Source organism: Aplidium turbinatum, chromosome 11, assembly GCF_918807975.1.
Source record: "Aplidium turbinatum chromosome 11, kaAplTurb1.1, whole genome shotgun sequence".
NCBI classification, from domain to species: domain Eukaryota; kingdom Metazoa; phylum Chordata; class Ascidiacea; order Aplousobranchia; family Polyclinidae; genus Aplidium; species Aplidium turbinatum.
In genome coordinates, this window is record NC_137482.1 from 13,784,533 (window position 1) to 13,852,660 (window position 68,128).

At 37.5% G+C, this 68,128-nt stretch overlaps 3 protein-coding genes across 3 annotated transcripts; 2 read left to right on the forward strand and 1 right to left on the reverse strand.

Annotated features, from left to right (window-relative positions):
- Nucleotides 1-15,028: 15,028 nt before the first annotated feature.
- On the forward strand, nt 15,029-27,647 carry LOC145779355 (hydroxyacyl-coenzyme A dehydrogenase, mitochondrial-like). The gene is made up of 7 exons (XM_082590918.1): nt 15,029-15,165; nt 16,715-16,881; nt 17,439-17,596; nt 21,835-21,909; nt 23,175-23,316; nt 23,706-23,895; nt 26,907-27,647. The coding sequence occupies exons 1-7, from the start codon at nt 15,090-15,092 to the stop codon at nt 27,026-27,028; spliced, it is 930 nt and encodes a 309-aa protein (XP_082447044.1). The 5' UTR covers nt 15,029-15,089; the 3' UTR covers nt 27,029-27,647.
- A 9,974-nt stretch (nt 27,648-37,621) lies between these two features.
- Nucleotides 37,622-51,753, forward strand: LOC145779970 (putative ATP-dependent RNA helicase ddx6). Its single transcript, XM_082591664.1, has 12 exons — nt 37,622-37,862; nt 39,011-39,074; nt 42,819-42,951; nt 43,402-43,503; nt 44,080-44,226; nt 44,537-44,631; nt 44,918-45,040; nt 45,226-45,354; nt 45,713-45,829; nt 47,873-48,038; nt 48,393-48,502; nt 48,631-51,753. The coding sequence occupies exons 1-12, from the start codon at nt 37,711-37,713 to the stop codon at nt 48,697-48,699; spliced, it is 1,407 nt and encodes a 468-aa protein (XP_082447790.1). The 5' UTR covers nt 37,622-37,710; the 3' UTR covers nt 48,700-51,753.
- A 686-nt stretch (nt 51,754-52,439) lies between these two features.
- LOC145779969 (HEAT repeat-containing protein 6-like) lies at nt 52,440-57,187 on the reverse strand. Its single transcript, XM_082591663.1, has one exon. The coding sequence runs from the start codon at nt 57,185-57,187 to the stop codon at nt 53,786-53,788; it is 3,402 nt and encodes a 1,133-aa protein (XP_082447789.1). The 3' UTR covers nt 52,440-53,785.
- Between the last annotated feature and the right edge of the window lie 10,941 nt (nt 57,188-68,128).

The window sequence follows — 68,128 nt, forward strand, 5'->3', positions numbered from 1 at the left end:
GCCAACATAATTTTGGCTTTTTTTGTCTTAATTTTATCTTTCCCGTTTTTTTTAGAAAAAAAATTCAGTCAGCGTCAATCGGAGCAGTAATTTCTAACTTATATTTGGTTGTAGTGTCCGACCGAATGTCGTTTTGAAGCCGAAACGAGAAAATTTTCTAGTTGCTTGTCTTTTCATTAACTATATTTCTGCGTTGTCGCTGAAGTCAAAGTTCGGTGGAACACTATTTGGTTGTGCAATTTTTATATGTGTATGTTTAATGAATACTAATTGGCTTTTTCTTGGCTGTTTCAGCTATTTTATACTGGCTTTTTCAGCTATTTTCTTCTGGCTTTTTTTAGGCTTTTTTTGTGACTAGGTCTGGCTTTTTTTGGTGAAGACAGGTTGGCAACCCTGCCCTAACTTGGAAAGCTCAAAGCTATGCAAATGGCTTGCAGTTGACAGGGTTTTTGGGGCTGGCTTGTGAGGAAGCTGTACGAGTGTCTTTGGTTAATAGCCTAGCTGATAAGCTCAGTTACCAGGCTATAGGCCTAGCGCAACTACCGCATTAGTTACTGTTACAGTTAGCCTAGTGAGTTCAAGCTATAAGTTTTACTCTTGACATCTTGTCTGTCTGTGTTGTGTGTAGTTCATACAGCCACTGACATTAAAATTGCATTATTGCTTACAAAAACTGTTCAAAAGTCCTGATACTGGATCCAGGAACATTCTATTTGAAAAAGCATGATGTCTTAGAACTTAGATGCATTGCTGGTAAGAGAATATGATCTGGTTAGCCTAGTTATTATAGTGCACAACTGTACCGGTAGGTTACTGGTACCAGTTATATGCCCTGGGTGCTTTTTGCCACAATTGACTTTCTAAAAAATAACGCGTAAAACATTTTTTGAAAATTTTGTAATGTGCGGTGCGGTGCAGTGTCAAAGTTCCAGATAAATTGCGGTGTGCGGTGCAGTGTGCGGATAGGTGATTCAGTTGCGGTGCGGTGTGCGGATAAAAATTTTTGGTTCGCTGCATCTCTAATAGATAGATTGCGATTACGGTACATAAGGAAAGCTGTTTCATACTTTGCTATATAACTTAAAATTTTAGCTGGCAACTTTGGGAATATTGCAAACCAAAGACCGAAACCGAACTGTAGTAGGCTAATACAATACAATACCAGCAGCCTACATAGCAGCGTAGTTAACAATACCTTACCATTAAAGATCGGAAAATAATTGGACAATGGGCCAAATATCATAAGGAATTTTATGACAAATGGCTAAACGAAAAGCGGTGTGAAGGATGGCTGCAATCTTAGGACCAAGGAGGGACAGCATATTTTAGTGTTTGCAACATTATGGTAACTGAAGATCACAAAAAGTGAACTTGCAAGACATGCTGGTACTCTAAAGCATAAAAGCAAAGCAGCCTAGTATCAGAAATGCCCTTTCCACGAGGAGCAGCAATGTTTCAAAAACTGAAATTCGTTTGGCATTGCATGTGGCATGCCATTCGCTCTGTAGATTACTTATATATGTGAAATTACAAAAGCTACCGTATATACCATGTCTGGTACTGCTTCAACTAGTAAAGATGGCCTGAAAATGAGACTGCATTGGACTAAATGCACTAGGCCTACTTCAATAAAAAAAGTTGTTTCAATGCCATTATTATTGAAAGAACTTGTAACGGATATGCAGGATGTACAATTCTCAATTATTGTTGATGAATCAACTAATGTTGCCTGTGTCAAACACTTACCTGTATTTGTGTTCATTACTGATACGGTACTTCAGTAATAAGCTCTGCAAAGTTCTTTCTCAATTCTGTGGCTTATTGGAGGTCACAACCACAACAGCAGAAGTTTTATATGATCATCTTAAAAAAAATTGCAATCTGTTGGTATTCAAATTCGTAATTGCATTGCAATAGACACAGTCTTAACGCTCACATCCAGGATGCCTCAGCATCATGTGACAAATACTTGTCATTTGAACTGTATCGTCGCATATATGCCGATCATACAGATGAAGTTTATTTAATTTTTTTGAAACCCATATTGTCTGAATTTGAAACACTGAAGAAGACAATGTCGATTTCGCAAAACTGTTAGAGGACTTAGAAGGCTTGACACGGCTGTCTTTAAATGTAGCAAACCTAGCAAACCTCGCAAACCACAAGGTTGCCAGATGGTTTTTTTTTTTTATTTTATTTTTTTTATTTCTTGGCGTTTTATTTATCGAGTGCATTTTTTTAAAACCCTTTTGATTATGTTATTTGTTTAGTGTTGATGTCTTATTTTTATCAGTAAAAAGATATCAAAATCTCTGCTTTGTTGGTTATGGTTAGTTTTGATATAAATACGTTTAGCAATGCCTTTGCGATCAACATTTGTGAGATGTTGAAACTTGAAAGGTGATATTAACGCAATTTATATTTGGTAGTCAGACATTCGAGAATCAGTACTTAATCCCTTAGACCATGGTTGGGTGAGTTCACTAATCAGTGGTTCTCTAAAAACCGGGCTGCAGACAATAAATAAAACTTAACTTTTGCAGGTGACCGTAGTTCCTGGGCTACGCCGTGTGACACAAAAGGAAGAAGTTCCTAATGACAAGTTTTTGTGTGTGTTTAGAATGTAAGGAATATTTTGTAAACGAAACCGGTTTTTCCAAAAGTTTTGGTCATTTAAAGTGTGTTTAAAATGCCTATATGCTTTGGCTCCTTTTTGGGCTACGGTACTTGCAAAAAAAATTGGTTTGAAATGTGTTTTTAGCTGGGTAATTTTGTGGAATCTGGCAACTTTACAAAGTTTGCTTCTTTAAATATAGCAAACCTAGCAAACCCGCAAATCTTGAGAAAAGTTTCTACAATTGATGGCCGATGAGGTTTTCAACTGTTCATAGTTTGAACCAAATAGATAGGCCTAGACTACAGACAACCTTATCATTACTTGCTGCTAGTCTAAATCTATCTTCTTTAGGGAGACTATGAAAACCTATTGCGGTAGGCTTTCAAATCCAGAAACCTTCTCAAGCTTTGCGAGGAATTCGGAGTTTGCCACATTTAAAGACGCCCGCTGAGAAAACCTCATAACACAAAAAATATTTTCCCGTAATTGTACAAATGTACAAACCTTGTGAGGTTTGCTAGGTTTGCTACATTTAAAGAAGCAAACCTTGCAGAGTTGCCAGATTCCACAAAATTACCCAACCAAAACACGTTTCAAACCAATCCCAAAAACAAACCATTTTTTTGCAAGTAGCCCAAAAAAGAGCCAAAGCATATAGGTATTTTAAACACACTTCAAATGACCAAACCTTGGAAAAACCGGTTTCGTTCACAAAATATCCTTTACTTTCTAAACACACACAAAAACTTGTCATTAGGCACTTATTCGTTTTGTGTCACACTGCGTAGCCCAGGGCTGGAACTACGGTCGTCTGCAAAAGTTAAGTTTTATTTATCGTCTGCAGCCCGGTTTTTAGAAAACCAGTAATTAGTGAACTCACCCAAGCATGGTCCAACTTAGGGATGGAGTACTGATTCCCGAATGTCTGACTACCAAATATTGCGTTAATATTAACTTGCAATAGGCTATCTCACAAATGTTGATCGCAAAGGCATTGTTTTAAATGTATTTATATCAAAACTAACCATAACCAACAAAGCAGAGATTTTGATATCTTTTTATAGATGAGAATAGAACTTCTGCAACATCAACACTAAACAAGTAACTTGTACATAGCCTAGCCTAGCCTATATTACATCGATTACCGGTAATGGATATTTTGTTTCAATGCACTTCAAAGTTAAAACGTATTTGTTTACCACAACCAAACCACTTGTGACAATCGAATTTGTTAATTTATTATTCGATAAAATGTTTAGATGATGTCACGTCATTACGCCGATTTGAGATATAATTTCATTCATGACGGCGTATGGATGAAAAACTTTTACAAGTTTTACACTCTGCTGAGAGTAAAAAAGAAACACATATTGGAGAAATTGAGTCTCTTTCACAACTTAAGAATCGAACAACGCAAAACTGCTGAAACAAAACGTTTTGTTTGAGTGAAAGAATCACTGCAAGCAATCAATGCCAAAAGGCACGCGCAAGAAGTCATGGGAGTGTGAGATATCAGCAATTTGAACAGGTTGTTATTTTTCTATATCAATGTGACGTTAGTTACAACTTTAAAAAATCTGTATCTTTATTCTGTGGAAAATCCGCAGCAAGCGCCTTTTTTACATGTTTAGTATCGGCCAAATTTTGTCGATACCGATACTCAAAAAGTGGCCGATATCACCGATACCGATATATCGGTACATCTCTAATATTGATACAACGTTTGTAGACGTTGTTGATTACCAACTGAGTTTAGCTCGTTTGTTACTTGAAACAAATTGAAACAAATGTCTAAAAGTGCAATGTGTATAACACCTAACGGATGCAACCTAGTTCGTACCCTGAACAGTTCGTACCCTGAAAAGATCGAGAGAAAAAATAAAAAAAAGCGGAAGTCGCTGATCGCAGCTTCCGCAAACATTTTAAAAATTTCCCGCTGAAAAGATCGAGAGAAAGATAGCACAAAGCTAAAGTCGCTGATTGCAGTTTCCGCAAACATTTTTCCGTAGTTTCCGCTAACCCTAACCATAGACTAATCTATGCTCTAACCCTAACCTTCGCTGATCGCAGTTTCCGCAAACATTTTTCCGTAGTTTTCGCTAACCTTTACCCTATATCATTATTAATATCATCATTAATATCAATATCATTAGATATATCATTAATATCAATACTTGAAATCACCGGCGCCGAGTCCCGGGCGGGCGGTCCGCGCCTGCCGGACATTTCAGAAATTGAAAAAAAAATTAATGCAATTTAAGTCCCAAAATTTCTGTAACCATCTGCCACCTTCTGATCTTAGCCTACTTACCTTATTCGCAGGGTTTTGTCGCCATATGATAGCCCCTACTAGACCTACTAATTAAGCTATTAGTTTTCGTCAATTATTGCCATTGTAACATTAATGCAACGTTAAACAACGTTGATTCACCGTTAAGCGAGCAAAAGTGTCCGGCCGCGCCGTTTGTCTCCACTCTGCCACTCGTAGCCCAGTGCTAAAAATCAAATAAATTGCGCAAACATGCGAGGAACTTCATTTGCGGCAAAAGTCTGACCTCAATTTCCACTGCTTTTACATCGTTTTAACATCGCCAGATGTTTTATCGTTGTAAAAACTGTAGCATTGTTCTTCAAAGGAGTAATTTTCTCTCAAAAGACGTTATCAATTAACTCTGCTGCCAAAATGCTCTATTTTGTCATCTCAATCATCACAGTTGCGTCTGTTACGTCACTGATATGAAATGTGCACACCTGTTGGTTTGGCCGGATGAAACCGTTGGTTGTCATTAGTTGCAATTCAGCTCCTTCGTTATATAACTGTTCTAATTGTAGTCTTGTAGATTCAATGTAAGCTCGGTTCAATAGCGCAGTTTATCGCTAAATGGTTTCTCGGGAGCTGAATTGCCGTGAAATCGCTTCTGCGTTGCATTACAGCATCTTGTTTCTTATCTGTGCACCCGCTAGGAGCGACTAACCCACCGATGTATTGTGTGTGTGTTATCGTGTTGTATCAACAATAGTAATGTAATTATGGAACTAGTACAGTATTGCAGTTTTCGTCCCGCAACCCGCACATACCAATCACAAAAAATATGCGGAAGTGAATTACCAGGACCAGACGTTGTTGCGTACCAATTACATTTATTACTTGTTTCCAAATCGTGTTAGAGGAGACATATACTTAAATGTAAAACTAGGCTAGCCCAACAACCTCGCAAAATCGCCCTTTTGAAAAACACACAAAATAAACTTCATGATGTGACAGCGTGTTCGCCCGTCCAGCTATTTTGAAAACTCGGCGCCTATGCTTGAAATCTTTGAGTTAACTGGGTACTTTGAGTGTTTATGGTAAGGGCCATATAGAAACCTCATTAAATTTTACTTGTTTCTTTTTGTTTACTGTCCAGAGGTGGGCAGTAGCGCGCTACTGTTGTAGCGGCGCTACTTTTTTGGTGAAAGTAGTGGTAGCGGCGCTACTTTTTAGTTGGAGTAGCGGCTGCAGTAGCGGCACTATTTTTATTCCGAAGTAGCGGGAGAGGTGCTACTTTTTTTCAGTCGCACTCCCGCTACAGCTACTTTTTAATTTAAATAAAAAAAAATGCTTGTTTTTTTTGCAATACTGGCGTGGTTAAGCAGCTATATAGCCTAATCGGCTTGGTTGCAAAGTTTCGGTCTTTTCTAGCTGACGTCAACTTCTTCGGCAAATACCTCCGTGTGATGAAGTCTATCTGCCAGGCTTTAGACATTCTACAGGGCGAGTCCAAGGCATATTAGGCTACGGAGTCTTGCTTCCAACCATGACAATTTGCGGGAAGAAGTTGACCGAGATCAGTGATCTTGTGACCTATGAGGAGTTGAAAGTGAAAGTCCTTGAAGGGGTGAAGAAACGATTCAACAAGCGCTTCAACAACATGAAATGCGTTATGGCATCATGTCTTCATCTCTCCTTCAAGACATCGTGGCTACAATTTCTGCACTACATTTCCACGGATGATGCTGACGCTCTGCGAGAAAAGTCAAGACAGATGTAATTCGACTGTTGCGGGAGACATCAAGCCAGGTTGATACCGAGAAGAATGACACCAACACCAGTCATGACTCCGATGATGTAGGCTATTTTTGGAGTGTTTGCGCCATCCCGTGAAACGTCGGTGCAGAAGGAAGCAACAATTGTGGACGCCTTTTTTTCGGACAAGAGCAAGTCCTTGAGCCTTTCGAATACCGAGTTAAAACATCTGTTCATTAAATACAACACCCCCATTCCTTCCAGTGCTGCGATAGAGAGACTTTTCTCTGTTGGAAGAGATGTGCTTAAGCAAAAGCGGGCAGGACTTAGTGACTCTCATTTTAAAATGCTCGTGTTTTTGAAAGATGCGTAACAATAAATTTCCCTTAGAATGTTTTTCTATAACAATGTCAAAATGACAGCGTAAACGAATGATAACATTCGTTTTCAAGGTCATTTTTGCGTCCATATAGGGACTTGAGTGTTTCCTAGTGTCATTTTAGACAAAAGTAGCGGTAGCGCGCTCTACTTTGGCCCGAGTAGCGGGTAGCGCGCTACTTTTGTAAATTGGTAACGGTAGCGCGCGCTACTTTGGCCCAAGTAGCGGGTAGCGCGCTACTTTAAAAGTAGCGGGTGCCTACCTCTGTTACTGTCCAAACAAATATATTGTTTAATCCTATGTTGTTGCTTAGTTTTGAACCATCCCTAGACAGTAGACAACAAAGTGAACTCTCGACCAAATTTTTACAAATATTATTAGAGCACACCAAGGCGATTGTCACTCACAGGCGCTTGTTGTCAGGAATAAATTCTTTGTGAAGAAGTGATACCAGAGCTGATAAAGATTTATCCCTTCTAGTGCAGATGTACGACTCCTTAAGTGTTCTATTCTGACACTCCATTCCATTGTTTGTGTGAAATGTTATACCCCCACTGGTTAGCACGGGTCTGCTACTATTCGGAGAGTCCGATTCGGAGAGTTCCCTATTCGGAGACAACCTTTTTCGGAGAGTTCCCTATTCGGAGATTTTTTGAAATTTTTTTTGAAAATTATCGGGAACCGTAGCCTAATTATCATTGCCGCTTTTACATCGTTTTAACGTTGCTAAACGTTCAAATCATGCAGAAAAAAATAAAAATAAAATGTTTGAACAATTAAATGAAAATTTGACATGTCAGTTCAGTTGAATTGTTTTTATTTGTGACCATCATATCAAAAACAATACACGTCAACATAGCAAAGGTAGAAGCCACAAAACGCGAACGGTAAAACGAGCTTGTGACCGAAGTAAGTGATTGAGTTGAAAGAAATTTGGCACGGCCGCAACACCTTCAGAAAAATTTAAGATATGAAGGGAAAATAAAAAAAAGAAGATGTTACAAAATAAATAAATCATGGATTACCGGTAGTTTGGATCAACAAATGTGTGGCCTACAGCTTAGAGGGTCGAACGAAAGAATGTAACGAAGGAACTAACCAAAGGAATTTCAGGTCATGTAACGCCGAAACCCAGGTTTACTCTAAACTGCCACTTAGGTTTTAACTTCATCTTTTATGGCAAACGCAATTTGGCAACTGTCTTTTTTTAGTTGACGCGTTTTCGCTGAGACTTTATCTCATTAACCCCTATTGTTAATCATGAAAACTGTTGTTTTGATGTAAAACACATATTTTGAACAAACCCGGACAACAAAATTCGTCATTTTTACATTGATTTGAACGTCTGCAGACGTTGAATCAATGTAAAAATGACGGATTTTGCCGTCTGGGAAGGCACTCAAGGTAAACAGTGGATAAAATGCAAGAATGCAAAAGAAACAATATTGTGGAATAAAATACAAAATTCTCTAAATAAACAGAAGAATCGGACATACATCTCTCTGTTATCATTTTTAATGTAAAAATTCCTTTTTGTGGTCCCTTTGTCTGGAATAAATAAAAACTGTGCTGTTGAAATTTCCGATTGTAGTTTTGGTCTCAATCTCATCATCATGATTCGGAGTAAGATCTTTGTTAGATGATTCACAAGGCTAATTGCTCTGTGGAGTGAGCATTCTGTTGCTCCGGTTTTCTTTGGTAAAGTTGTGAATATGGAACGTACCATATCACTAGGGTCTTTCCGGTGTCATAAATATGATTTAAGATCTCAGTGGTTAGGTCTAAACCCCACTCATCTAAAGCTTCGAGAATTTCAACTATATATAAAAGAAACAATATTGTGGAATAAAATACAAAATTCTCTACTGTAAATAAACAGAAGGCGTCGTTGGATTTAGAATTTTGTAATAGTTGGGGATTCTAATATATTCTAAGTTTGCATGCAGAAGGCGACGCAGGATATATGTCAATTTTATCTGAGCAAACATTAATAGTTCAAAAATAAATTTAATTCGCTTTTTAGTCTTAAGATCTCAATGGTTAGGTCTAAACCCCACTCATCTAAAGCTTTGACTATTTTTTTCTGCACGATTTCAACGTTTAGCGACGTTAAAACGATGTAAAAGCGGCAATGATAATTAGGCTATGGTACCGTCGAATTTTCATTTAATTGTTCAAACATTTTATTTTTGTTTTTTTCTGCATGATTTGAACGTTTAGCGACGTTAAAACGATGTAAAGACGGCAATGATAATTAGGCTACGGTACCGACGAATTTTCATTTAATTGTTCAAACATTTTATTTCTATTTTTTCTGCACGATTTGAATGTTTAGCGATGTTAAAACGATGTAAAAGCGGCAATGATAATTAAGCTACGGTACCGACAAATTTTCATTTAATTGTTCAAACATTTTATTTCTATTTTTTTCTACACGATTTGAATGTTTAGCGACGTTAAAACGATGTAAAAGCGGCAATGATAATTAAACTACGGTACCGACAAATTTTCATTTAATTGTTCAAACATTTTATTTCTATTTTTTTTTCTGCACGATTTGAACGTTCAGCGACGTTAAAACGATGTAAAGGCCGCAATGATAATTAGGCTACGGTATCGACGAATTTTCATTTAATTGTTCAAACATTTTTTTTTTTCTGCACGGTTTGAACGTTTAGCGACGTTGAAATGATGTAAAAGCGGCAATGATAATTAGGCTACGGTACCCAATAATTTTCAAAAAAAAATTCAAAAAATCTCCGAATAGGGAACTCTCCGAAAAAGGCTGTCTCCGAATAGGGAACTCTCCGAATCGGACTTTCCGAATCGGACTCTCCAAATCGGACTCACCGAAACGGGCCATTCCGGGTTAGCACGGTAGAACCACACCCAACGCTGCAACATTCATTTGACTAATTACATTTCAATTTTTCCAGAACTAACTATATACTGCTTACAATCAGGACTGTGACGTCGGGCAAAAAATATACGACTCCAACTCCTCAGTTTATAACTGGCCGACTCTGACTCCAGACACACCAAACTCTCTCCAATTCCATAGCCTTGCTTGCAATGAGTAGGTAGACCTAATCTAGGTATTTTTTGAATAGCCATCTTTTAAAACGCTTTCAACAAACCTGCTTTTCTGGAAGCCAAACATTTTCAATGTATTTCTGAAGCTTGGTGTTTCTCGTCCAGCAATTGCTGCTCTTGAGGCCACTCAGCGCTTCTGCAAAGGACTGTTCAGAACAGGCTTTCTCCAATCTGTGCAAATGAGCCAAAACAATTGCTTTGTCATCACCAACACCACTTTTGCCCCTTCTGACCCATCTTTCCCAAACTTGCTCTCTATGAAAATCGCATAGGAGCACTAAACAACCTGCAAAAAAAAGACTTTTTTGTCTGTGACAACAGTGAAATGAAATAAAAAAATAACAGAAGTGTATAATATAAAAGATAAAAATGTGCAAAATCATAGAAAATTCCTTCAAAGAAGTGTTACATTTTGGTGGCGAAAAAGACAAGCTTTAAAAAATGAAACAGCATAATGCACTAACTTGAGAAAACTCTTTCGATGGCCTTTATTTCGACTTCACACTCAGTCATAAGAAACGAGGGGTTCCTATTGTGCGACCACAATTTTATCATGGCAAGTGCTTCTGCAATATCAGGTGCTTGCTCATTTTGGACGATGAATGTAGCCACAACCTGATAGCCTAAATTTGTTTTCACACATAAAAAGAATAATGGCAAAGAGAATTTTGATGTCTTGTAAGTTGCATCTAACAAGCATATGTCTTCACTGTAGCGATGTAACAATCTTCTTTGCCTAGACATTTGATGCACAAAGAGCAATTTCTGTGCACAATGCATTACAGGTGAATGATCTCCTGTTGTGGTGATGGATTCGTTGTCACCGGCAATGTAGGATCAAAAAAAGATATTGTCATGTTCTTGTTGTGTGCAGTTCTTCCACTCTTCGACCAGTGCCTGTAAATTATCCTGATCCATTTTTGCGACCTTTTGCTTGGTGTACGCCATGAAGAAGTGGTTTTGAATGTCTTTGTTGGTAGGGTGGTATCTTCCAGTCCTCGAAATTAGCTTCCATCTACTATGGCAAAAACATTGCCGTCGCCAAGTCAACAAATTTAGGATTGCGACGGCAATTGCCGTATGCTTTTGTCGCTGTTTTTTTATTATGTGTTTAAGCGTGCTGATTGCTGAACTATGCTTGTTTGACTTGTGGGAATAGAAAGTGTCGCCCTTTCCGCTGAAGCTAAATCATTATTTCCTAGGGTTCTTTCTTTTACACGAAGAAGTGCCCGTTCATGGACGCGTGTCCTTGCATGATCAGACGCATTACCCATCCAGTTCTCTACTTGTTTCTTAACGTTACCTCTTAAGATGATTAGTTCAGATGGATTACTTTCGTAAAATTCCTTGCATACTTTAAAAAAGATGTTGGTAACTTTTCTTTCCTCAACTGTGTAACCTACAGCAGGCAAATTTCAACCTTTTACTGTCTACCCTTTCACCATACTTAAACTTTCTCTCATCTGTTCACAGTGTTCAGCATTCAATTAAGAAATGGCTGAGATATGCGTCAGCTTATAAACGTTAGCCGCGTAAACTTCATCTACTACTGTACATTGATTCAACCGCAAACGTTTTGGAAGAGTTTTGCCAAGAATGGATTGGGTAGCATATCGGTTTGTTTCTTTCACAATGTGATCAATCACATTATCATCTACAAGCAGTTGATATACATCCAATGGAGAAGAGTTTACTGAAACTGGCTTCAACAATCCACTTTTGCCAGTAAAGGTAAATTAGTGTTGTCTTCCAACATAATCTGTCCATGTGCCATCGTTGGCGATAGAATTATCGTTGTCATCGTCATTATCACTGGATGCAACTTCCTTCTCTTCTGTACCACTTATGGGAGGTGGGGATACTTCGGCTTCTGTTTCATCTAATATACCACTGACATTCATATCAGATAGCGATGTATCTGGATCCCAATCACTGTCTGCTAAAGAGTCATCAAAATCCGATTCACTTTCGTCGGATTTATGCATCAATATACTATAATCCGCATTAGTTAATTTTCTTTTAGTCATTCTTCACTTATTTGTACACCTAATATAAAGGACGAAAAATAATTAAACTCTGCACTGCAGAACGTTTAGATAGTGCTTATAGCCATATCACAAACTGCAAACGATCTACAGTATTGTCTATCTGTTGATGTCTATCAGTATTGTCTATCCATGATGTTGATGCTGTTACAGTATATGGTAGGTATAACTTATTGTTTTATTTATGACCTTCCGTTACAATAAGAAATCTTTTCTGTGACTGAAGGCTTTCGCCAAGATGAACTATAAAGTATGTTTCTCAACAGATCCTGAGTTACAGTTCTTTGCTGCACAGGTAGTCACAGCTGGATGACGGCTGGATGCAGGTAATCAGGTCACAGGTAGTCACATTGCAGGTCACAATGATAATAATTAGATATCCAGCAAAGCGGTCTTACTGACCAGAAAAGCTAGTTGGATGCAGGATTTCAGGTCACAATGAAAATTAGAAAAGCTAGTCTGAAATTCTGTATTAAATTCAATTGTATATTTTACCTGAAAAAGAAAGAAAAATTTTTTAATATACAGGGTCATCAATATTTAGCGTTACAATCTATTTCATCCATCGAGGTTCTGGCTAAAGAGTCGAGAGTGTCGTATGGGACCATGTCAACTTTACTCCGAAAGGACCTGAAGATGTCTCCATTCAAGCATGCCAAGAAACAACAACTTTCTGCTCAAGTTGTTGATAAACAACTCCAAAGATCCTAGATTCTTCTTTCCTGCATTCAGGATGGCATGCTACCAATCTCGTTTTCAGTGATGAGAAGAAATTTGATGTTGAACATCACTTTAACACCCAAAACGATCGGGTTTGGTCGAGGGATGGGGATGAAGCATCTCGAGTGGTGACAAGGAAACAATGTGCCGCCTCAGTGATGGTCTGGGCAGCCGTGACAGAGTCCGGTAAAAGACCCCTCTTTTTTGTTGACCAGGGGGTGAAATTGAACCAGCAAAATTATCGAGATGACATCCTCATTGGCGCATTGTTGCACTGGGCCCAGAAGCACTTCAAAAAACGTCCCTGGTCTTTTCAGCAGGACTCTACACCATCACATGGGGCTAAAAAGACTCACGAGTGGCTTTCCGAGAATGTCCCGCAGTTCATTCCCAAAGAGGAATGGCCCCCATCTTCTCCCGATCTGAATCTCCTTGGTCATACCTTGAGAGCAAGGTCTCGGCCACTCACCATCAAAGTTTGGAAGCTCTGAAGGTGAAACTGCAGAAGGAGTGGGCCAAAGTCCCTCAGAAAGTAATTCGTGACACATGCAAGGCTTTTCCTAAACGTCTTCAACTAGTTATTGACGCAGATGGAGGACATATTGAATAATATTTTGTGTATTAACTCTCTATTGCTTTTTCCACAATAATACATTTGCAAAAATTCTAAATTTTCTTTCATTTCATAAATCCAACCAATTTAAGTTGTAACGATAAATACTGATGACCCTGTACACTGTACAGTACATAAACACATACATATTTGGTCACAGCGGTAAACCATAATCTCTTCTTGGGAAAATTTTAACATAAAGTTCCCTAATCCGTTCGTCTGTATATAATGACCGAAGAAACACACACTTGAACTTCTTTTCAAACAGTGTATTCCTGTAAAATTAGCCCGAGGCTACCGAAAACGAGGGGGTGCAACGCCTACACCACTTAAACTGTCACTACACAACAGATTACTTGGATAAAAGACGGAACCTTTGTCCAGCTAGCAAGCACTAAGCCAACAGTTAAATGTGCGGCCAACTTTCAAACAATCATTTTACGAATGACCAGAATAGATAGCAATATCTCAAATTCACGTATGCAGTACTGTGACGCAATAATGAAAGACAATTATGAAGTCATTCCAACAGGTGTTTAAAGCTGATGTAATATTTCCTGTTTAAACAGGCCCAAACAAGTCCAAACAAGTTTGACACAAGTCTATGAACGATGGTGCAATTTTGGCACATTTTCTAGCAACTTCCATGACGTAATATTCAGTAGACTTGAACGGTTTTATATGACGTTTGATTTGTACAGAGATTGGCCGTAACAATATTATAAATAAACACTATTTAGTATAATGACCATATTATTTGGCGTTGCATGGTAATTTTTGTTTCAAATTTACTAACATTTTGTCCCAAAATAACATGAGTATGGCTTGATCTTGGTGGGCTGCATGAAAACTATTGGCTGGCTGTAGTTTGCCCACCAGGCACCACTGGGTTAGGGCTAGAAAGTACCGGTAGTCATTTCCATGACATGGGTTTGATTACCACCCCTTCCATTAGGCTACTCTTTTTTCTTCTGTATATAACTAGTTAACTACCAAATAAAGCTCAAAACAAGAATTAACTCTCTGGCTGAGTGCTCGAAAGGTCACAATTGGACGGTACGTAGCCTCTTATAACATGTTTTGATTGGTTCGAGGTTTTAGTGGCAACGGCTGAATTTCTTCATGAAATGGCTTCTTGTTCAAATCGGCATGAAGCCTGTGTAGTGTACCAAGCCAATAAAGATTTATAAACTTTCCGTAATATATTTCCATTGTTTCAGTTGAGTACGTTATGTGTTTCATTTTTTCTTGCCTTCTACCGCACTGCAGTATCATAGATGACTTACTTAGTAAGTCATCTATGGCAGTATATAACTTTTGGCAATATGGCAGTATATAACTTTGTAAATTAAATTTTGTATGATATATTATTTCGCTCTGAATATGTGCATTGTCATGGTGCGCGAAATGTCAGTGAAGCCATACATCAATCTGTTTGCTGTTGTTTTTACTTTCACTTTCATCAGATAAACGTTGCAACCAGTGCTAGAAACGGTAATTGTCCTGATAAACACCCAAACTTTTCAGTATTCAGCTGATAAGTTGTTTACATTGCTTATCACTGCTTTATTTTTAGATTCCTACTAAGTAGATATTTATATTACAAGCAAGCTGCAATGTTGTCCTCTCTTTCTAACATAGTCAAGCGTGGATTAACAACCACTGCTGCCAATCAAATCAATAAAGTTACAGGTAACAAAGTGGCTTTAAATATACAGCATAATGAATGTGGTAGCCAAATTTATTTGATAATTTATTTCAGTCTCAAGCATGTTTTAACTTTCGCGTTGTGTTGCTTTCGCCTTTTTATAGACATTTGGGAGCTGGTGTACAAGTCTCCGCCCTGGTAAAATACCATGACTTCAACCCATGTGTCTTGGTCGATTCCTGTCTATGACCTTATGGTATTTTTTTACCAGGGTGGAGAGTGGAGACTTGTACAGTAATGTACACCAGCTCTGACCTTTGCTATGTTGGACATGAAATTACTGTAATGGTCAGTAATAAAAACAAATGAACAGAGTAGATCAAAGTTGTTTTTAAATCTCATAGCAATTAAAGAATTGTGATATTATTGGTTACGGTACTACGACAGTTTATCGAACGACAGTTCATCGAACGACAGTTTATCGAACGACAGTTTATCGAAACAACAGTTTATCGAACGACAATTCATCGAACGACAGTTTATCGAAACGACAGTTTATCGAAACGACAGTTTATCGAACGACAATTTATCGAACGACACAGGGCCGTAGCCAGACCGCAGAGCAAGGGGGGCAAACTTTTTTTAAGGGGGGGCCGAAAAAGTTTAAATGGGCAAAATCATTATAAATGTAGCTGTTGCTCTTGAATGTTTAGATTTTGCCAGGAGGGGGCGGATTTGTTTTTAAGGGGGGCGAGGCCTCCCTGGCTCCCTGCTGGCTAGGGGCCTGGAACAACAGTTAATCGAAAACCTAACCCCTAAAACCTAACCCCCAAAACCTAACCCCCAACCACTAACCCTAAACCCCCAACTCCTAACCACTAACTCCTAACCCCTAACCTTAACCCTACCCCTTAACCCCCTAACCCTTAAACTCCAACTCCCAACCACTAACCCCTAATTCTAACCTTAACTCTTAACCTCTAGCCCCTAACTCCTAGCCTCTAGCCCCTTCGATGAATTGTCGTTCGATGAACTGTCGTTTCGATAAACTGTCGTTCGATGAACTGTCGTTTCGATAAACTGTCGTTTCGATGAATTGTCGTTCGATAAACTGTCTTTCGATAAACTGTCGTTCGATGAACTGTCGTTCGATAAATTGTCTTTCGATAAACTGTCGGGTCACGATTGGTTACAGTACCGTATTGAATAGTTTTTGCCATTTTAATTATTATTAAATAATTTTAACTACGGTACCTGTTGTATCATAGTATACATTTCTATTCTGTATAATCACATCATGTTCATACTAATGTATTCAAATCTAAATTTATTGATAAAATTTTTACTATCAAAAGAATTTTACTATTTGTTCATAATGTATTATCATTATGTGAGCCATCTTCGACTCGAAGGTTGGCTTTTAACTGTTTCTACAAGTCACAATCTTTTTTCTACAAGTAGTCAATCGTTTTTGTTGTACAAGAAATGTCATGCAACAATATACTAAGTTAAGTGGAACATGGTGTAGAAGTGTGAATAAGATTGTTGTTTTATGTAGTAATATAGCCTGTAGCTCATTCTCATCCTTTTCAGTCATCGGTGGAGGGCAAATGGGCTCAGGAATTGCTCAAGTAGCCGCAGTTGCCGGTCAAAATGTTACAATTGTTGATGTGGAAGAATCTGTACTTCAAAAATCACGTGTAATAATTCAAAAAAGTTTAGAACGAGTCACAAAAAAAACATTTGCAGAAAACCCAGAGGTGAGTAATTGTCTTTATTATTTCCGAATTCTGATCTACTAAATTTTTTTGTCGTAATGACTAGAGTACTAGAGCATCCGTTAACTGCATTATAACCTACCAAATTTTTCGCATTTCCTCTTTCAAGTGAAGTCCACAATGTTGGATTAAATTTTTGTAAAAAAGACAATCTGTGCATGTTTAAAAGAATTTTTGTCTTCTAGAGCTGTTCAAATGTCATATGGAACCATCTAGTGAGGATGTCATAAAACTTAAAACCATTAGATTTTTTCGTATTGATTGTCAATAAAACGTGATCTATACAGCCATATGGAGGATTGAAAAGTATGATGTCATGTGATATTTGAACAGGCCCTTAGCATTTCCATAAAGTGCCAATCGAATTGCATAACAATGATGTATGAATTGCATGATTATGAAGGTTTTGATGTTGCTTTCACTGCAAATACACATTTCTGACTGCCATTTTAATTATAAAATTTGGTAGCTTATAAATTGAAATTGAATCCACTATTAACTAGATCCGTATAATGTGGTGAATTAGTTTTTATTTCTAGGGAGGCAAAGCATTCATTCATGAAGTAATGCAAAAAATATCAACTAGTACTGATGTCACTTCATCTGCACAAGATACTGATCTCGTTGTTGAAGCCATCATTGAAAACCTTGCAGTCAAGCAGCAGTTATTCAAGACGTTGGATTCAGCAGCACCATCGTAATTATGCATGCGCATTCAAAAAGTTTACTGGAGTAGTATTATATTTTATATATTCATTAGAATCTCAGACAATATCCAAATTTTTATGTTGTTTATAATGTTTAAGGCATACATTTCCTTCCAACGACAAGAATACAACAAATTGTTTGCCAGTTAAAACTTTTTGGTAAATGTTTTTTTTTTAAATGTTTAAAAAATCCTTTAACCAGCTCTCGTTATTTGTGCCACGGCAATTTAGACTAGAGAGATATTGCAATAAGTCTATAGTCAAGTGGAGTAAAAAAAAAAAAATTTCTGAAAGGTTGTCCTAGATTTTGTAGCTTATCAAGTATGACCACTAAAGTTGGTCACAATATACAGACTATGTATGTCTATCATCCCCCAATGCATTTTTTTAAATCCATTAACTGGTTTGAAAATTATCCACAAAATACCTGAATTTTGTTTTACCCCAGCTTTGGGGTAAAAAAAATTTTCTGGGGTAAAAAAACACCTGTTAGTATAGCAGCTTCTTCTTCTTTATTATTATAATATTGATTTCATATGTTTTGCTATTGATTTCATATGTAGTGTAAATCAGGGCTTCCCAAACTTTTTTGTTTGCGACCCCTTTTAATCTCTTAAAATTTTCCGCGACCCTTTACGGTTAAAAGGATAAACTGTATTTATTCAGTGTGATGGGTGCGACTGCTCTCTGCTACAAAGCAAGTCAAGCCGTTGCTCGATGTTTGTCAATGCTGGTCTCAACACGGTTTCAATGTTACTTCCGCTGCAACGGTATTTTATCAACATTGAAAACACTGACACGCACATATACGTGGAGATTAACGGCAGGAGTGCGGTTACTGCTAAGTCATACAATGGTGAATATTCCGCTCTAACATTATTAGGCTAAGCCAAAAAGTGTTTCCAGAAAATTCAAGCCACAACTTAGAGACAAAAATAGATCTACAAATTTTTCCTGCGATTTGAATAAGGGTATATACTTGTTACTTTGTTTTTGCATTGCAAATGGGTTTGGATCCAATCTAAATTGGTAATGTCCAATTCTAGAAGAAAATACCTTTTAAACTCTTTCAACAGTCTTAACAAGTGTCGATAACCATAGAGGCTTAATAACGCTTGATTCCACGCCATTGTTAGCCAAAAACTTTTCAGTAGGCCTAAATGAGAATACTTCAAATGAATCATTTTCAATCTTTTGTTTCTAGATGTTTAATTTTTTGATGAACGCTCCAACTTTAGATTTCAATGTAAAAACATAGATTTTTTCTCGTTGGAAGGACAAATTAAATTCGTACCCCTTTTTCAAGCAAACCTGACAAATAGCATAATTTGAAAAGCCTTTCCAAAAACGTCTTTACATAAACGGCGCACAAAGTCTAAACTTTTTTTTCCGTTGGAAAAATCACGAATTGATTTTTTAACACTAATAACTTTTTAAAGCGTTGACTTGGTTTTGAAATCCACGTTTACAATGGAGCAAAGAGGGTTTTAAACTCCTATGCTATATTTCACTACATAAATTTACAAAATAGGCTGCAGGTAGCCTATTGAGTGCACGACTTTTAATGAAGTTAACTTTCACAGCATCTTGCACACAGTGGCGTAGCAGCCACTTGACGGTTCTGGCTCTGCGCCAGAGGCGGCAGGCTGCAAGGGGGCGGCAAGTTTGCAGAAAAAAGAGAGTGCCTGGCGAACACGCAGAAGATGCTGCCCTTAGTGTTGTTGGAGAAGTAAGACGATGCATGTTTCAAGCTTTGGACAGATTTAAACTTGAAGCTGAAACTAGGTTTACCAAACACACTTTTGACGACGAGGTGGACTTTTTGGAGTTAGCATTAAAACCACGTTTGATCGTAATGCAACAGCGTTTGATGTTTTACAGTGGATACTAAATCACACCTACTTGATTCGACACCATATTTATGCTTGTGTCTGAAACTTTATCTTACCATTGGTGTTTCAATTGCGAGCTGTGAGAAGAGTTTCTCAAAGCTCAAAATGATACGGTCGTATTTACGTTCTACCATGACTGATGACGGTACACGACAACTGGGTGAGACAAAGTGGGCGATACTCACTTGGGCGAGACCAGGTGGGCGACGAGACAAGTGGGCGACGGACCAGGTGGGCGACGAGTCAAGTGGGCGACGAGTCAAGTGGGCGACGAGCCAAGTGGGCGACGAGCCAAGTGGGCGACGGACCAAGTGGGCGACGAGCCAAGTGGGCGACGAGCCAAGTGGGCGACGAGCCAAGTGGGCGACGGCCAAAGTGGGCGACGGAAGCGAAAGTTTAGCCGTTCGGAAAAAATATGACTTTAAATTTTTATGCAAAGTCACAATGCAAAGCGCTATTACACAAAAAATAATGAAAATGTTGCTTCTAATGCTTCGTGAAACTCATCGTGAGAACTCTCATTGCTTCCCTTCTACAAATCAACCATTGTATTTTAAAGTAAAAATTAAAAGTCATATTTTTTCCGAACGGCTAAACTTTCGCTTCCGTCGCCCACTTTAGCCGTCACCCACTTGGCTCGTCGCCCACTTGGTCCGTCGCCCACTTGGCTCGCCGCCCACTTGACTCGTCGCCCACTTTGTCTCGCCCAGTTGTCGTGTACCGGAATGATAATCGGCTATCGGCTCTATCGATTCTTTCTATAGAAAGAGACTACGTTCAAAAACTTGATTTTGAAGATATTATCGCTGATTTTGCTTCGGCGAAAGCTCGAAAAGTTCAATTTTGAGGCAGCTTTTGATCTTACATTTGCCTAATAGCCTACATTTGTTGTCCCTTTTTTGTCTTTTATTTTTGGCCTTAACGCTGAGGCAGTGAGGCTTCTTTCTCAAGCAATATAGAACTTCTGAGACGCGGTACATTATTTGTAATTATTTTTTTTAAAAAGATTGCTTGAACATGAAAATATTTCAAAATTTGCTGCAGTCTACTTAGGGCGGCATTTTCAACAAAAGCTAGAAGCGGCAGTATATGCTCCTACGCCACTGCTTGCACATAGACCTAAGTGTTAATATGCAGTGCTTTGTGTAAAATTTGTATACTTTTTGCGACCCTCGAAGTTCGTTACGCGACCCCTTAAGGGGTCGCGACCCCCACTTTGGGAAGCCCTGGTGTAAATGATTCTCCACCAGAGGAAAGAAGCTTTGTGTAACTCATATATCAAGGACTGTAAGAGATGCTGAACCCAGTCGAAACCGACCGGATGGGTCTTGATGATGATGTAAACGATTTTGCCCACAATTTTTGTATGCACTTTTTATTAAAATACACATTGTGAAATCGCAAAGTCTCATTTCTGTAATAAAAATAGCAGCAAGACAAAAAATTGTGTCTAGTATACTTATGCACGCCATTCTGAATTTTATCTGCAGCTCTAGTTTGAACATGCGAGTGGGCGATTAAATTTCGCGGATCATGAATCCTAAAAAATCAACCAGCAGTTTGTGCATAAACATATACCTAAAAAACAACAGACAGGAAATAAAACAACAGCTTGTGTATGTATGTGTTGTGCACTATCGATCGATGGATCACTCTGTACTCTCAATCTGCACTATTGATCGACTAACCCGCAACACTAACCTTAACCTCGGACCCCCAATTCCAACAAACATCAATTGATTGTGCACAACACATGCATACATTGGCACTGATGCATCCAGAAGTTTGTTTTTGTATTTTTTGTTGATATGCTGCTTGGCAATTGACATAACACCAATACAAAGCCAAAACATTCCATAAAATGCACTGTTTTTTTTTACCCCAAATCAACGAATTTTATTGTGGTAAAAAAAACACCTCAATAATAATTTACACAAACATTTGGAGGCTCCAGTCTGTGTTGCATCTAGTAGCATCACAACATAGTATTCACAATATAACATTAAAACATTCATACTACCTATCACTAAAATTTAGCAAAAACCTTTAATAAACTCCTCCGAACCTTTTTTTGCACCCTTCGCTGGCCATATTTACTCTATTTAATATATCTCTTCTTTGTCAAATCCAATCTTTTTCCTCTACCCCTCAAAGTAATCACCAGAGACCACTTAAACAGACACTAAAAAGTTGAGTGAATATCTACTCATTTTAGATGTGAGATGGTAAGTGTTTTTTTTACCCCAATAACCCCGCTATTTTTTTTACCCCACTTGACTATATTTGGTAAACCGGAAATATTTTTATTAAAAACTAAATGACATTCTGCCGTGTAGATCTACAATATTTGCATCAAATACATCATCGCTTCCAATAAAAGAAATAGCCAGCGCGACCAATCGACTAGATAGGTGAGCACTAAAATATATGTGTAATTAGCTATTTTATTTGTATTCTTTAATATTTATACTATGCACTGTTACAACCGTAAGATATATCAGCTTAATACAGTCAGACAATTTTGTGTTTTTATACTATTCAGCAGATGCAATCTAATGAAATAGGTTTCTATGTTTATTTGTTCCTATTACATTTATTATGCAAGTTAACTATGAAAATATTTTCGGTTGTGTTAATGTAAAGGTGTTTTTTATTGTCTGATCAACTAAAGTAAAAAGGAGTAACGTCACCGTAGTTAAGTTTGTTGACTAGAATTGATTGCATACCTAATCCTGACGCACAATTGCGTATAATATTTTTAAGGGGATTGCTTTTTGTGCTATTGACTATTATCCAGGTCCCAGGGCTATAAAAAAATCGTTTTTTTATAATTTATATACAACCCAGCCCACCCGGGTTTTTATGGGTAAAACGGGCTTTTTTGATTAAAAAAAAAAACGGGTTTTATCACGTAAAAAAAACGAAAAATTAAGAATGAGTTGACTTTTATTTACGCAATATGCATATGTGAAAAATTATGCTCCTAGTCAGTGAGTTGCTGGTTGCTCAGCCTGCTAAATGTAACACGAATTTGATTAGTTTTTTTCTTCTAAGTTTCTTGCAATAGTTGCAACAAAACCAATGCTAGAGAAGATTACAATCCTTATGAACACCCAAGCTTTGCAATATTTATTTGATTAGTTTTTGAAAATAACGTTTTTGAGAAAAAGCTTTGTTCTGTCACAGGTGATGCCATAAGTTTTTTTTATTGAACAGCTTTGAAGTTTTCTCACGTTGGAGCAAACTTCCTCGTCTGGCAATACTACTTTTGTAGACCTAGCCACGTAGTTTAAAAAAAAAAAAAAAAACAGGTTTTCAGTCCACCCGGGTGGCTGCTCACTACAACCCTGCTATTACCGGTATTGTTTTTGATTTTCCTTTTTGCAGTTATTTTCAACCGTGGTACCTTCTACACCGGGGTGCCGCGAGATATTTTAGTTCGCTTTATTTTTAAGCCTCTTGAATCTTGATATAATTGTTTGTGTCCAATTACAGTACAGCACAATAAGCTGTTATGACTAAATAGTTATATATTCAGTTATACAGCGCGTGTAGTCATGCACCAATAGTTAAAACTTGTGTGTAGAAAGATAAACTAAAGAGTGTTGTACGGTGGCTTTTCTGTCACAACAATACTATTTTTATTTCTACTGGTAATTTGCTATGTGTTTGATAGATTCGGTGGAGTTCATTTCTTCAACCCAGTGCCGATGATGAAATTAGTGGAAGTTGTGAAAACTCCTGATACAAGTAACGACACCTTTGAGAAGCTTTTAGCTTGGGGTAAAGCATTAGGAAAAACCACGGTTTCTTGCCAGGTATGTTATATCACCATACGCAATTGTTCTTGATTTAAGTTCCAAGCATTCTTACCAAAGTAAAGAACACCAACACAGACTTGTTGGATTTGTGGCTTTGCTTCTTTCGAGAACTTTCGTGTAGTTTTGTACTTCCAATTGTATTCTTTCGAAGCGCCGAAAGTATTGATATATAACCTACTTAATACTTTCGGCGCTTCGAAAGTTATTTTCGATATTGATTTTGCTTGGGCGCTGACTTGTGCTATTTGTTCATTGTAATTTAATAAATAGTTCTTCAGAGGTAAAGTAACTCAAAAGAGCTGTGGAATAACGCCATCATTGCACCCTGCAAACGACTTTTCAGTTTGCTTATGTCTTTGTTAATATTGGCAAATATTTGATTAAAGGACACTCCTGGATTCTTGGTTAATCGCTTGTTAGTTCCTTATTTATTGGAAGCAGTCAGATTACACGAAAGAGGTCATGGAACAAAAGAAGATATTGATACAGCCATGAAGCTCGGTGCAGGCCACCCAATGGGTCCGTTTGAACTGCTAGATTATGTCGGCTTGGACACATCGATGTATATAATCGAAGGTAGGCTCAAGCTTTATCGAAGTTATTGGGTTAACGTTGTTGCGCTGTACCAGAAAATTTTATCCGGACTTGCGGGTTACACGTAGGCGTAGCAAAAGTTGCCATGGATGCGTTTGCGATTGTATTGGGCATTTGTTTAGTTAATTCTTTTTTCAAGATTTTACAAGAAAAAACTAAACGTAAACACTATATTGTTAAAAAATTAAATACTTCCGGCTAGAGGTCTTACCACACAGACTAGGTTCTTTGCACAAGTGTTCATGATGTCGCCCACCGCTGTTACAAATCACAAGTATGATCTATAAAAAGACTTATAAAATTTGTGAATGTTGCAAACACAATATGCTTCGATTTCTATAGCCTGCTTTTTCACCTCACGATGTAAGCTACTCAAAACTACAGACTTATTTCTAATGTTTTAGAGCGGCTTTTCCTTCGGTGTACAAATATCGGTATTTTGAAGCCAGTGATCACATCACTCAATTTGCAAGTGACAAAATTATTGTTTCATGAAAATGAATTTCAAATCATTGTTCTGACCCAAGCGAAGACTTCTCACCCAACATGCGTTAAAATAGCTTTTTGCAGCCATGTTTTACATCGTGAATTGGATCTATTTGCTTTGTCTGTACATTAGAGTACCCTACTGTGTTAATTGTTAACTAATTTTTGTTTGGTTTTTACAAATCATATCTAACTCTCAATACCTTTTTAACAGCTTTAAAAATTCACAAAATATAAGTTTATTGACACTCGTTATATTCAGAGATGGGCAAGATCACCAGTATTGGTGATCTTGAAGATCAAGATCAAGATCACCAAGAATAGGTGATCTTGAAGATCAAGATCACCAAACTATGTGATCTTGAAGATCAAGATCGTGATCTTGAAGATCAAGATCACTTTCAAGATCACTTTTTGTGTACTTGAAAAATAATGAAGTTTTTGATCAATGATGTTGCAAAAAATAATTACTATAAGCAACCTGGGTTGGTATTGTTGGTATTGCTAACTTTATAGTTGGTATTGCTAACTTTTACTTTTAACTACTCGATCGCTGGCCTAAGAATTGTAATAAGTTAGTGACTGTTGCTATTAAACCTATCAATTGTTGACGTAGTTTGCCTAGAATCGCAACGTCACACCCAAGGCCGAGGTTAATTATAGTAGTTCTGAAAAAGTCGCAAAATTTGCAATTAGTTTTATACTTTTTAGTTATAATAAATAAATAAAAATAAACTTTGAACTGCATCATTTTTTACCAAATTTTAGTTTGGTTCATGTGGGAGTTTTTATTCGTGTTACTAAGTAGTTTTAACTTTCACTGTATTATGTCAATGTTTATTGCACCATTTACCCATCTGGCAACCTTGATACTGTTGTCTGCTATCAAAAAAGTTCAGAGGTTTGCGGTCAGACAAACCGCTCCATACTCAGACCGTAAACAAGTCTTGGTCTGGTTGATTTGCTGCAATAAACCACTTTACATGACCAAAGTCGGCTAGAGTCCAGATTTTTTAACACCGCCATTCTAGACTTTTGAAATATCTAAAATTGGGTCAAAGAAAGAAAACATTTCTTTAAAATTCACACATGGAAATTGTGAACAAAGTTAAATCATTTTTTATTTTACGTCAACATAAAGTACACGGAAGTTGACTTCTTTATTATGACCAACACAGAAAACTTTTTCAATTTTGAAATGGCAACACTGACCAGATTAGATGGAGACTTTAAATCGTCTTTTGTTGGACACATATCATATTAACAGTGACTTAATGTTAGTAGTTGCCACTAACTACTTTGTACAGTACGAGTTCTAAAAAAATGACTCTATCTAGTAAGTAAACTTCAATTTTAAAGTGATCTTGATCTTATTGTTCTTCAAGATCAAGATCACTCAAAAAAAAGTGATCTTAGATCAAGATCACCAAAAAAAAAGTGATCTTCAAGATCAAGATCACGCCCATCTCTGGTTATATTCTACAAAAATAAGTAACTTTACTGCAAATGCTTAAAATATTGTGCAACTCTCAATTATCCATAAACAGACATAACTCAGCAATAACACTACGTTTAACATTATAAAGACAAAAAACAATAAGCGAACGTTTTCGGCTAGTCATACCGTCCTTTTTAAGCATACGGTCATTCTGATGATTATGCACAGCCTGGACAGTGAATAACTTTTCGCCTGTCCAAAGAACTGGTGGCTGCGTGCCTCATGCAGTCAAGTGTACACCAGACTAAGGTGTTTGATGAAGGCAAATGGAAGATATATTGAAAAATAAGAGTACATTTTGTTTATACTTTTCTTTGTATTTTTCTTTATATGTGTAAAAAAATTTCTTCCTTGGATGTACTTTTATTTCAATAAATATTTTTATCAAGCTTTTAATGGAACAGCCATGGGTAACGTGATCAATGCGCAATGACAAAATATAAAATAAAAAGCACACATGACTAGGGCTGTAAAGTCGTGGGAAAAATATACGACTCCGATTCCTCAGTTTATACTTGCCGATTTCGGTTTCAGAGGGTTGCCAGATTTTTTTGAATTTTTGTTCTTTTTCATTTTTTTAAAAATTAATTTCGCTAAATTTGCAATCAAATTTGAAACGGCAATTTTCACAAAACTGACAAGAACCAACACTTCTATTTTCTGGTAAAAGTTGGGATCGCAATCCGGAAAGCAAGAAACAATATTTTAAAAAATTGTATTGCAAACAAAAATTTTATTGTTCATCGTTTCTTTATTAAGTCAAAGTCGGCCGTTTTATTAACGACTCCGACTCCGGACACGCCGAAATTCCACCAACTCCGACTGCACAGCCCTGCGTATGACCACAGTTGCAGTTCTTTAAAGTGTGTTTACTGTTTATCTTTGATTTAGGTACAATGGGCTAGTTAGCTTATTTAATTATTCTCGAACACGTTAATGACAATAAAGGAAACGAAATCAACTCTTTTTGGCTTACTTTATTTTCTGAACACGTCCATATTGTTTTTAGGTTGGGCAGAACTTGAACCAAACAATCCGCTATTTAACCCTAGCCCGCTTCTAAACAAACTGGTCGCAGAAGGAAAACTTGGACGGAAGTCCGGATGTGGTTTCTACGATTATTCCAAGTGATGAGATCGTCTTTTACATATTGCCTCATCATCAAATGCCTACCTTTTTTGTAATTCTACGCGTAATTGTTACCTATTAGAAAGAGATATCATGACCTGAAAATAAATATCAATTTAATGATTTGCTTGCTAGTTGTCGTTCGTCGCTTTCCAAATGACTGTCGGACGCATGCTGCAAAACCGAGAGTTAAAGATGCAATAGAATAGGACCTGAGGTTAGCAGCACCCTGCCATGTCAACGGAAATAGTACCTGTCGTAAAATGGTCAAAACAACGCTATAGACTATAGCCTACGCACATTGATATAATAACACAGGCGCTTAGTGGCTTACGTTGAAAAGTTGTTGTTACTGTTGAACTTACTGTTACTGAACTTACTGTTACTGAAAACTTACTGTTGAAAAGTTGTTTCAACAAAACATTTGGTTTGTTTTTAATAGCAACAGTTCAAAGCAATCAAACCATTGAGTAGAATAAAATTTAAGAGCTGGTGTGAGCAGCTGATTCGAAGACTAAGCTCACATGTGCCTTCGCTACTTTCTGTCGGCTAACCTGTTGCGTTGCATCTGTAGTCGCAGTTTATTGTGTTATTGCAATGGGTGCTTAATAAATCATGATTAGCCTGATGCTTGGATGCACAATGCACATACTTTGCGTACGATACTCCAGTTTATTCCTTGATCAACAAAACCGCCCACTCCAGACAAGAGACTGGTCAAAAAAATTTCATGAATATCAATCGTAGCAAAATCAAATTGCAGCTACAGCCATTCATCGCTACTGCAATGCGACGAAGGTTAGCTGAATCATGGGCTAGCTTATGCTGTAGTAGACCTAACTGAGGCCATGGCCTCTATTGTCATTCCAGTGTTTAGTAGGTTTGTAGCGGACGTAGAGTGTTGCGGTTTGCAAGGAGCGCTGGTTAAAAGAAAAACGTTCAGTTCTCAGGGTGTGCTCTTGAGCAACTCATTTCTGGACTGCTCTCCGTTTAGCGATACGTAGTGGTTAGAAAAAGGAAGTATGCAAATATTCTTATTTGAGATTGTTTGTAGCCTAATGGGGCAAACCATTGATGTGATGGATGGTCCGTGACTCACAATGACAGTAGTGGACTAGTGGTTACAAGAGTACCGGTAGGAGCTTAATACTTGCCTACAATCCCTCCTTCTTTATGTCGCAACCTTAACTTGCAATCGTTTATTTGTTTTTATTTATTCAGTCTGAAGTAAGGATAAAAACCTGATTTTTTCGTACACACTTATGAACGTCAAAGTATAGCCTACTCATCTCGAAAATGCGTCCTGGCATCATTTCTCGCTAGTTTTACCAAATTATGAATTTTAACACAAGGTCAGGGCCGTTGACAGGATTTCTCGGGCCCGGTACCAATTTATTTTCGGGCCCCCTTCGGCCTTCATCGACTATGTTATGAAAATAAAGGTTGTGTACAAACTTTTATTGATGTCGTTTAAGCATGGTCATTTAACAAATCTTGCGCAATCTTAAAATTTCTTGAACCGCAAAACTTACTATCTCTATCTAGCGGTTGCTTTTTTGAACTTTTATTTGTCACATGGCACTAGAGTATTCTAGGCTCACCAGAAGAGAATTTACAGCAAAGGTAGTGCAGACAGTCAGAAAGTTTTCAATTTGATTTGGGAAAGGTGTTTGGGCCTCGATCAAACATTTGCTGATTGCTGCAATCTGAAAAGCGGTCTTGTGCAGTTTTTAGTGCAGCACAATGCAATTTTTAGTGCAGAAACAGGGATAGCAATCTTCTTACCTGTGCCATTTCAGTTTGAGTTTAAACAAATATTAACCTGTTTATTTTGAAATTCGTGTTTCGGGTAATATTCATGGTTAGGGAAATCACTATACTAGACTAAACTAAAATCTTATTTTACTGTTTGGTGGCTGAAGTGGCTATTTGACCACCAGAAAGCTGAAGTGCAGTGCTGTGTTAAGCCCTTTGTTGAGCCCCTTATTGGCAAGCAGACTTATGATAATATAGTGTGTATGTTAACTGCACTGATATGGAAAGGTGGTTCACTTCACTAGACTTTCTCACCAGTTGAGAAAACAATACAAATATAAATAAGAGCAAACACAGGTCTATCAAGTCATAGCCACACCTTTGCTTGCAATAAAAGCCAAAAGTGTTAACGATTTCTAAACATACTGGCAACGGTCATGAAGCGTATGAGTCATTCAACCCAGATCTTATATCACACAGTAGAAGCTGGTATCAAAATTTGACATGCTTATCACATTGAGTTCATACAATTTTTTATATCGGACAAGAATTGACAAAATTATGAGAATTTTAAATTGGTTACCTACATTTGGAAGCAATTTTTTCCAAAAATTACAATTGGCATTTGAAATTTCACTAACCTATTATTTTTAAATGTATAGCCATAACATAGCAAAACAGTTTAGAAGTGCAAAAAAAAGTGAATTCACAAATGCTTTAACAAACAACATTTTAACACTTTCACCAAGTGGTAATTATGTTTTGCCTTATAGGATCGCCGAGGTGGAGGCTGACTTGGTGGCCTCATAAGGTCTTTCGCTTCTTTACTATTTCACTTTTATGTAATGTACCAGTGCATTTGATGTGATATTTTGTGAAAAAAATAAACCAGTGATTGATTGATTAAACCACTCACCTATACAATACTTTCAAAAAGCTAACAAGTACCCAATCAAAATGCTAACATGAAAACTCAAGTGTACTCAAATGTGCATAATCAGGAACTTAAGTACGATAAAAACAATAGTTACCAATTTAGTGATATACTTTCAATTCACAACAGAACAGTGTTAATTTATAACAGCACAGAATGGCGTACAAGCCGTACATGGTATATTAACTACTCACACAAGATACACTATTATTAGAAACCTGTTGTTAATCATGCTATATTTCACTAAAACATTTTTTTTATTAATTGCTTTATTTTTGGAACATTGTGGTTGCTGAATTTAAGAAGCACAATTATTATGAGCAGCAGTTGCTGTAATCTAACTGTTGAATTAACTTTTCTACATGTAATTATTTTTTCATATGCAAACACCATTGGTCATGCTAAAAACAGTTGTTATTGAAATGGTGCATGAGTGCTGACTAGTTTAATAACTGACAAGTTTAATAACTTCATCACATGTTGCAACTACTTCACAGGAATCACAGCATACATAAGAAAATTACTATGACCTTTAACAAAACGGAGCAATATTTACAGTGTAACACTAGTTAATAGGTTTCTAGGTAAGGTCTAACAGCTTCATCACTCACTGACAACTTTGCAGTACTCAGAAAGCCTTCGTAGGTTACTGGTGCTTAATGAAATGTTATAATGCTTACTGCACATTGCACAATACCGGCTAACTACTACCTAGTTAAACTTTTATTTCATAAACAATCATCAACCCAGCAGTGTACAGAACACAGCAGAAATATAACTAATAGTAAACACAGGTCTATCAAGTTATAGCTTCATCTTTGCTTGGAATGAAAGAAATGAAACATAAGCAGCAACGATTTGAAATCACAAACAAAATACTGGCAACTGTCATAAAATACTTATTATACTGGTTACACTTGCTGATAGCTACCTCTGTAAAGTCAGGGATATTTATAATTGCGGGATTGTAAATGCTAAAAATGAAATGCTAATTAATCTATGAGAAATGCTATTTTGTTTACTGTTCACAATTTTTTAGCAATAAACAAAATATGACTGCACAAATGGAATAGGCTACAAATAAGACAAACATTTTTATGGCCTACAGTTAAAGGCAGGTTAATTGATTATAATATATACCTATTACATTACTCAATGTTTGCTTATTACTTGCTGACCTTTGACTTTGAGGTCAGTTTTTGAATTGTTTGTCTTACTTTTGGTGGTCGTTCTTAAGCTTGTGGCCTGCTGATCACTTCATCTGGTTCTTACCACAGCAATTAAAGACATGGGTAAAGATCGCATTAAATGCTTCATGGTTTCTGGTACATTCAAGGTTTAACATTTGGCTCAACATAACTTTTGAAAAAAAAGCTATGCAAAGAGCTTGGAAAAAAATTTCCCTTGTTTGGAACATCTGCAAAACTTTTGCAGCACGTCTGCACCAATCATAGTAAACGAATGTATTCCAATTGCAATAATGGCAAAGCAAAGTTTGCTAGGTTCTGACAAACCTTCATGTTCAGCCATTTCAAAGAATTCCTCCTTGAGAGTTTTGTTTATCTGAAATGTTCAAAGCAAGAATGTCGGTAGTTCAAACAAGACATCTTCTTTATGAAATGCTGAATGAAATCTTGGTACATAGCAATGTTACACCATTCTAGAACTAGATTACCAGTAGTAAACCAGTAACATTCACTTTGAAGTAAAGCTTAAGAAAACAAAACACTCTGTAAAACCAAAATGTTAAGCTAAAAGTGCAACAGCCTTAATGCAGCTTCTGACACTTCAAAAAATACTTTTACCTTGCAAGTTATACCGGTAGATGTAGAAAAAATATTTTATTGTTAAATGGGATATCAATAGACCAACCAAACTTTAAGCTAGTCCAGTATTACAAAAAGTATTTCATGTGTCTTGTTTACTTATTGGCAGACTTCAAAATCAATTGTACCTGACTCTTAAAGTTTATGCTAACGAGAAGCTAACCTACGTACAAAACATGAACGCTTTCACCTTATGCTAAAGAAAGGTTTCAATCTATGCTTTTGCAAAATTTAGACAAGGCATTGCAATTAAGTTATGCAAATGTCTTATATAATTTGCCCATTTATGACAATCATTTTAAAATGAGCTGCCTACTTCGTGGTTTAACCTATAACAGTAGCACACAAAGTATGGTGACCCTACCACTACCAGTGTATAAAGCGGTTTCAGTTCAACAGTTGTCAATTCCAAAGTTTTACCACAAAATACGAAAAAATAAACAACCAAAATAATTAAAACACATTTATCTTAAACACACCTTTGTAGGAATTGGGCCTGTCTTGATTTCAAGTATTCAATTGCAACCAACCTGTTTTATTTCAAATACAGGTAATTTTACTAATGTTGTCACATTTTAACTTTTCAAGATAATGTGGTTTTTAGAGATGTTTTGGTATAAGGGCCCAGCATCTCATTGGTACCGGTACCGGGCCTAAATTATCTTGTCAATGAGCAAGTAGGCTACACGCAGATGCAGTAAACTTTAACAACTAAAAAACAGATTGTTACTGAAAGGCAAAAGTCTATTACCTGTGGGCCCCCTGAAATTCTATCACAAAATAACGACGTGATTTGTGGTGATTTTAGAGATATTTTGATATAAGGGCCCAGGCCCAGCATCTCATTGGTACCGGACCTAAATTATCTTCTCAATGGAAGTACACACAGTAAACTTTAGCAGCTAAAAAACATGTCACTGACACGCAAAAGTCTATTACTAGTAGGCCCCCTTAGATGGTGGGCCCAGTACCCAGAAGGGGGCCCGGTACTTTACCATCTGACGGCTGAAATAGCAGTTTTAACCTCTGATGGCAATTCCTTCAGATCTGATTATATTAAGATCTTGATTATGTTTGAAATCGCGGGGAATTTTTAAAATCCGGGCCCCTTAAATATTCCGGGCCCGGGTCCAAAAGTACCACCTAGACCCCCTGTCAACGCCCCTGCACAAGGTAAATGGTCTCCAAGCTGAAGCGATAATTAAGAGTGAAGCATCTGGGTCTGCAGGCAAGTCACGTCACGGAGAGCAAAAAAACAACGTTCAACGTCACCACAATTAGCCTACAAACCAAGAGGGCAATTAACCCGTCGAATCAGGTGAGAGGCCGCAGATGGTCATTTTGTTTTGGATGCGACAAAAAACGCAGGCCTACACAAGATAAAGAACAAAAACATGGGCTGCAGTGTTCAATTAGAGAGTGTGAAAACTGTAGTCATGGCCGCTGAGAGGATAATTTGGGCCCGGTACCAATGAAATTCTCGGACCTCAAAACAAGACAATTGTAACTAAGAAAAACGCACTATATTCAAAAAATACGCAGTTATTTCTTCAAGCTCCAGGGGCTTTTGACCATTTAGGGGAAGGGAAGGTAATTTGATACACCCCCTCTACAGAAATGTACAAAAAATATTGTCATTATTTGTTTGTTTGTTTATCTTTATCCTGCATTGCGGGAAAGCGGACTTGAGCGCTATGCATCGGTGTACGCCTTCCGACATACACCTGACCCACGCTGCAGCCGACGGCAATGTCTGTTTTCCGGTTGTCTACTGTACTTATGACTTAAATTTGGTACTACCCATTACTCGAAATCGATCACTAGGTAGAGGCAATTATCGTTAAGTTTCTTGCCCAGAGAAACAACAGTAAGTGCGGGTGGCTGGAGTCGAACACCTAACTCGTGCTTTTATGGCATAAAATTATAAAAGTGTGTTTTTTGAGTATTTTCGTAAAATTTTTAACTCATGATTATTTTCGTCTGGAAAATTAAAGAAAAGTTCCTGAAAGATGAAACCAAACTCATTTGATAGTTCATTGATAAGGCTTCAAGGGCATGTCACGTTTTTTCTGCAATGTGCATCCAAGCATACAAAAATCAGAATTTTATAACTTTTTTTGAAAAAGGTAAATTGATACATGTGGAGAAGGTGAATTGAGAGAGAGAGAGAGAGAGAGAGAAACCTTTTATTTTGTCTGTTGCGAGAAAAGTATACGGTACAAAATATAGACAATGCAAATAAAATAGCACCATAACTAGAATCTACAACAGACAGGAAGCAGCGAAAGACTATATTAGTCATCGAGTCAGCTGCTTCCCGTGTTTTTAATGTGACAAATGTCAAACATCGGCATTACGTTGAAACCAAGATATGCGTTAAAATAGGATAAGCTTAAGTTCCGTAAAAAATGAAAACAAAAAGTTGTTTACTGCTGCGACAGTCAAGTGAATTGCTGTGATTTTATTCAAATATCAAAAAATATCATGCCCTACAAAAGTAGTAAGTTATGAGAAAAAAAACAAACCAAAAACTATGCATAAACAACAACTTCTAACTGCTAGCATAAAAGACGAAACAGAAACACTAAAAGTAGGCCTAATCATAGTATATAACTTTAAACCTTAACAAAATCAGTCAGTTTATAGGCCGACTTGAATACAGTTAATAAGATGACAGCCGTTAATAAATAGTACTTAGCACTAGTTCGTGAGTAGTAGACCTAGGTCTACGTAGTATCAACAATGTTCAATCCGAAAAATTTGCGATAACACTCGTCAATGTTGTGGCAATAAAAACAGTCACAGACAAAGTTTTTTCATATAATAAATTTTACATTTTTTTGTGAAAATTTTTACACTCGTAGCCCCTACTACTTCAGAAGGTAAATCATTCCATATTTTTGGGCCTAAGAATTTCAAACTGCCTTGGCCTTTTCTTGAGCTGACACTACGTAAGTGAAAGTTATTTTTTTGAGAAGCTCTAGTGCCATGGCAATGTACTTCAGTAATTTCCTTAAAGTAAGGTTCAAAATAGCTTGGCAATAGCATATTTTTAAATTTAAAGACAAATTTAGAAATTTCTAATTGATGCAAGTTAGTGATGGGAAGTATGTCGAGATCTTGGTACAGTAGTGAAAGTTTTGCTCTTCTGTTGCTAAAGGTTATTGTGCGAATGATTCGATTTTGCATTGTCGAAATTTTCTTGAGCAGTTTTTGTGTGCTTGAACCCCAACATAAAATGCCATATTGTATTATTGATCGTGCAAGAGCATAGTACAGTGTTAACATGCTTTGTTTGTTTGTGTAGTTTCTAATTTTATAAAATATTCCAGATATTTTTGCCAATCTCCCAGATAGATCTTCAATGTGATAATTCCAACTCAGTTTGTCATCAAGAAATATGCCTTGAAATATAATTGATACAGTACATTAAATTCTTTTTTGTGACTGTAATGAATATTGTCATTGATCTAGTTGATTTAAATAAGTTATTCTTTTTAACAAGACCTGCTACTTTGGGAAACAACTATTATGTAGGCTTTCGTAGGCCTACACGCTATCTGCTGTCAAAAAATGAGAAAAGCGCAAAGCACCCCCCTTGAATAAGAACTCCAGCCAATAATCCTTCCCATGTCCATCCCGCTGCAGAAGCTTCGCCGCACACATGAGCCTCAACAGTCATCTTTGCACCCAAGCACGCCAACCACATATTAAATTTTCATTTATTGCTTTGCTGTCAAAGGGGATTTCTGTATTAGTTTTACTGTATCAAATTACCTTCCGGGTGTATCAATTTACCTTCCATGGAAGGTAAATTGATACATTTGTGTGACGTTTTTAAAATTTTAATTAAAAAAAAGTAACAAAAATAGAAAAGTGAAAATGTTTTTAAAAAGTGTGTAAGGGATCAGACTTTCATTTCAGCTTAAAATCAATAGTTTGTGTCACGTAATTTTCAGTTAACAGGTAAAAATGTTAAAAGTGTATCAAATTACCTTCCCTTCCCCTACGGGCCCTCAAAATTATTCCAAGTCCAAAAGTACCTCATGGACTCCCTGTCAACGCTACTGTTTGTAGCCTTATGTAGGGGTGGAAGGTCGTCGAATCTGCAGTCTCTCATTCAAACAGATTCATACAAAAGCAAGAACCGTAGCCTTTTAAGTTATTTAAATAGCAAATTGACACTATAAATAAGAGGAAACAATTAAAGAAGGAAGGAAAAAAACGAATACAGACGCAAAAAGTGCAAAAAAAAGATAATAATGACATGGAAAAAACATCAGGTAGCGGTTGCCGTTTTTACAACTCTTGTTTACTAAAAATTAATTTTGCAAGCTTTGTTTCTAAAGTGTAGCCTATCTTGCTGAAGGATTTATTGACTTTGCATGTGTTTTAAAGTTATTGTATTTGGGAGTAGATTATCCTTACATTCCTTAGATTCCCATGCATTTTAAACTGTTATGAACTGGGTCTTTTTGATGCACTGAGATTTTATTTATTGCAGAGCTGCAGTGAACTCATAGTCTGAGCGTAAAACGTATTGACCTGGAATAAATTGTGACCTTAACAAATTAGGTATCGTTGGAAAGCTTAACTCCTCTAGATTAAGATTTTCACTCTCCTCCAATCAGAGACCCTTGGCAAAAAAAGTTATGGTCGTTTTTGAAGCAGCACCTTGCGCCGCTAGTGGCGAAACTGTATTTTTTCTTTTGCACAAGTTTTTAGGCTCATTTTTAACTTTTTTCCATATGTGTATAAGAAAGAGATAACTCACATTTGATAAAATATTATTTACATTTAAATGACGTCACTCTGACGTCATCAATTTAAAATTGCTTACCTATTACTCTCAGCCCATTGATAATTGCAGATCCAATACATTTGTTCTAAAAAATCGTTTTTAGACATAACGGAGCTTCATATAATGATTCAAGAAGGCATTTTGATCCCAGGTCCGGTTTAATGACGAAACTAAACGCTACAAGTGGCGAGAGTATATTATGGGCATTATACAAAAAATGCGAAAATTTTTAAAACTTTAATTCAATAATTATGCCGTGGAGTGTTTTTGTTTTATTATCTTTATCCTGCATTGCGGGAAAGCGGACTTGAGCGCTTTGCATCGGTGTCCGCCTTCCGACGTACACTTGACCCACGCTGCAGCCGACTGCAAGGTCTGTTTCCGATTGCCTACTCTACTCATGACTTAAATTTGGTACTACTCGAAATCGATCACTGGGTAGAGGCAATTATCGTAAAGTTTCTTGCCCAGAGAAATCAGCTCAATTGAAGTGAATCTTTTGACATTTTTCGTTTTTGCAAAAGACATGTTTTTCTAGTCAAGCATAGTTCAAACATTATTGATAATTGCTTGTTGAAGTATATAGTAGTACCGTTACAATCGCTACATATTTCTTTGTGTTTGTCTTTTTTAATCATTCCATTCCATTCATAATCTTGTGATTTTTAGCTATTCTTTATAAAATTGGGCAACCTTTTTTTTCCAGGTTTTTTGATAATCTGGCAGCACTTCTTTTATAATTCTGAAATCTCAATCTCAATTCTCATTCTCAGTTCTCACTTTTGGAGATTATTATTTAGTGTCGCTGTGTCGGTGTAGTTCTGATGGCTGCTTTCAGAACTGAGTGGTGTATTCTGAAGTTTGCTTAAACTCAATTAAAATGCAAAATTGTTAGAGTCACTATCCCATCACCATGACTGGATTTTTTGTCTTGTGAAATAAACATATGAATTCATTGTTTTTATAAAAAACTTACGTACATTATTTCACTTTTATTAAAATTGAAAATAAAATCATTTACCGTACTTCAAAGTGTTTTTTCATCACTGAGATTTGTATACTCTTGTATTTGAATCAAAGTTAAAAATACTGAATTCCATAGATAATATATATAATGGGTAATATAGGCTAGCCTGGTAGACTAATTCCAAATTCAATAACTTTGTAATAAGTATCTTTCATGTTTGTTTCACAAGATTTGCATTTAGTTGTACTAAAGCTACATCTTTATTGTATCAATCATACTTAATCTATAAATCGTTACATGTTTTTAGGTGAAATATATGATCAAAATATATAGCCTACCTGTACAACTACAAAGCTTAAGTGAAATTCTGTATCTTCTGAATTGTAACTCCAAACAGAGGTGATGACAAATGTAACATCGTCTTCTAACCATTACAATTCTGATATACAATTGAAATACCAAGATCAAGAAACCCTAAAATCTTTTCCAAAATCTTCATTCAATAACATTCAGCCAAAGATTTTAACAGATAAAATGATGTCAGGACAAGTTGGGTAAGGAAAGCATTGCATTTTTACTTGTTATAAAATTTGTGTTGAATAGGCTATGTTGAATTCAGCTGTAGCCTAGGTATGTATTGTATAATAATTATCAAAATATGGTTTTAGAAGTTTAAACCAAATATTTTCTTCGAAGTGGCTATTCTTACAACATATTGTAAAAATAGCCTCTGAAGCTATTCTTACAAGCACCACTCGAGCAAGACCTTAATGCGCTCAGGCGTTCATTCGATATTGGCTTGTGCTGCACACGTGATCGTATTCTTATTCGTTGTTTCATCATAAACCCAACAAAACGAGATGTGACCACCCTTCAACATGTAGGAAGCTGCAAACAGACCTTTTTCTAGACCTTTGTTATGTTTGGCATATATTGTAATTTGTTGTGATGGTCGGAAATAAAACAAAATTGAATGGAGAAAATCAGCCTAAGTTAATCCCACATGCACTTATTGTGGACCTGCATTTACACTCAACAGGATTGCATTCAAGCATATTTGTCTGCATTCTATTGCGTGGCTTACTTTTGGAAGCCGAGACAACAGATCACATCACTCACAGGGGTGAAAAAGCAAGTCACAGCATACAAAGCTACATCTTCAAAGTCTAAATGTTGAAATAATCCAAACCTAAATTCTTCTGCTTCATTTAATTTAGAGATCACCCCTTTTAAGCAGAAAAAACCAACTCCAATATTCTTAAGCGAGTGTACTTAAAAAAAAAAAAATTGGAATAAAAAGGTGAACCTGGCAACTCTGGCGTTGAGCAAGAGAAGTCGATAACGTACAAACGAACTGACGCACGCAAGGAGATTACGCAATCACGCATGAGCGCATATTGATGTCAGACGTCTTGCTTGAGTTGTGGTAAGAATAGCCTCTGAGGCTATTTTTACAATATGTTGTAAGAATAGCCACAGCCTATTTTCTTTATGTTACCGTACTTTTCCAATTTCTTTTGTATCAAATTTGTTCAGTCTTAGTTGTAAAAAAATAATTATGAATGACGTTTACAGCAGATAGTTTTTTTGTCACACATGCAACAGGTATTGTGAACACAAGGTACCGTATATACCGTACTATTTGTTCAACTTTTATGTTGATACCTGTTGCAAGTCTCCAACGAAATCTTTTTATCATTAGGGAAGGTGAAGATTGGAAATCAAATTTGAATCGACCTCCTGTGGACCGAAGAAAGAAAACCTCTGTAATTACAGTTGCTGTTAATTGTTTTTAAATTATTCACTATCGCAGGGGTCCGCAAATACTTGTTGGCGTGACCCAAAACAATCTTTCAAAATCTTTGCGTCCCAAACATTTCAGAAGTAGGTATGTAAGTTTGTACAAAATGCTTTGCAATTTAATATCAATTTCAATATGATCATCCTCACTTATTAAGCCTACATCGGGATCGGACGATTTTGGCTTATAAGCGGGGGACAATTTTCTACCACTCCTATACCTTCAGTAATTCCGGAATGGACCAAACTGGGCTTAATAAGCGGGTGACCTATTAACTGTGGGCTTCGTCGTCGTCGTGTAAGCCTCTGGGGCGGAGGGTCTATCCTTTTACCACCCCAGACTCACGATGCTCCCGGACTACACTGGAAGGCTACCAGAGAGCAGCCAGTCTTTGATTTCATCATCCATGACACGTAGACCTTCCACTCCGTTAGGTGGCCTGAAGATGGTGTCAGTGTTTGGTGGTGTGGTCTGTTCCTCAGCACTACATTTACAGGAGGAGGAAGAGGCTATTCCCCATTGGTGCATGGTTGAGCGGAAAAGCCCGATGGCCGTGCGAAGACGTTTGAGGCACACTTATGCCTGTCTTTGTAGCGTCAGGCTGATTGAGGGATGTGTCGGCATCGGAGATAAACAAATGGAGTCTGGTGGTAGGCCTACTTGACTTCCATTCAGAATTCCATTTATGGTCCGCCCAAGTAGCCGCACAAATGTCTTGTCCATCAGCTTCGTTGATCAGAATTTGAGCGGCTGGCATGAATGGGTGTGTTGATTTCAGTCGACGGGTGCTTGTTTGGGGAAGCAGAGATCTTGTGGTGGAGAAGATGGTTAGGCTCCAGGGCTCATCGGCCGAGACACAGAGTGGCTTCTTTGCAACAAAGCTCAGCAGGTTAGATGCCAGCGAGAATAGGAAAATTGTCCAATGGTGTGGGACGCTGGCATCCTGTCACTGTGCTCAGGACGCTGTAGCAATGAGCACTGCGGCACCAAACAGGTGCACAGTCCTCTACTGAAGAGTATACAAGGGCTAAGGCTGCTATACGCAAAGTGTCAGTCCTCGCTCCATAGCTGGAGCCTGCCAGGTGCTTGATTAGCGCAACGTGGGATGTCCGTTTCTTGCGCAGTATCACCAAATGGTGGCAGTATGTGAGCGATCTGTTGAATGTCACCCCAATATATTTTGGTTCGGGGCAGGAGAAAGGTTTTCCATTGGTCTGAACATGTAGATCACGATCAGCTTCCCGATTGTGTAACTGGAAAGCTGCTGCCACTGTTTTGGTTTCGCTGAGTTTCAGACTTTGCCAGTTCTGGAGATAAGCTGAGGGAGTTCAGTTTTCATGTCCTGGCTCAAGGCCCAAGGGATCTTCTAGGCTTTCTCGTGACCCACTGTTTGCGGGCCCCTGCACTATAGAATGTTAGTTGCAATTTTGTGGATATTTTCTGATGTCCAGTCTAAGGTGAATGACAAAATTGCAAAGTAATCAACTATTATCCATTTTAGTGGTATTGTTTCGTATAATAATTTTCAAAATTTATTGTTATTTTGCTTTGCAAATTTCACACAAAAAACTGGAAAAACTTTACTCTAAAACCGAGAAGCAACAACATTGAATCCTAGAACTTAAATCAACCTGCTTTCAAATCTTTGATAATTCAAAATTGACTATTTTTCATCTGTAGTTTAGTTTTATTGTTTTGTACACTAATGCTTTAAACATATGTACCATTCAAAAAAAAATTCTTGTTGTTATTAGACCTGATCGTATCTGTTATGTGTGATCAATTTTATTTATTGATATAAAATCTAGCACCTGTTGCAACCACCATGCACCCAATAAAGTAGCTTTTATGATGCCTAAATCATTTGAGAGGGATGCCACCTGAGGGGGCCTACCTAACATGTCACATGTGCATACGTGACTTCGTCTAAATGTCATGGACTCTTTTTGTCTTGCAGCAGCCTTTAACAATTTTGAGAAGCTTTAGGTTATCCATGGCTACACGGAGATGTGGGCTGATTTGTCACATTTTGCATATATTTTGACTACGGTACTGCCTGAGTTGAATTTCGTAAATTTTTTTATTACTTTTTGCTGACTTATGATGATACAATTGGTTGACATATTATTCCATGTGATTTCACAAGCCGTACTGCTTCCATGCTGGCTCATGGCAGGTTGGAAGAGAGTGATTTGATTTTTTGTCACCATCATTAGGAGGATGTCTTGATTCTATTGATTTTAACATCTAATAGACTCCCAATCAAACTGAAATCAAAAATTTTCAACACCTACGTTTTACCAGTCGTGTTGTACAGTGTACAGTCTAGAATGAGTAAATTGGACATCATCAACAATGAAAAAACTCACTACCTTCCAAAATCACATCATGAGAAGCATGACCAACAAAAGACTACTTGACCACACGAAAACAGAAGATCTTTTAACTATGACAAAACTACATCCAATTGCAGCAATAATAAAATCAAAAGGTTTAAAACTGTTCGGCCACACTAAAAGATCACAATTCGGAATCAGAAAAGTTTGCAAAGAAGGCAAAGTAGAAGGAAAAAGAAAACGTGGCAGACAACCAAAACGATGGCAAGACAACATCCAATCATGGACAGGACTCAACTTGGCGACCCTGGGCGAGTTGGCTCAAAATTGCCACTCTTGAAAGCAAATAACCCATGTTGATGTGCAATCTGCTGCAGGCGGAGATGGCGACTGATGATGAATGATACAATAATTTTGCAAAGCCAGGTGAAGTAAAATCCGAATTTGTCACCTGGTAAGAGATTAAAATATTATTTCTGGAAAATTTCATTCCAACATTTACTAAAAGTTAGCAAAATCTGAAAATTTCTGCAGAATGTAGCAAGTCAGGCCATATCTCTAGGTAGCCATGGGTTATCCTATATTATAGTTTCGGGAGAGAGTTTGCTTTTTTATACCAAAGACAGGCAAGACACAACAATACCACAGGGTTGAGCATTACAACAGTATATATTTTTTACATATTTACAAAATAGTTTAACATTCAAACGTTTTCGGCTTAACCTAAGCCCTCATCAGGAATCTGGAAATATTGATAAAATGCAATAAATTTCAACTTCTTGAAGGTAACTAGCTAACTAATTGTAAGCATCAAGAAATACGCAGCGGTTAAAAGCAATAGCGGTTAAAAGCAATTGCTGGCGGCGCGTCCATTCTACTAAACATTTACTAAGTTAGATGGATCACGTTCCCTGTGGTGCTAATTCGTTTGTAGTCATGTGGTTGCCTTTTTCTAATGTAATTTTGTTTTCCGTCCGTCTGTTTGTTTTCCACACTATTGCTTTTAACCGCTGCGTATTTCTTGATGCTTACAATTAGTTAGCTAGTTACCTTCAAGAAGTTGAAATTTATTGCATTTTATCAATATTTTCAGATTCCTGATGAGGGCTTAGGTTAAGCCGAAAACGTTTGAATGTTAAACTATTTTGTAAATATGTAAAAAATATATACTGTTGTAATGCTCAACCCTGTGGTATTGTTGTGTCTTGCCTGTCTTATCCTATATTATCCTACAATTGTCATTTACTTTTTGTGTGTGGGAACTAGTGATAATGACTGAGTATTGCACTAGCAGAATTCAAATCGTTTGGCATAAACATTTTATAAAAGTAGATTATTCTTAAACAGGTGTTTTTTTACATTTCTTTCTGAAGGATGTCACTTCAACAAAAGGTGTTGAGTTTGAAGATTTCTGTCTAAAAAGGGAGCTGCTTATGGGAATCTTTGAGAAGGGATGGGAACAGCCTTCTCCAATCCAGGAAGAAAGTATTCCTGTTGCATTATCAGGTGGATAATATGCAATTGGCTGAAATTTTTTTAATATGCTTCACCAAATTTTTATCATTTTCAAGCTTTTTAATTAACTTTAGTACATGTTTTTTGAAGTGGTTAGTGGTTATATATCTACAGTCTACTCTACACCAAGGTGTTGATGCAAATCCCTGACACAAATTTAAAGGTAGGCTAAATTTTGAGGTCATGTTGCAGATCATTACAAGGTAATGCATGGAGCATCAAACTTAAGTTTAATAGACTAACTTAGACAATTATAAAATGCAGTGACGGAATTTTATTTTGTTTACATTTTCAGTCGTTTAAACAGCTTGTTTCTTAAACCGTTTGTCTTCAGTGTACGGACGGCATCGCTATGAATGGTGCAGAGGGCTTATTATGTAGGCCTAGTCAATTAAGTATTTTCATAGTTTCATATTTTTAACTATATTCTCAATGTTATAGGAAGAGATGTGTTAGCAAGAGCTAAAAATGGAACAGGAAAGTCTGGTGCCTATCTTATACCAATGCTTGGTCGGTGTGATTTAAACAAAGATTTTGTTCAAGGTAAATGTTTCCTACCAAACATGCTATGTTTCTAAAACGATGTTAAAATGGCAACTTTTGCTAGCATGAACATGTACTAACAAATCGAAACCCGCAAAAAGCTGCCACAACTTTTGGACGTTTGTAGAAAATCCACAACATCTTCGTATGAACCTTTATCTTCTTCACTCTAAGGATCATGCGGCTCTGCGTTAACATGGTGTCGAGCAGCCACTGAATTGGTTCGTCACTCAGACCACGCACACCATTTGGGCATGATAGATGGCGCGGTTACTGATGGTGTGGCCTGCTGTCTGTTCCTCCTTGCCTCACTCACAGATTGCAGATGGAACCATCACCCATTTGTGCATGTTGAAGCGGAATAGTCCGGCAATGCGTAAGCGGTTGGGCCTCACCCAGGTCTTTCTTGGCAAAAGCATTCCGGCTGGGTGGGGGCCAAAGTTATCCATGAAGATCTGTACTTAAAAAGAAATCCATGCTGACAACTACGACTATCTCTAACGTTGGCCAAAAATAATATATTTCAAATAATACGAATTTTTTTCTGGATTGATCTCATTTTGATGTGTTTTTCAGCCATCGTCTTGGTCCCGACCCGAGAGTTGGCTTTACAAACCTCCCAGATCGCCATTGAACTGAGTCGTCATATGGGAGCGTTGAATGTCATGGTGACGACTGGTGGGACTAACTTACGAGACGACATCATGAGACTGGAAAAAATTGGTATATGTCTTTAATATCTACCGTAAAACAATTCTTTGTTTAGGTTGTGGACAATTTTATTAACAAAAAATTATTTGCTTACTGCAATTTGACTTGCTTTTATAATTTAATAACAGAGCAAAATTTCACATCTACTTCTTAAAAAAAAGGGCACGCTGTATTCAGGTAGACCACAAAGTACACCATCATCGCCACGCCTGTATATACGTGCATACCATGTAGTATACTGTACTGAACGATGCGTATATCGATGTGACTTTGTCAAGCAGTGGTCAGTTAGTGGTCATTTATTTTCCACGTTATTTCTCAGTGCACGTCATCGTTGCCACCCCGGGAAGGATTTTAGATCTAATCAACAAAGGCATCGCTCAGGTTGATCAATGTAACATGATTGTTCTCGATGAGGTAAGGATATCTCGTTTGACACTAACTGAAAACTATTTTTTGAAATCTCTACTCACGCCGTACTTATAATTCTTTTTTTTCACTAGTTTTCGCGTTTTAATTGTTGCTTGTGATACTTTCTTATAAATTTTTACTTTTTTTGTAGGATTTAGCGTTTTCACTAGTTTGCAATGACTGATTATTATGATAGTAGCTTCCTTTGCGGTTAAATGGAAAGCAGGTTTACGGCAGGTTTAGTATGTGACTCTTTGTAATAGCAGTTTATATTTGTGCGCATCATATGTAGGCAGACAAACTGCTCTCTCAAGACTTCAAACAAATGATGGACAACATCGTAAATGCCCTTCCGGTCACCAGACAAATCCTTCTTTTTTCTGCTACTTTTCCAATGACAGTAAAGGACTTTATGGTGAGTTGTATAGCTTCTATATGTTTATGAAAGTTACCATGGGTCGTTGTTTTCGTTCAATTTTACCTGTTTCGAGTTGGGATTAGGGCTATCAGATACATTGTCTTGTCATAGCCATTAAGATGTTGCCAGCTTCGGACGGGTTTAATAGTTATTTGTGGAGTAAGTTGTTTTTTTCTCATTAGGTTAAACACATGAAGAAACCTTATGAAATCAACCTCATGGAGGAATTAACATTGAAAGGCGTCACACAATACTATGCCTACGTTGAGGAGAAGAAAAAAGTGCATTGTCTGAACACTTTGTTTTCCAAAGTAAGTGAAATTACAAATTTGATACTTTCTAATTCATGCGCAAAGCGTTTGCCTCTTTAGACTTACTGGTTTATAGCATTTTTTCTTTTTATCTTGACCGATGAACTAGGTGCTCAGCTCGTAAATTTTTCTAACGTTTCCCATGTGCAGTGTCTCAAAGTGTTCTTGTTGGCTAATAATTTAATAATTTGTAATTGCGTTAAAAATTTTCAAATGTTGTTAAATTTTTACGAAAGCCAACGTTTACAAGTTTTTGTCTGATTGCTTATTTTACTAATGCATACTGGTGTTGCAAGCTTGGTTAATCCCATTCTTACCATAACATGCTTCGATGTTAAACATATCTGATGTGTTTTAGCTACAAATCAACCAATCCATTATCTTTTGTAACTCGACTCATCGAGTGGAGCTTCTTGCTAAGAAAATCACCGAGCTGGGCTACTCGTGCTTTTACATACACGCCCGTATGAAGCAGGTATCTAGCTCTTCCTACTTTGCACGATTGCTTTGTGTTTGATATTATACATCTGGGCAGAGGTGCGTTCTCGTTGGTCAGTTTGAAGTGCTGATGAAGCTTTACTCTTACCACCTTTAATTTTGAAAGCGCTGTATTTTTTTAGTCTGAAAGTTGATGATTGGTTGGGTCCGTGGTCCGTTTACATCAGCTATGTCCAACCCAAAGGTCCCTGGGCTAAATTTTCTGTTGTTTTAGAAAGGACCACAGCAACAATAGCACATGAAAGAAATTACGGTTTGAAAACTTTCAATTGAAACCGTATGCAAATGATTCAAGTGCCATTGATTTGTAAACAATCTCAGTGATTATGTGACACGTTTTACTTAGCTACTACTCGTCTTAGCTAACCATTGAAGGTGTTAAAACGGAAAGAACTCAAGTCACAAAATGTCGGTTTTGAGATATCGGCATTTCAAGTTTTGTTTATGTTTCATGAAGTCAGCAGGAGAACCAATTTTCGCTTTTTGTGGCATATTTCAGTATGTTGTCTCATGTCCATGAAACAAACTTTGCATACCTCTTTGGCTTATTGCTATTTTTTAATAAGTTAACATAAACGATTTGGACTTTTTTTACCAAAGTATGACTTTTTTTTTAAATGCGTAAGCTATTGCGTCAACGTGCATGCTATTGCTTTGCATTCCAGTGGGGATACAAATAATTGCGTTAAAGATTTTTTTTTTTGGTATATAAAATTTGAAAACACCTGGCAACACTTGTTTTGGTGGACTTTGTTGCAAATGCAAATGCTGCAGTGAGTACTGAATAAACTGAGCGCAAATGCATGAGCTTAACCTTTAGCAAGCAAGTATATTATAATAGCATCACAAATCTATGAGCCTAACTTGCTGCGAATGTTTGGCTATCTTTATCTGTTGAGAATTTTATATAGGGAAGGGGAAGGTGAAGCAAAATGGACATGCGGGGCAAAACGGACATTTGCAATCTTTAAAAAAAACTACAAATAAATTCTCTTTTAAAACTATTTGAATGAATATTCCACACAAAAAAATTGACACCTTCCTGCCACACTCGGCGGCAAACATGTCAAAATAGCTTTCTCAGTATTTTGTTATAAAAACTTCTCCACTAAAATGTGGTGAAATTTAGGTGTTCGTTGAAAATTTCTGCTTTTCTTTTAGTTTTGAACAATGGACCCCTATCCTCCACAAATGGGCTTTCTACATATTTTAGTTTTGCTTATAATTATAGACTTTCTTAGATAGCTTGTTTGGACAAAACGGACATATCGAATTATCGATATTACTTGCAACAGAGCCTAGAAGAAACAATAGTTTTTTGGCATGAAAATGTTTTTCAAACAGATGTCTATAGTTTGTTTTGAAGACCTGAAACAGCAAAGATGCATTTGTCAAACACTGTTTAACAAATCGTTAGTTTGATTCTATTTGATTAAGACTGCTGAAGAAGTTGGATTTATAGCGGTGAAAGCTTTATTTAAAATAATTGTGTGTACAGGTTACCAAACCTAACTGTTTGTATTCATGGAAATTCATTCTAACAAGTTTACAAATACAGTAGTTGCTTGATGTTGACAACTTATTAACAAAACAAACTTTGAAGCAAAACGGTCATATATAATACTGTGACTGTCCGTTTTGCCCCAAGTTTTCTCGATCACGTCTTTGTCCACGACAACATTGAAGTTGTCCCAGTTTATAGAAAGAGTTATTTATCTGGCAATATTGATGCAAACCTGCATTGGATATCACGTGAGGTGAACCAGCCATCTGATTGGCTGTTAAAGGATTTAAGCACTTTTAGCGTAGAAAGTCCATAATTTTGAAAAATGCCAGTTAGCCATAGGGAGACTTTGGCACAACTTTCAGCTATGAAATTTTGGTAGGTGACTTCGGGCTGAATAGCAAGCCCAAAATAAGCGACAACTCAGTTTTGGCCAAATTGTGACAAGTGCTTTTCGTTCTAACCTCTTCTAGTCTTCAATTTAATTTTATTTAAACTAACCATTTGTTCATTCAGGAATATCGTAATCGTGTCTTTCACGACTTCCGCCAAGGACTGTGCAGGAATCTGGTGTGTAGTGATCTTTTCACCCGTGGAATTGATATTCAAGCGGTCAATGTTGTCATCAACTTCGATTTTCCGAAAATGCCCGAAACCTACCTCCACCGAATCGGTCGATCTGGTGAGTGTTTCGAAATTGTTCATTGACGCATCGTTACGTCGGAATCGACGACAGAAGTTCTTTGTACCGTAATCATGGTTTGATTTTATTAAATTGAAGAAATAACTTTTTATCGTTGCGAACGTTTAGAATTAAATGCATGCAAGTTAGCATCACCACTATTGCATGTAAGCTTAATAGTTTACGTCTGACTCTCATGAGGATTTGACAACGTTGAGCGACAGTGGCTCGTATTTACAGTATTTTGTTCACATGTAACTAACTGTTGGTTATTTTTAATGGTCAATAAAAACAATTTCGTTTGGTCTGGATCCATTTAAATTGCGACATTAATTCTATTCTTGGTGTGTTCAGGTCGTTATGGACATCTTGGCCTTGCAATAAATCTTATCACTTACGACGATCGTTTCAACCTAGCAAGAATTGAAGAAGAGCTTAAAACCGATGTTAAGCCTATCCCACCCGTAAGTACAAACATAGCCAATCGTATTGATTTGTTTTATGTGTGCATTGTAACATCTGCATAGCGTAAAAATCTCTTTCACAACTGCGTCGTATTTATTGACTGTTAACTTTGACTTGTCAATCTTAGGTTATCGACAAGTGTTTGTACGTGGCTGAATTTTCTCAAGACGACACGAAGAAAGAGGAAGTCGTATGAAGGCATTTGCAAAACGTTAGAAAGTTCCAAGCAAACTTTACCCTGCGCCTTTAACGTGACCAAATTTTTAGTGGTTATATAAACCTGGACTCACTCCGCAAAGCGTTTGAAACATAAATGTTGGGACAATTTTTATTGGAGTTGTTTAGTTTGAAACAATCGGCGATTTAAGTACACTAGTTGAAGGAATTTAAAACATCTCGAAAATAACACTGAAGGAAATCTTAATGTGGGTAAACTCTAGAGTTTACACAAGCTGCGTTAGCATCTCGCAGAAGTTAACTGTTTTTTTTAACATCACGAGGCAACGTCAAACCGACTCTTTTTTACGTTGCATTGCTTCTTTACTTTTGTTAGTACTTTTTATAAGTTCACTCTCCTTGCATGACGCTGCAACACTTCATGCATCAAATCAAGTTATTTTCGGTGCATTTTCCGATCATTCTGTGCCATCCCGATGCAACCAAAAGGCGGGAGTCTTCTGTAGTCTGTATTGGGAATGTATCAAGTTGCTACGATGGTGAAACGTCTTCCAGCTTCAACAAAGTATTAGCAACTGCACTGTTGCTTTAACTTGTTAACGCTGTGTGTATTATCAGCACCCAGCCAGCAAATCAGTCCTTTTTGTACGTTGATGCAACCTTTGCAGATTTGAATACATATAAAAAAGACCGATTTGCTATCAAGGTGAGGGATTGGCAGAATTTGTTGAAGAAATTTTTGCTAATCGAATTGGAGTTATCTCATGGGTCACGTTTGTCCATTTTAAACTCCATAGCTCATAGCTAGATTTATCCTAGCCAGTAAATCAGACTCTTTTTATATTGATTCAACGTCTGCAGACGTCGAATCACTGGAAAAAAGGATTGATTTGCTGACTGAGTAAACATTGATATGAAAGTGGTGATGTGAGGTCCTATCGTCAATGCAATTGCTAATAATAGTAAGAAATTATTACTTGTACAATTGTACATAACACTGGACACAATACCACATTTACTGCAGGGAAAAGTAAAAACATCAAACTTATACTTTTGAAATGCTTTGTTTAAACAGATAAAACGATTATTAAGAATCACGCGTTTATAAAGCATAAACCTACTACGTATATATATATTTTTGTTAGTCGTCATCATCATCTAAATTTGGTTTTGTCCCCACTAGTGATGCCGATTCTTTCTTTGTGGCTGTCGCCTTTACTACGTTTCTCCATCTCATTTTCTTCCTTCCTATCTTGTCTTCATCCTTCCTGGATGGAGACACCTGTACCTGTACTTTCACGTTTTTTTGACGTCTCTTATCCACTTTTAAAGCCAATGTCTTCCCGAGAAAACTTCTTAATACATGGCCATACCATCTTACTTCATTTGCCCTTTCAAGTTGGTCTATTGTCTCCTTCATCTCCAGCATATCCATCAATTCAGTCTTTTTCTCCCTCCTCATTATTATCCTACATTACTTTCATCATTGCCCTTTCCGTTCTCAAAATTGCCAGTTTACTCTCTTCTTAACATCCATGTCTCGCCACCGTGCAAATTTGCAGACCCCACACAATTCCGTAAAACTTGTCTCTTTATTGTTAACAAAATTTTCTCGATACTATTTCCCCAGATTCCTTTAACTTTACCTAATTCAATGTTGCCCTTGCCACAGCTGTTTTGCATCCACGGCTTTATCCGATCATCCATATAACAGAAGTCCTGTTTCCATCCCATAACAGAAATCTTCATCACGATCCCCAACTTAATCCTTCTTTGATCACATTTCCCACAAACAAAGTACCTGTACTTTACCAGTTTTTCAGCTCTTGTATTGACACAACTCGTACGAACCCACTTACACTAATTGCATTGAGTTTCTCACCAGTCTCTTACCAAATACTGCACACGGGTCCACTTTGGTCTTTACAACTATACCTTCTGCTCCACTCACCATCACTTTTGTCTTCTCTAGATTTACCCTTCACACCTTTTGTCTCGAATGCTTCCTTTTGTTTTCCAAGCTTACTCTCCAATGCCTCCATACTATCACTGGTCCAGACCACGTCATCCGCACAAAATTAGCTCAGTAAGCCCCCCCCCTCCCCTATTCCTGCCGGTCACAAAATCAACAATAGCGAGTACCAGCGTTTAGAAATGTTTTTCTTGGCTGACCGTGTTGCCATCACAATATATTTTGTTGTTATTTTGCTTGAAGCTACAAATGTTAAGTCTGGATGTAGACGAAAATTTGAAAGTTTTGAGACAAACTTACTTGCGTTAATTGAATGCTTCCAGACTATAAAGTCAGTGCAAACATTAAATTTGCTGGCACAAATCTGTTGTGCTAGTATGGGATAAACTGTCACTTCATAAAAAGATGACCGTCACTACTCTATACGCTATGCGATTTTTGCTCCAAAATTGCATTCACCGTTGTGGCCTAAACATGTTTCCTAAGTTGGTTATAGAATAACAAGTGATTTAAGAATTGACTTTACCCTCATTTCCGTCACCCGTGCCATATTTCGTTTTGAAATAATTAAATTGCATACCGGTACCCCAGTTTCAAGAGATAATACAAAAATACAGCAGCTGAAAGTTTTACTTTGCTTGAAAAGTCGAATGTTCGTTTTTGTCCTCCTTTCCTATGTGTTCTATATTGTATTAGAGCCATAAAAGATGTAAACAATTGACTCTGATCAATAGATGTGACCTTGAAGGTTGTTTGTAAAATTTCTTATGCCTTCACTTGTCTGTAAGCCGATCTGACAGTTGTTATACTGAAAACCGAAAACTTATTTTAAATTGGCTTACAATCTTACATATCTAGAGTTTTTGGTATCTTCAATTATTTTTAGACAAGAATCCTTTTTAAGCGAATGTGATGACGAGAAATACTTCGGCCAAGCAAAAAATATCCACAATACAACGACCTTGTCTAACTGTTTTACATTTTCTTACTTGTAAAAATAGTCCTATTCCAAAACCATTTTTTGTTCTCTGATCTTCGAAACAGCAGTCTCCCCATAATTTTTATTCAAAAATCCACGCAGTGGCGCTCGAGACCAAAGTGCCAAACTCATTGCACGCTCAATAAAAACACGAAGATTGGCTTTTCAAGCCGTTTCTGAAAAAAAATCTTCAACAAGCCTGTGGCAATTTCGCCGCAGTTTAATCTATGCCATCGCGAGATACGAAGTAGGCATAAATTAAACTTTGCCAACTTTCTTTTATCGCTCTGTAAAGTGGTGCACTTAAAGGGATCGCCACAATTCTGCGAGTGCTTTCACATTGGGCTTGCAAAAAAAATTAAAAATGATTTTGGTTTTGCAGCTTACGCAAACAAATCAATTGACCACACAGATGTTTCTTCTAAAACGGTTTTTAATTGTTTTTTATTTCGCTCAACAAAACGTTGCTCATTTGAAAGCAAATGTGTTTATTGGTTTGATCTGCCAAATTTACAACTCAACTTATTGGATTGATAATTATGTGATGAACCTGGTTACTATTGCAAAATACAATTCGGTCTACAACCTACCAACGGCCTGGTGTGCTCGTTGTTTTTGTACGGTAGTGAATTTGTTCTCTTCAGTGGGAAAACAGTAAGCTACCTGAGTGTCTGTCTAATCCTGTAGCTGGAGGAATCATACGCGAGGTTACAAAAATGTTAGCAACTAAAGCAACATCTATAACTGAACGTTTCTGTGAAGAATACATGATAAAATTAGGCCATTATGATTAAAAGAGATCACCGAGCTACAAAATGTGACAAATCTAAATTCTCTTGTCAGGCCTTGCTCGGGCATGACGATGGTACATGTAACAAATGCAAGCGGGGTGCTGATGTATTGCGTATCATGCTATATGAATCCGTACATACGTGGAACAAACAGATGAGCTAAAGTGGTGTATTCCTTTTAAACCTGTAAAGTTCGGTGCCACAGTTTCGCAGACATTAAAGCAGTTCAATATCGGTGAGAGTTTCTTTTCGTGCTAAAACTTCATACAATTGAGCTCAACACGGAGAGGAAACGAAATAGCATTCACTTCATCTTAATATCACTGTTACACTGAAAATAAATGGTTTGAACACAGTGAAAATACAGCAACTAGCCACAGCAGAAATTAAAAAAAATACATAAAATTTTACTACATAAATGAATACAGTATTTACGTTATCATGCAAGTAAAATTACATTGACAATACGTGTGCAGAAGATGGAATTAAGTTTAAACGAATAAAAACAAAACTTGATTTAGTTATAAATCTGTTTGCAATTTTACAGTCGAAAAACGGTCGCTGATACATTTGCTGTGTTCAATAAGCATATTTTATGATTAGACCCACTGTAACAAGAAAAACTATACGAAAAGAGCCACCACTCGAAATCAATTTATTTTCGTCATCGAACTTCCTTTGTGCTTCCCTCGAGGGCGAGGCAGAGAAGAAGTTGCGCAGCCGTGGCCGAGTGGTTAGCGCGTTGGGCTCGCAGTCGAGAGCCTGCATGTTCGACTCCAGCCACCCGCACTTGCTGTTGTTTCTCTGGGCAAGAAACTTTACGATAATTGCCTCTACCTAGTGATCGATTTCGAGTAATGGGTAGTACCAAATTTAAGTCATAAGTACAGTAGACAACCGGAAACAGACATTGCCGTCGGCTGCAGCGTGGGTCAGGTGTACGTCGGAAGGCGTACACCGATGCATAGCGCTCAAGTCCGCTTTCCCGCAATGCAGGGTAAAGATAAACAAACAGACAAACAAGTTGCAATACTTCAACAGAAAGATTGTGATGATACTACAAGATTCAGCAAGACTGCCCGACAATAGCCTATTTGCTTATGGCTTTTCATTATATCTGGCGCTGGGCCTATGCAAAACGTAAGCGCGCGAGCTTTTCTGTGACACAAAAACTACAACCGATGGAATGCTTAAAAATGAAGGGGTGTCATTAATGTTTGTCATATGAAGGTTTGTCATATGTGATCAAAAAAATGAACATTCGTAAGGCATACACATTAGTAAAATGTGCTACTAATTATATCAACTTTGAAATCTTAATTAGCTGCAATTGTTTTTATCAAAGATACTACACTAAATCGGTCTAAAACATTACATTGGAGTCATCCGTTGATTTTTGCAAAAAGTCAAACAACATCTCTATGTTGGACATGACATTTGATTCAATTGTCATATTTCTCGCTGTGTCTGAATCAGGAAACTTGCCCATAAGGGTTTTCCATTGTGCTGACGCATTTTCAAACATGTTTCGTTTTTGTCCATTAGTAAACTGCCCCAAAGCGGCATATCCTTCAGATTCGGTGATGGTCAGGTTTCCAAGAGTAACTTTACTGCTCAAGGTACTATGCCATCTCAACAACTGCATTTTTACTACGTCAAAAAGATCAGAATCACACAAATTGGGGAAAACAACTTCTAAATCTTCCAGCGTGAGAAAAGTGGTTAAGTGTAACAAAGTATACACCAGATGTTCCTGAAGCTTATCTTTGAATTTGTACTCTCCAAAGGCAACTTCGTTTCTTTCACTCCCTTGCAAAGAATCTAGAATACATGAATATACAGTAGGAAAATGTTTTCCAAAGGATTCACGAGTTGAAGGACAGCCTAATGCTATTGCAGCTTTAATGCACACTTTATAATTCTTGAAAGAAGAAACTGTAGCACATAATGAAGTGTAAACATCATCTGTCCAGCCAGGTTGATCAAGTGGCAAATGAACATTTCGCAACAAGTTGCCACAAGCTAAACAAGCATTCCACCTCACTTTCATTAGTGGATCTTTTAACATAGCATTCACGATTGCTGACTTGGCTTGTGAAACTACTTCACGGAATCTTTCATTTTGCAGGTGATCTTGGGTGAAAAATCTTAGCATATTTCCAAGTACTCTCATCATGTTGAAGCGAACCTTGTCTTTATTGTCAACCGACTTGATGGCAGTTCCAATTAGTTCCATCAGAAGTGATTTTCTTATCATGTCTCGTGAAAATGACTCACATTCACTTTCAACATTGATGATAATTGCATCTGTAAGATTACCAAATGACCATGCAGCATTATACTGAACACCTTTAGCAGGATCCTTCATGAGTCTCAAAACACATCCTGCGACATCTTCCACAAAATAGATGTCTTTACGAAGCACAGGATACATTATATACACAGCCAAAGATCTGACAGAAGCAGATCTCACCAGGTAATTTTCATCACCCGTTAAGCCCAGCAGCAAGGTTTGGCAATATATCTGCAGTTTTCTTGATAATTCTGCAAAGACTTCTGGACCAACTGTAGCTAAAATATCGCAAACATGGCTGCGATTGTAATCCTCTTCATCCTGAGCCACACTTTGAATGGGTCCGGACAACAAGTCTTTCCAATATGCCAAGCTGATAGCAAACACTTGTTGATCTCTTTGTTGATGCTGAAACAAACTTCCACCCAACTCTTGTATTAGTTTGGATGCATGCAGTCGCACAGTAGCATTTTTGTCTTCTAAACAGTAGGTGATGACAGCGGTAAGATCAGGCAGATAATATTTTGTCATCAGGAAATATTGTTTGCATGCTGTTGCTAGCAGTTGGAGAGCAGAAACTCGTAGAGGCAATGGTACCTCCAACATTTCTGAATTTTTTTGACTGAGACCCAAGCATTTTTCAATCAGCCATGATTTTGTTTTGATGCTAGGCAATGTTTTGGAAGATGATGCATTATCACCATTGTCTTCAACATTGGAAGCTAATGATGGGCAAGTTTCGGTTATGCAAGAAATGAACTCTTCCAGAGCTGGCTCACTGCCAAGCAATGACACAAACACATTAAGAGCTCCAATTTGACAATCTGTATCATGACTTGTAGACATAATTACTTGGACTTTAGATACAATATTGGTCACGAATCCTTTTGTTAATTTATTATATGGAGAATTTGCTGCAAGAGAACTGATTGCTTTTAAAATATGAACTTGAACTACTGACGATCGTTCTTTTGTCAAAGCTTTCAACAGTGTATTATGAGTGTCATGTATAGAGGAAGAGAGCATGTCGGAAAAAGAAACATAAGATGTTGAGACACTCTTTTGTACTGCCAGTGATAGAAATGTACGGCTTCCATCGAGCATTGCACAAAGAACCATCAACGCACCAATTCTTGCTTTAATAGATGGTTCACTGGTAATGCAAGTCAAAAGAGATACATTATTGGCAACTGACGAGCTAGTAACAAATGAATTCCAATAACCCAACATTATCAGCTTACTTGTTTTCTTTACAATAATGTATAAACTGCCTAAAGCCATTTGTCTAATTTTTAATGCAATTGATGTCATTGCAGATAGTTGGCCTCCTTCTGTGTCAGAATATTCAGATTCCGAACTTGTCACATGTAATTGTAGATCTGTCGACAATTCATTCAAACCCTTGCAACTAGTCCCAGATCGAACTGAAGTTGTAGCCTTAGTTTCAAATGTTGTAGATGATTCACTTTCTGCTGTACTACTTGATTTAGCAGTAGCATGGTAGTTGGATGAAGCCGTGCTGTTTAATTTTGTATATACTTGTTTAGGATGCTTTTTCTTCTTTTTTTTCCTCAACCTTTTTCCAGATGGAACCACATTTACCTGCTGAGAATCTTGAGCTTTGGAATGTACTGTGTCAGGAATGGGCAGTGGTTCCAAAACACAAGGAAAATTACTTAATGCAATTGGTAATCCAAAAACAAGATGTTTCTTCATTATGGCCAACAAAGGACCCAGCTCATGAATATGAATACAACTAGGTCCACTCAATATATATTGAAGACCCTTGTGAGATGCAAATATAACTTTGTAGTGGTGAACATCTTTTATGAGAGGAATAGTTTGCAAAGCTTGTATAAATAACTGTAGGCAACATTGCATATAATCTTCATTCAAATCTTCACGACTGACTGATGTCATGCACAATCCAGACAGACATTGGAGACACATCTTTTTTAATTCCATTGAAATAGGCGAGAACAGCAACAACCCCACACTTCCACTTTTTCCATTTTTACCAACCAGCCACTCCAAAAGCTCCGGCATAATGTAAGCACCATTTCCATACACTACTGCAGAGATAGCACCAAGTAAATGACCACAAAGCTCTTGTGATCTTGATGAGAAACTATTTTTTGCCAAGATTTCAAACCAAACATCTTTCAAACCATGAAGAATCACATTCACCGACATACTGCAAACTATTATTTTTTGCTTTGATGCAACATTGATAATTAATTGTGAAAGCTGAACCAAGCATAGCTCGTCATAACCAAATCTCTTAAACAGTCCCATGACATGCAACAGCATATCAGTACATGTCCAAGTCGTAATGAACGGCAACTTTTCATTGTAATTCATACCATTTAAATTTGTTACCAAGTCAAGCAGTTCATCTTTTGTGGTGTTATCAGGACAAATTTGCATCAACTTCATGTAGTATTGTTTGAATACATCATCAGGTAAATCCATAGCACATCAACAAGGTTTCAAAACCTAAATATTCTAAATGTAGAAAAAAAAATCAAAACAGCAGCTTTCATATTTCAGTGCTGTATCTAAACGTCAGAAGAATAAAACAGTGCATACACCAGAAGTTCATAACTCTTAACTTCTGATGTCTAACTCCAATCAGGGTTACCAGACCCAAATTTCAAAACATGCCAAATGTACCTCAAAAACTCCAAATCAGAAAAAAAATGGCAAATGTTATTTTATGGGAGTTAATCAATAAAAAAGTGTCATTGTTAGATTATGTTATTGGATCCTTTTGATACCAAAATAATGCATAGCCTGTGTGCAAGGAGAAATCTACCTGATATAATACACAACTCGTTGAGTATCATACATTCATATTCACTAAACAGCAAACATTGTTTTTTTCTAACCATGTATCATACCGTTGTTACCTCCATGATAGCCATGAAGACTTGTCTGATCAACAAATGTTTCTTGGCAGTCAAGTGTACCAAAAATTGATGGCGAAAAACACAATATCAAAACACAAAAAAACAACATGTCATGTTTTACCTGTGATGGTAGGCCTATCAGTGTCACACCACAATTCATGCTACAAAGCTCTCAACCGCTGTTGCACCGCTGATGAGTTGGTGACAAAAGTTTATACTGCTACACCGGTAATTTTAATCCAAGACTGATAGGCTTTTGTAGACTTATGCATTATCGACTCAACATTGTGAACATACTATCTTTAAACTTTTTGCTAATATTGTATAAGCAAACATTTACTGTGTTTTCGCATGTATATATATTATATATATATATACCAATCTTTGCTGATAACAGTCAGTGATTTTGCTTTATGCGTCTCAACCAGGCCTTCCACAATTTCATTTTCTCCTTCCTCATTACCAAGAATATTATATAGTTATTTCCTCATTTTGAAAACTAAATTCCTCCCAAATTTCCTCTCATATGGACCCACCATACGTCCCGGTTTGGCCGGGACAGTCCCGGTTTAAACGTCTGTCCCGGTGTCCCGTCCCAGTTTGCAAAATGTCCCGGAATTTTACTTTAGTGAAATTTTCAAAATTAACTCCAACCGTCCCAAAAAGCATAACTTTGCTTTAACTCGAGGCTTATTTTAATATCTTAATTTTTTTAGCTAATTAGGTTGAGTAAAATATCGCGCATAGCTTAAGAAATCCTTTAGTTTGGGAATAATAAGTGACGTTTATTGCGTCATTATTCTATTGACTTCAATGAAACGATGAAGCCAATGGTTTCTGAATGCATCCCCCTATAAATGTTTGATTTGTGAGTTAGTGTTATTTCTTTGTTCTCAGTGTTTGTTCTTTCTTTTTTTCTTATAAATGTCTGATTTGTGACTTAGTGTTGCTTAAATTAACATGTATTTTCCTTTAAATAAAGTAATAAAATTTTTTATTCAATCTAAGTAAAATACTTTAATATTATGCAATATTAAAGCTTATAAATATAAATATGGAATAAAATTTTGCCAAGCTCAGGCCTTCGACCTTTTGCCCAGTTATTTCATTCATAGTTTTGAGTTTGTCCCGGATTATGCCTAAGAAATTATGGTAAGTCTATCTCATACAATATACAGGTCAGATGAGTCAACTTTGCAACACAGCGGGGTCAAGGTAAACTGACTTTGTTGGCAAGAACTCATAAAGCGTGACCTTGTAGAATTCATGGTATAATGCATGTATAATCAAAATTGGTTGATGATAGTATTTTCAAAGTATTAAACATACAAACATAGGGTAAAGTGAGCTAAAGCTATTTAAACTCAGCCTTAGTCTAGATAATTGGGACCTAGTGTACTTACAAGTACGTGCAGTACAAGTCTCCGCCCTGAAAAAACAGGATGCAACCTAGTTCGTACCATGAACAGTTCGGACCGTCAGTTCGTACCTTGAAAAGATCGAGAGAAAAAATTAAAAAAAGCCGAAGTCGCTGATTGCAGTTTCGGCAATCATTTTAAAATTTTCCCCCAGAAAAGATCGAGAAAAAAATAGCTCAAAGCCGAGGTCCGCTGATCGCAGTTTTTGCAAACATTTTTCCGCAGTTTTTGCTAACCCTAACTCTAACCATAGAGTACTCTATGCTCTAACCCTAACCCTCGCTGATCACAGTTTCGCAAAATTTTTTCCGCAGTTTCCGTTAACCCTTACCCTAATTCTAACCATAGAGTATTCTATGCTCTAACCCTCGCTCATCGCAGTTTCCGCAAACATTTTTCCGCAGTTCCCGCTAACCTTTACCCTATTTTGCATTCATCAAATGCTAGCATTTGCACAACAATCTAGCCTCTTAGTGTCATTTATTAAGTAAGAATCGATTTCGCTATAGTAATAGGAATAGCATCTTCAGATACATATGTAAAAAAGAAAATTTGAAAAATACGTAAAACGAACAAATAAAGCAAACTCCGATATTATCAACACGCATACAAATTCTATTTTAAATAAATGGTTACATATAATTAAAATCAAAACCTGCAAGCCTAAATCTGAAACTGGTGTTCTGCCATGATTTTCAACAATATACTGATACAAAATTCAAGAAATAGCCTACATTAACATTATCGTCCATCAAGTAAATTACAATCGTTCGACAAGACGAATACAAAGAAAAATGCAATTTAGTTTACAGTCCACTGCCATAAGTTTACATTGATATAACGCCAAAAAGAATAAAGTGTGAATGGGCATGGTTGAATAAGCTACACTACAGGGGTCGGAGGTTGCTGATGACATAGGATTAACCAAAACAGACTAAGTGGTATGTCGAATCAATTTTTGTATGTTAATGGAGGCTTTGATTTTATGTAGCCACAGAGTAATTTCGGAATGGCCCGTTTCGGCGAGTCCGATTCGACTAGTCCGATTCGGCGAGTTCCCTATTCGGCGAGAGCCTTTTTCGGCGAGTGCCCTATTCGGCGAGTTTTTGAAATTTTTAAAAGGAAATTATCGTCAACAATTCACGTCAACATAGCAAAGGTGTAGAAAAAGGTAGAAGCGATAAAACGCAAACGTTAAAACGTGCTTGTGACCGAAGTAACTTATTGAGTTGAAAGAAATTTGGCACGGTCGCAACACCTTCAGAAAAATTTAAGATATAATAATAATAATGGCAGGCAGCAATGGCCGAGTGGTTAGCGCGTTGGGCTCGCAGTCGAGAGCCTGCGTGTTCGACTCCAGCCACACGCACTTGCTGTTGTTTCTCTGGGCAAGAAACTTTACGATAATTGCCTCTACCCAGTGATCGATTTCGAGTAATGGGTAGTACTAAATTTAAGTCATAAATAGAGTAGACAACCGGAAACAGACATTGCCGTCGGCTGCAGCGTGGGTCAGGTGTACGTCGGAAGGCGTACACCGATGCATAGCGCTCAAGTCCGCTTTCCCGCAATGCAGGATAAAGATAAACAAACAAACAAACAAACAAACAAACATTTTTAAGATAATATATTCAGACGTTGAATCAATGTACAAATGAAATGTTATGCTAAATGGGTTCTTAAAACAAATCGTAGGGCTTCTGTGAATGTTTCTCAGCTTTAACGTATCCTATAGTCAGCAAAGTTCTCGTTTCTACACGATTTCAATATTTAGCGACGTTAAAACGATGTAAAAACGGCAATTTTTGCTGGTCGGGATAACTAGGCTACGGTACCCGATAATTTCCTTTCAAACCAAGCTGTAGGCCACACATTTCGCTAGCCTTTTCATTCTGTTACTACAATGTAAAAATGAACTGTTAGGCTAACTGGGTTCTTGGAACAAATCGAAAGGCTTCTGTGAATGTTTCTCAGTTTCAAAGTATCCTAGTCAGCAAAAGCTCCCTCTTCTACACGATTTCAACGTTTAGCGACGTTAACACGATAGGCCACACATTTGGTTAGCCTTTTCATTCTGTTACTACAATGTAAAAATGAACTGTGTTCTTGTAACAAATTTTTGCTGGTCGAGATAACTAGGCTACGGTACCCGATAATTTCCTTTCAATCCAAGCTGTAGGCCACACATTTGTTGATCCAAATGTTTTTTTGTTTTATTTTCCATTTTCTTTGTTTTATTTTCCCTTCATATCTTAAATTTTTCTGAAGGTGTTGCGACCGTGCCAAATTTCTTTCAATTCAATAAGTTACTTCGGTCACAAGCACGTTTTAACGTTCGCATTTTGTCGCTTCTACCTTTGCTATGTTGACGTGCATTGTTTTTGATATCATAATCAGAAATAAAAACAACTGAACTGACATGACGAATTTTAATTTAATAGTTCAAACATTTTATTTTTATTCCTTTCTGCACGATTTCAACGTTTAGCGACGTTAAAACGATGTAAAAACGGCAATTATAATTAGGCTACGGTACCCGATAATTTCCTTTCAAAAATGTCAAAAACTTGCCGAATAGGGCACTCGCCGAAAAAGGCTCTCGCCGAATAGGGAACTAGCCGAATCGGACTAGTCGAATTGGACTCGCCGAATAGTAGCAAACCCGAGTAATTTACCCTAACCATAGAGTAATCTATGCTCTAACCCTCGCTGATCGCAGTTTCCGCAAACATTTTTCCGCAGTTTCCGCTTACCCTAACTCTAACCATGGAGTAATCTATGCCCTAACCCTCGCTGATCGCAGTTTCCGCAAACATTTTTCCGCAGTTTTGCAGTTTCCGCTAACCGCAGTTTCGGTTAACCCTAACCCTCGAGTTTGTTATTTGTTTCAAATTGTTTGGGGAAACTCCGATCAGCAACTTCGGCTTTGTGCTATTAAACTCCGATCAGCGACTTCGGCTTTTTTTAATTTTCGGTTAACCCTAACCCTCGAGTTTGTTATTTGTTTCAAATTGTTTGGGGAAACTCCGATCAGCAACTTCGGCTTTGTGCTATTAAACTCCGATCAGCGACTTCGGCTTTTTTTAATTTTTTCTCTCGATCTTTTCAGGGTACGAACTGACTGTACGAATGGTTCAAAGTACGAACTAGGTTGACGTTAAATACCATGACGTCATAGACAGGAATCGACCAAGACACATGGGTTGAGTGTGAACAGTAAAGCAAAAGTAAAGTAGTTTCACCCAATATGTTTGCTTGATTTTTGTTCAATGTCCATGACATCATGGCATTTTTACCACTGTACACGACTACACGTGTACAGTGTACACCAATTGATTATTAGGCCTCATTTCAGATCTCTCAGTTTCAAGAGTTCTGCCTTTAATATCATAATCATGCTTTTATTTGCGCTTTTATTTAATACCGTACGTTTATACGTTTATTTAATGCGCTTTTATTTAATACGTTTTTTACGTTTCATTTTTTATTTAATATTTAATCATGCCTTTATTTAATACGTACGGTAGGCTAGTCAATAAGGATAAGCTTGTCATTAACAAGAAGTTTTTCAACTTGCATAGCCAATAATAACTGCTTTTTCTTGGTTGGTTTCCACTTATCTCTACATATCATAACAGTCAAAATCTCAAGCTATCTGAGCAACAAGCTTGTTTAAAAACTAACTTGATAAGCAGTCTTGCTTGTATTTGAAAATCTGTAAAATTCTTTTCTATTATATTTGCAAAATGTGAAATATTTGTTTAGAACTCTCCTACACCTTGCATAAATAGGCTCGGAATGGCCCGTTTCGGTGAGTCCGATTCGGTGAGTCCGATCCCTTAACGGGGATTTTTTCAATTTTTTTTTAAATTATCGGGTACCGTAGCCTAATTATCATTGCCGTTTTAGGGTTAGGGGTTAGTGGTTAGGAACTCACCGAATTGGACTCACCGAATAGTAGCACACCCAAATAGGCTATGGTCAAATTCCTGTGTTTCTAGCTAGCTACAGTACATAGCCTATGTATTAAGCAAGAATCCTGAATTTCCTCATGTTTAATCATTTCCTCTTGATTTCCTAAATTTTGTTCATTTTCTCACAAATTTCCTCCTTCATCTATTTTGATTGATTGAATCTTTATCCTCGAACCGGGAAAGCTTCTTGTAGAGCTTAATCCTGGCAGTTTCACATACTTGTAGATGCTTTGAATCACTGATGCAGGCCGGGTCACCGAGATTGACAGAGTGAAGTTTCCGATTGTTGAAGTCTTGTTGATGGAAAGTTATCCCATCCATTAGATTCCGCTGAATGGAGAGCACCAGAGCAGTCCTTAACGTGCGTTGCTTAAGCGCACACCCCGAGAGTCGAACCAGCGCCGCTTGATCTTGAAGCTTCTTCATTCTAGAAGTCACGCGCTAACCAACTGAGCTATCGAGGCGGACTTTGAAGTCAGATTTCCTAAAATGAGGAAATTTCCTTACAAGTGGAAGCTCTGGCTCTGCCGCTCTGGTCTGGCAACGCCTTGAACATCACACAACTAAGGCGAAAGAGCCATGTCCATTGAGTCCTGTCTTTGTCATGAGTTACCAAGGGGGGTGGGGGGGGACTTGTATACCTGGGACTGGTATATAAGTCCGGATGCAACCTAGTTCGTACCCTGAACAGTTCGTACCCTGAAAACATCAAGAGAAAAAATTTAAAAAAGCGGAAGTCGCTGATCGCAGTTTCCGCAAACATTTTTTAATTTTCCCCCTGAAAAGATAGCACAAAGCCGAAGTCGCTGATCGCAGTTTCCGCTAACCGTAACCCTTACCCTAACGCTAACCCTCGCTCATCGCAGTTTTTGCAAACATTTTTCCGCAGTTTCCGCTAACCCTAGCTCTAACCATAGAGTAATCTATGCTCTAACCCTAACTTTCGCTGATCACAGTTTCCGCAAGCATTGTTCCGTAGTTTCCGTTAACCCTAGCTCTAACCATAGAGTAATCTATGCTCTAACCCTAACCATCGTTGATCGCAGTTTCCGCAAACATTTTTCCGCAGTTTCCGCTAACCGCAGTTTTCGCTTATCCTAACTCCAACAATCGAGTAACCTATGCTCTCTAACCCTAACCTTCGCTGATCGCAGTCTCCGCAAACATTTTTCCGCAGTTTCCGCTAACCGCAGCTTTCGCTAACCTTTACCCTAACCATAAAGTAATCTATGCTCTAACCCTCGCTGATCGCAGTTTCCGCAAATATTTTTCTGCAGTTTCATTTTTCCGCAGTTTCTCCTAACCCTAACCCTCGAGTTTGTTTGCGGAAACTCCGATCAGCGGGTTCGGCTTTGTGCTATTAAACTGCGATCAGCGACTTCGGCTTTTTTTAATTTTTTCTCTCGATCTTTTCAGGGTACAAACTGAGGGTACGAACTGTTCAGGGTACGAACTAGGTTGCACCCTATAAGTCCCCCCCACCCCCCTTGGTAACTTATGACAAAGACAGGACTCAATTCAATTTTCTCTTTCGCCTTGGTTGTGTGATGTTCTAGGTTTTTCCCTCTGGTCTCAACGGGTCTGCTACTATTCGGTGAGTCCGATTCGGTGAGTTCCTCACCTCTAACTCCTAACCCTAAAACGGCAATGATAATTAGGCTCCGGTACCTAATAATTTAAAAAAAAAATTGAAAAAATCACCAAATAGGGATCGGACTCACCGAATCGGACTCACCAAAACGGGCCATTCCGGGTCTCAACTCTCAACATTCCAATCAGTCAGTTCAACTGTTTTTTATTAAAATGCTGCCTCTGCTGTCTGTCAGAGCTGCCAGGTAATACAAGAAATGTATAACACCTTAGATTGAATATTACTTCTGCATATCATAACAGTCAAAATCTCAAGCTATCTGAGCAACAAGTTTGTTTAAAAACTAACTTGATAAGCAGTTTTTCATCATCAATGTCTATAAGCCACCACCTTCACGCTTAACACCAACAGCCATCCCAGTGTCTCCCCAAGTCCCAAATCAGCCTCTATGCTGGCGATTTTAACTGCCACCACGTTAACTGGGGCTACAACACCGACGGAGAAAGTCTGGCTTCATGGTCAGCCAATAATAACCTCACCTAACTGCACGATCTCAACGGTGCAGTTAGCTTCTTCTCCGGGCGCTGGAACACTGGTACAAACCCCGATCTGGATTTCGCGAGTAATGACCCCGATAATTGCAAACCGGACAGACGTGTGCTAGAGAAGTTCCCCGTTCCAAACATAGACCCTCGCTCATCACGGCTCCAACGCTCACAATGCCTATCGCTTAGACATCTTTATCAGAAACCGAACGGCTCACCCCATTTGCCTTCTTCATCCCATAATTTCTTCACAATTGACGAACTATACACAATAGACACTGCAAAATTTATGTTCAAACTCAAACACAATCACTTACCCCAATGCTTTAATTCTCTATTTCAACTTAATAACAATTTGCACTCAATATCAACCAGAAGCAACAATCACTTTTTCCTCTCCTACTTCTCCAAGAGCTTGACTCAACAATCCATTCAGTTTAGTGGAGTTGAAGTGTGGAACCATCTCCCGAAAACCATCACTGAAATTGAAACCTTTTCAATATTTTGCAGTAACCTGAAAAAGCACTTGCGTTCTGAAAATTAACCTCTAACAACCTATGCTGTAACTCTTTAATTATCTGATTGTATTATTGATTGTTTCACCATATCCTGGTATAGCATGCCTTTCCAAATGCCACTTTTGTAAATTTATCCTACATATCATATTACTATCATATCTTACTATACGTAGGCTATATCTTATCATATATTACACCCGACCGGATAAGGATGATGATTACTATCTTTACTCTTCCATGAATAAGCTACTAGCCTATACCATTTTGCATAATTTAATATTTGCCAGATAAGAATATAGGCTATCACTAAGTTATTACCAGCTTGCATCTAACTACTCCCTGATTATTATAAGCTATTATGTTCGTTCAGAGGTTCGCTTGACTTTTCGTAAGATTATTATTTAGGTTGGTTTGGAAAAGATGCTTGAAACAACTCAGACACTACATCCTTCATCGGCACTACCAAAGAATCTCCACCTCTCATGAGCGATACCAAAAACACTCCATCCCTCATTGACGCTATAAAAGATGATTCAACTCTTATTAGTACGGTAATACCAAAAACACGCTGCTATATCATCATGCTTCTTACGCTCTTACATGCGCAGGAAATTAATTTCAAAAAACAAAGCTTTTTAACTATTTTATCTTGATAATGAGCTGCCATATTATGTATTTGTTCTGCAGTATATAGGCTACTTAATATCGTTGCTGCGAACACTTTATTTCTGTATGAAATCTGTAAATAGTCCTTGTTTTGATAGTCCGTTACGTAATTTCAATATGTGTGTGTAACACTGTGTATATTAGTTTGTTTTTGTGATGTTGGGTTCAGTCGTGTTCTCATTGCTTTAAGAATTGGCGCTCCAGTTGTTCCAGGAACGAGGAGGCGACTGATTCTTAACTAATTCATCAACTTATTTTAAAGTATCAGGTTTGGTGGCCGTGCTTAACTATATTTATTGATGCATATACCGCAATATTAGATCCTTTCATGCACGTCTTAAACCATTAAGGTTTTGCCACCTTTTCCTTCCTTTTGTTAGTTTTGTTACTGTATTTCTTTTCACAATATCATTTCTTTTGCATTCTGACAAAGAAAAATAAATTGAATTGAATGAATTCTGTGCTTGCGGGGTGTCTGTAGCGTCCTGCATTTTTTCTTATGTATTTTTATATCTTATTACTGTTGTGAAACCTGGAGGCCTTTTATCCCCTGCAGTTATTCTTTAGGACCTTGTATCGTTTATTAGAAATTTGAAACGCCAGCTAGGAATTCAAGTAGCCTATTTATGCAATTCTTCAAGTCATAGCCTACTCGTTGTGCCTTTTAGGAATTTGGAATGTCACCTATAAGTTGAGGGCATTCTTGCTCTCGGCAGTTTAACACTTACAACACGTAGTTTTACGTCTTTGGTTGGTTGATTTTGAATCTTTATCCTCGGACTGACAAAGCCTTGGTAGGTGATGCCTGGTAGTTTCGCATACTTGTAGAGGCTCTTGACGCAGGGCCGGTTACCGAGATTGGCAGAGTGAAGTTTTCCGATTATTAAAGTGTTGTTGCCCAAGAATTATTTCATTCACTAGGTGCCGCTGAATGGAGAGTAGTCCTGAAAGTGCGTTGCTCAAGCGCACACCCCGAGAGTGGAACTTGCGCCTCGTGATCTTGAGCCCGGCGCGTAACCACTGAGCTAACGGGGCTTCTTAGCGTTGTAGCCTACATATGTTGCATACCACAGTGATTTTATGTACCGTAGCCTATCGGGATTGCAAGTGTCGCTCAGGGCATTCATATCAACTTTGGTAACTTCTTAAACCAATGAGTCTAGCGTTGAAATTTCATTAGTATGATTTGTTCTCAGTCATTCAGTACGGTAGGCTACTATTCTTTTTCAGCCGTTCAGTGGTGACATCGTTCAATCAGTCCACCATGTTCTATTCGTAATCAAGCCATGATTCCAGTTCAGTTGTCGTGATGGTTTAATTTATGAGACACTGAGACAGGAACTGATTTGAGTTCTTTTTGAGATCGAGACATTTTGTGTGTAGCAAAAGCGATCGCCTATGGGGGCCCCTAAACTAAGCTGTGCCTCCGGTCCCTGTGAGCCTTAATCAGGCCCTGCTATTAGCAAATACCCCCGTAATTAAAAGTCCATTTCCCCCAACTATAAGCTCGTGACAATTCGATTTATCTATGGCAATGAAGCACACACAAGTCTCAGCAGGGTCGTTGACAGGATTTCTCGTGCCCGGTACCAATTTATTTTCGGGCCCCTTTCATCGACAATGTTATGAATATAAAGGTTGCTGTTAAAATGGGGATGACACATGCCGTTCAAAGTAGAAAATTAAGAGGAATAGATCACACGCGATATGCCAAAAGCATGGTTGTTTAATAACACATCTTGCGTAATCTTAAAATTTCCCGAACCGCAAAACTTACTATCTCTATTCAGCG

Coding starts and splice junctions, on each gene's coding strand:
- LOC145779355 (XM_082590918.1), top strand. CDS start 15,090: ATGTTGTCCTCTCTTTCTAACATAGTCAAGCGTGGATTAACAACCACT. Junction 16,882..17,438: donor CATTTGCAGAAAACCCAGAG/GTGAGTAATTGT, acceptor TTTTATTTCTAG/GGAGGCAAAGCATTCATTCA. Junction 21,910..23,174: donor GCGACCAATCGACTAGATAG/GTGAGCACTAAA, acceptor TGTGTTTGATAG/ATTCGGTGGAGTTCATTTCT.
- LOC145779970 (XM_082591664.1), top strand. CDS start 37,711: ATGACAAATGTAACATCGTCTTCTAACCATTACAATTCTGATATACAA. Junction 39,075..42,818: donor ACCGAAGAAAGAAAACCTCT/GTAATTACAGTT, acceptor TTCTTTCTGAAG/GATGTCACTTCAACAAAAGG. Junction 42,952..43,401: donor TATTCCTGTTGCATTATCAG/GTGGATAATATG, acceptor TCAATGTTATAG/GAAGAGATGTGTTAGCAAGA.
- LOC145779969 (XM_082591663.1), bottom strand. CDS start 57,187: ATGGATTTACCTGATGATGTATTCAAACAATACTACATGAAGTTGATG.